Source organism: Bicyclus anynana, chromosome 16 (genome assembly GCF_947172395.1).
Source record: "Bicyclus anynana chromosome 16, ilBicAnyn1.1, whole genome shotgun sequence".
NCBI classification, from domain to species: Eukaryota; Metazoa; Arthropoda; class Insecta; order Lepidoptera; family Nymphalidae; genus Bicyclus; species Bicyclus anynana.
This window is the reverse complement of record NC_069098.1, coordinates 15815859-15887947: the sequence shown is the minus strand read 5'-3', so window position 1 is coordinate 15887947 and position 72089 is coordinate 15815859. Positions and strand designations below refer to the sequence as shown.

The following is a 72089-nucleotide window of genomic DNA, read 5'->3' as shown; positions in this document are numbered from 1 at the left end:
TATAATAATGCAGTTTTTACTGATAATTTTAGGATTTTAGCACTTATTTTGAACATACTGAGAATTACATCGGATCTGTCTATTGGACAGAGGCAGCTGACGCGTTTGAAGACCGAGCTGGGTATTTTGATTTCTTCAAAGCCCGAGATATTAAGTCGAGAAGTTCTACGGATAGTACTATATATACACGATTACACAACAGCCTGTTGACAATATGGTCAAAGATCCTAGAGCCAAGTTGACCCGACACTATACCGAAGATAAGATATCCCGGACGTCAGCCTATACGAGATTAGTACGGCTCTCAAACACCTTAAGAGCAATAAGGCGCCAGGTCAGACCTGAGCCATGTGTACAAATTGTTCCGAAAAGGCTTTAGTACCATAGACCACAACTATAAGCTGTACGAAAGCGCTACTATGTCAGTCCGTCAGTCAGTCATGGCAGAGATTGTTGATGATCTTAGTACCATGCTCAATGACCTCAGCAGAGTTTCTCAACAGGTGAGCCTGCAAATGAACATGGACATGGCCAACAGGTGAGCCTGAAAAATAAGGAGATGACAACAAGCAAGTCGCAGGGATTTGCTGGATGCAGGCGGCTCTGTATCGTGATGTTTGGAAGTCCCTACAAAAGGCTTATGTCCTGCAGTGGACGTCCATCGGCTCATATTATGTTGATGATGATTATGATGATGATGATGAAAATTACATTGACTTTATTAAGTCTCCAATAAGTGTTGTGTCGACGATAAATGCAGTTTTATATAAATACAAGATACACACAGAACTAAATTTGTGGTCCAAAATTGAGTTTAACTGAGGAACAATTCCCCACAACTCGGGGAGTTCCCCACGAGTTGGCAAGCCACCTGCTAGTGCTATCTGTTATCGGTCGTATCGCCGTAATTTGTCACGTTATCGAGACCTTGCGATATCGAGCTGAAAGTGATTGCATTGTGACCGTTCTGTATCATACCCTTTGTGTATTTTATGGCCACAATCAATATTGATATTATGCAGCAATCGATTTTTAATGTTCTAGGTAAAGAAATACAATGTTAATAGCTCGATAACGACCACATTCACTGATAAGTAACTTCACGTCGATGAGGTATTTAGAAAACACCTAGAATAATCTGACGCAATTTTAGGTTAAACTTATTAACTTAAAATTGCATTTGACGACATCGACATCTGTTGCACTAGCAGGTACTTCTGAAAGTTAACATTTCAGTGATCTGTAGAACAAAAAATATTGTCGAAATAATGTTATTTGTTGACGCCACAGAATGTCGCACAGAATAGATAACTAGCGTAATGCTTAAGGAATGCGATGCAAATCTATTTATAGAAGATACACTTGATTTCGTCTCCAAGTAGGTATCAACAGAAATACATGGGGTAGCTCACGACCAAAATTGTTATCTAATATTCCCAATTTTGACCTTATTCTTACTCACTTACGTACTTCGGCGTTACAAACCTTTGTAGATCTTGGCGTTCTCACTTTTCTCCGTTCAGTTCTGTCAAAATTTGGCTGAGGTATTTGTTCTCATGGTTCTCTTGATGGAGCAGTGATAGCCCAGTGGATATGGCCTCCGCCTCCGATTTCGGAGGGTTTGGGTTCGAATCCGGTCCGGGGTACCTCCAACTTTTCAGTTGTGTACATTTTATGAAATTAAATATCACAAACAATCTCAAACGATGAAGGAAAAACATCGTGAGTAAACCTGCATACCAGAGAATTTTCTTAATTCTCTGCGTACGTAAAGTCTGCCAATCCGCATTGGGCCAGCGTGGTGGACTATTCGGCTAACCCTTCTCATTCTGAAAGGAGACTCGAGCTCAGTAGTGAGCCGAATGTGGGTTGAATAGATGATGATGATTTGTTCTCAACATTCTTTCTAGGCTCCCTGTGTGGGATCAGCTAGCTATATCTAAATACCATAAAGCCAATTAAGTTTGAGAACGGTACAGTATGCTAATAAAATATGTATCTACACAAAAGAAAAGGTTAAGAAAATATGACAATGCAGAGTACCTGTACGCGCCAGCCCCGACCCGCGGCCACTGCAGACACTGCGGCCGGATACGGGTCAGGGGCGCAGCCCTCCGCCACTGCGCCGCCCTGCCGCCGCCGACACGCCAGTAGATACCTACCAGACTACGATGATATACCCACATAAAACGGCGATGGGTTTTTGTTGTCTTTGTATGAAATCAAATAAACGAGATGATCACAAACATTTACCTAAACTACTCACTTTACATAGGTGGGTTAGTGGTTAAACTAAGAATTATTTAAAAGTTGTAAATGTTTCATAAATTTTATTCTTAACAAACTTATAAACAAAGTCGGCCCCCGCGTCTGTTTGTCTGTTCGCGATAAACTCGAAAACTATTCATGCAGAAGATTTGTATGGTCGAAATATAATGTTATATATATGCTTTGTAAAATATTCTCGTCAAACTCTGAAACTTTCAGAATTTTTTTGAACTTTAGAAAGTACATTAAAATCGAAAGAGGTTTTCTAAGAGTGCGTGGGATATACCTACTTACTTGATTTACACTATAAGTGTTAAAATATTACAATAAACCTTACCTATTACAATAATAATAATTTACCTGTCTGTGAATGTAGATATATTATAATAATTTTAATAATATACGGAATAGTCACAAAACTTTTTTTTTTTTTTTTTGTTATATGTATCTGCAATCAGTCGACAGACTATAAGCAGATTTGGTGAAGGTATTTGGTGGTGGCTTTACCAGACAGGAAGACCATTGTCTTCAAGTCTGCACAGAGTCGAGCACATCAGCTCGCTTTAACCGCTTGACTCTTTCCACAGTTAATAGCCCGGAGGCTAGCGGATTAGGATGTTTCAGCAATCGTTCTTTGTGTTTCAGCTTGTATTTGTGTATCTCTTCTAAGACTGTTGGCATTTCTAAGTACTGGTGTATTTCATTATTTCGTGTAAACCAGGGCGCATTGGTAATTGTTCTTAGTATTCTATTCTGGACTCTTTGTAATGATAATATGTTGGATTTGCAAGCGGAACCCCATATCTGGACTCCATAAAGCCAGATAGGTTTAAGAACTGCACAATACACCAGTACTTTATTGCTAAGAGACAATTCTGACTGCCTGCCTAACATCCACAGTAAGTTTCTGAATCGATTGTTAAGATCGTTGCGCTTGTTTTTTATGTGATCTCTCCACGTTAGCCGTCGGTCCATATAAAACCCAAGGTACTTCACACACGTAGTATTTGGTAATGACTCATTACCTAGTTTTACGGCCGGACAATCACCTGTTTTTAGAGTAAAGGTTATGTGTTGAGATTTGGGTGCGCTAGGTTTAATTCAAAGTCACAAAACTTAACTATCTATTACTGTGTGCTCTAACTTCATGTTACTTTACTAAGTACTAGTCTACGTAAATAGTTAAGTAACCTTTGTTTGCGGTTAGTCCGAACATTTGAACCACGCCTTCAATGCCTTTCCTTCGACGCGGCTTTATTGTTGAAGGAATTCCAGGCTCGCGCGGTTTCAACGACCAACTGTTTCTGTGTGAAGCAGTAGTTACAAGAATATAGACCATAATACAAGCCAGTAGGACATAAAGGTGCTTGCAGGAGGCTTTATTATGATGTACTCTTATGGTTATGGTTTAACAATCACAGCGTTGGGCACAGGTTGCGATAGGGTTAAAAATTGAGATTTTTAAACTAATTATCTTTTAATACGTAATATAAAATTAATATCGGATTAGTTTTATATTACGTATTATAATATTCTTTGAACATTTTTTAAAACTCACATTTAGGATTCGAGCGACATTATTTTCTCCATACAAAATAATGCCTGTTATCTATCAAAATTCGTATCGCTTCAAAATCCATCAAGATCAATTTCGAGACTAGAGATTATTATTGTACGTTTAAACTGTCTAATGAATTGAAATTTTTTAAGATCCTCATAAACTCACATTACCAACAGCGGTAAGTGGTACTTCAGACAAAAAGCACAATCTATTAAAAACATTTAAATAAATCATATAATGACGGATTTGTGAAATTTGTATCGTTGGCCTTTTCAATGACTTTATCAATAACTTTGAGATCGACGACTTACCTGTACGATGCCTGCACTGGGACAGTGGGTTAGGCGTGTGGAGTGTTACAGCTAGGGCCGTATATGGAGTCTGATCTGATGCTATCGCTCGCGGGAAACGCGTGCGCTGACGGATCTACGCGTGCGGCTCGTTCCCACTCCACGGGCTTGGGTCCGGCTAAATGTCGGCTGCGAAGCTGTTCTATCAGTCACCAGAGTTCCGTCGAATCCGACAGGAATGTATGTATAATACATATCAACGAGCTTCTTTCCCTTAGAGGTAGGCAGAGAGTTCTTCCATTTCTTCTTTCTTACAAGTTCGTCGGTTTAGGGTACTCTTGACGTAGCCATATGAGAATCTTTTATTTCGCCCAGGGAATAGGGATCCTTGATTTTACTCATCTAACATTTTCATTCACTCTCGACTTATAACTAAATATTGAAGTAGTGTGAAAGTGAAGATGAAATATTGAACTGAAAAATGAAACTTTACTTTCTTCCATAAAATTGACACTGAAAATTATCAGCCTCGAGTGAAATAGTTCGCGGTCTTTACCGTGAACTATTTCTTTCTTTCTGAGTGACTTTGGTTCTTCTGCGAATCTTCTCATTTCTGATTCGACCACTTAGAGAAACTCCAAGCATAGCTTGTTTCATCGCCCAATGAGTGATTTTGAGACATATTTCAGTGTTGCATTACGTTATATTAAAATTAATGTTCGGATCCGTCACCCGACAAGTGGAAACGGAGTCGTACATTGAAGGCAAGTAGTACGTTGTTGTGGTACACACTACGTAAAAGTGAGTGTCGACGTGCGGACTGTGTTGTTTTGGGTTACCTCTATCATCGGGGGCGTTTTCTCGGGATTTTGTTTAGATGGTTCTGTAACCAGGAAAGTGTTTGTAGCTAGATACTTTTACATGTTTTATTTGAAACTGTTACAAGATGTATTTATTCAAGTAATGATTGACGAAACAAGCAGGTAGTCACTTAATTTATATCAAGGAATATGCCCAGTAGCGTGCACTTCATAGCTGCATACACACGGCACCATACACATACCCTGAGAACTCATTAAGAAGTGGAGAAAAGATTTTCCATTTTATACAGTTAGTCAGTGTATAGCCGAGTATGCCCTATATTATGTTAAATTAACAAAGTTGTAACACTGTTGAAACAATGTCATCATCATCATCATTAACAGCTGCTTGAGTCCACTGCTGGACTGCCTCTTGCATGGACTTCCAAAAAGAACGATTTCGAGCATCCGCCAGCATTCAGCGGCTCCCTACAATCTGCTTGATATCCTCGGTCCACCTTGGTCGACAAACACTGCGCTTTTCGGTATAGGAAAAACAATGTAACCGTAAAAAAATCATTTCGTCGTATTTTATATTGAAGATATTTTTCCAGAAACAAATATTAAGTAGTGAGGTATATTGAAGCATTTAAAACCTGTTGGCACAATGAGTTTTTGCGAGTACATACTAATTCCACTAATAAAGCCTTAGCGTGTCAATACCTACCTTCTCGTACATATTGCTAGAATATGTATTATATCAATGATGAGTCAATGTTGCGAGAATAAACACACACACAGCTCTAAGTGTTTGATATGTACCTAACTATCGATGTCGATAATACGTTATCTACATCGACGTTAGAAGCCCACCACTTCGTTTTTTTTTTATTCTTTACAAGTTAGCCCTTGACTACAATCTCACCTGATGGTAAGTGATGATGCAGTCTAAGATGGAAGCGGGCTAACTTGTTAGAAGGAGGATGAAAATCCACACCCCTTTCGGTTTCTACACGGCATCGTACCGGAACGCTAAATTGCTTGGCGGTACGTCTTAGCCGGTAGGGTGGTAACTAACCACGGCCGAAGCCTCCCACCAGCCAGACCTGGACAAATTAAGAAAATCTCAATCGGCCCAGCCGGGGATCGACCCAGGACCTCCGTCTTGTATATCCACCGCGCATACCACTGCGCCACGGAGGCCGTCGTCCGCGAGGAAGACCATGCCATCGTCATCTTGATAAACTTGGAAGAAGGAAAAGCTTAATATCTCATAAGTATACTTTTGAGTATACTCTGCCGCAATTGGTGGTGCTGTGATGCTCAATAGAGAGGTTTTGGGTTCGATTCCCAGTTCAGGTCACTTTAGAATTTTATAAATTGGCTCAAATCTGGTTTGGTGGCCGGCCGTGGCAAGTTACTACCTTAACGGCAAAGACCGTCAAGCGATTTAGCGTTTCGTTATTTTATGCTGCCGCGTATCAACCGTTGGAGGTATTGGTAGACCGCTTTCATCGATCGCAGGATTTATTCAATGACTAATTAGCTTGTCATTGAGAAAAAAGCCTGACCCAGGACTCGAATTCAGAGCCTCATGATCTAAAGCTACAAGGGCACTGGGCCTGCGAGGCAAAGGCAGTGCAGGAATGCAACTATCGGTAAGCTAATGAAGCGTAGCTCGTAGGCAGCGTACGGAGCGGACACCTACTTTCGCCTTCGAGGTGAATTGGTGACTGACCGATATCTCACGTTACCCGCACGTACCGGAGCGTGCTGTATCAGATCACGATTGGTGTCCACTCACATACTGTGCAGTACTGGCTGCCTCACCTAGTTTTAGGTTACGAACAATTGGGTCTAGACTTCGAATCCCAGAGCAGGCCACGGATCGAAACCAGGAAGTTGAAAGCCAGCGGTTTGGATACACGTTTCTCGAAGAGTGTTTAAAGCGTCAATTTGGCAGCCCCTTGAACCGATGAGTGTGTAATAAACAGTGCATCTGCGTTTGCTCATATACCTAGGTACTTGTACTTTGTAATCATAGATAGAAGACGCTAAGGCTGACACTTTATAACCTGCCTACAATCTCAACAAGAGAACATTGAAATGAAAAAAAACATACATACAGCCGAACGTAGAACCTTCTCCTTTTTGGAAGTCGGTTAAAAATTAAAAATCCCGGGTTCGATTCCCACGAAAGCTCATTAGATTAAAAAACACGAAATTTTTTCAGCTCACTGCAGTTACCAAACAACATAAACAAATTGCATCACTTTTGTAACTTTATAAAAAATGTTTTCATTGCGTTTTTAGTAGGCGTCGACTTCACAATACCGACCACAAAACAAGCCATTACCCATGTTTGTCATCTTTTATGTTCATTACAAATTGGATCACAGCAATGAGCAAAAAAGCTACTTCTTGCAGCAACAACTAACAGTCTTCAACGATTAATTTATGACTAGCAGAACCCCGCGGTTTCACCCGTGTAGCTCCCGTTCACGTAATAATACGGATAACATAGCTTCATAATGGTCACATTACATTGGAGAAGTGACTTGGCTGGTGGGAGGCATGACTATTGCCAACATACTCAACGTCATAGTTAAGCTAAATTACACAAAATTCAAATTATGTACCTAATTTTTTTTGTCAATTGGTGGAAAGTGTCATGAAAATCCGCTGAGCACTTTTTGATTTATCGCTTTCAGGCGACTTCATTTTAGGTAGGTACACAGTTAGGTACTATACAGAAGATACTTTTTAAAAAACACGATTGTTTTTTTACACCATTTAGCAGCGGGGCACTTTACTTTCGCAAATCAATCAAAATTAATTAATCATCGACAGCACAGCGTCAGCAAAAAGCAAACTGTGCGTTGCATAACCGAACCAAATTAAATTGTTTTCAACTGAATCTGTATCTGTACTGCACCGTATTTAAATATAAATAATGTATTAAATAATATACTTTAAGCCACTGAATTGAAAGTCTAAATCGCAATGGTGTATTTATTATAATCTTTTACTTGCATAATAAAAAGCAGTGCGACCGGTCAGAAAGAAAGTGTTTTACACGAGTTTCATGATAAGAGCGTACGATAATGTACACGGATGTAAGGAGCTGGTTCTATTTTGACAAAAATGTTAAGCGAAATTAAATTCACTTAGATTTACACAAAGCTGTAATAAATAAGAAGTTAAGGAGGGTTGGTTCAACACCGAGAGATGAGTTCTATCCAAGTTCGTTAGACTATTTTTTTACCGACTTCAGTGTTTATGGCTAATTGAAAGGAAGGGATTTATGTATTGGAAATTATGAAATAAAAGGATTTTTATTTTTGGTATAAAGTCGTATGTACTTATAAGTTTATTTTAAAATAATATTAAAACTATCTATTTAAATTGACTACTTAAACCTAATATAAATTACATATTATAAAATGTAAAAAAAATGAAATTAAATATAAAAATATTTTTAGAAATTATTTTTTTTAAGACGGAGAGTGATATTTTCGTTGACGCCGCTTTTGCTTGACTTTCGTTTTTGCAGATATTTACGATAACAATATAACAATATCAGATAATGCTCAGTGCTCATGAAAGTCTCTACGCACTTCATCTTATTAGCACAAATAAAATTTGAAAAGTTCAAAACGGATTTACTATGTGTGTGGTGTAAACTATGACGGCTCGTACTGAAAGTTATTCATACAATATAGGAAATATAGAATATAGGAAATATAGAACATTTAGTTCGGTCGCAAAGCGCATGACACGCACAGAGAACAAGTTGTGCAAGCGAGGGAACGCATTCATTCTAACAATGCACAATTATCGCCCGCTTGGACTTGCTCCTAATACACGATATATGTTTAATATTTTGGTATAAATAGGTAGAAAGGAATACTTATCTCCGAGCGAGTAAATGGGAGCCGTTATAGCCCAGTGAATATGACCTCCGCCTCCAATTTTGGAGGGTGTAGGTCCGGGGCATGCACATTCATTTCAGTTATGTGAATTTTAAGATATTAAATATCACGTGTGTCAATCGGTGAAAGAAACACATCATGAGGAAACCTGCATACCTGAGATTTTTTTTAATTCCTGCATGTGTGAAGTCTGCCAATCCAGACATTATTCCAGACAGAATGGGCCAGCGTGGACACTATTTGGCCTAACTCCTCTCAGTATGAGAGGGGTTAGGCCAAATAGAGCCAAGACTCGAGCTCAGCAGTGAGCCGAATATGGATTGATAATGATGATGATGATGAAGTAAAAGTAAGTACCGTAATGTCCCGGTCATTATCATTAACATCATTCTGATTGTGATCGTTATAAAATTAAACCCTGAGCTTGACAGCTCGCATTGGAGTAGCGTGCACTAAGAAAAAATCCGCCATACATACAAGCGCAATAGTGTCTGGTTGATATGTATAACCAGACACTATTGCGCTTGTAGCCCGGTACCATAATGCATGCAAGCTTCAAAAGTAACCTGGAGTTGCTTCATATCCATAAGTATACTTATATTTTACGTATGCAGCACCCGTAGTAATTTGCAAGCTCCTTACGTAAGTAAGATGCTTTTAAATAGCTTGTTTGTGTGTGGTGACTCTTTAAGATCCATAGTCCCCTCTCCTGTAAGGAGTGAGGCATTGAAAAAAATATAATGATAATTCGTATAATTGGCTAAGTAACACGTCTGGGTCCACATGATAGTTGTTGTGCCCGCGTACCGTAACGCACAACAATAATTAATTTATCTTAGTTACGTGTGAGACAGGCAATTTTCAAGTGCGATGTAATTATGATGTCAGTGAGCACGCACTTCCTCGTCGACAGATGAGCGGAGAACGCATACACTAAGAGTTTGCGTTAACCAAACAAACCTACTTAATTTTTGCAGGTTGAAAGTTTGCCATACTCCTTTAGTAGGTAAGTAAGTACGGTAGCCAATTATGGAGTTTGGACTGTGGGGACGTTCGAAGGAAGCGTGCAAAAACAAAGCATGTTTTCACAATATTTTACTCAGCATCATCAATAGATAGTTTAAAATTGAGTTACTTCCGCTGTATGTTGGCTGTATTCTTAGATCTTTTAAAGTACTTAACGGATTCTAATGCAGTTTTGCAGCAATGGATAGAGTGACTTATGGGGAAGGTTTATATGCATAAAAAGTACATACATATTATAATACAGACAATTTATCAGAGATTTAAAAAGCGGAGTTTCGTTATATCCCGTGTGGCATATGGTATGGCATACAAATATCCAGTAGTATAAACAAGTCATAATATGAGTACCTATATATCACCCGTGCACAGCCAGGGCGGCTCACTAGTACCTACTGAGTAAGAGAAATCATATCACCAGTCGACAGTCACTCAACTTCTCGGCAACTCTTCGAAAAACACCGGAAGCATAAAACTTTATTGTTTAATAGTGCCACGAAACTATTAGCCACGATGCTAATAGTTTCGTGACTGCAGACATGCAGGCTAATTCACTAACTTTGGCGTATGGTAGTTGACATATTCGAAATTGAGATTCTATGTAACATATGTCATCCGGGGCTTACTGACAACCCTTCGTAGATATCATACAGCAGGTAGATGACATTTCTCAGTTGATTTGATGTTTATTTTAATAGGTTGTCAGTAAAGACCAAATTAATAAATATGCCAGCAGATTCCTCTTGGTATCCGGTATCTACAGACGCTTAAGTTTGTAATTATTTACGTAAAATAATACATTTATAAAAAAGTGCTATGTACTGAAATAAAAAATCATTTTAGCATTGATAAACAGCACGTCATTAATTAGTATTCTAAGTAATGCTATTTTATCAATTGGTATCTGATTAACATATTTCAAGTGTATTATCATCTGTATTAGGTATATATAAGATAACGTTAACCTCGTACAATTTATATAATTTTAGACTTGCTTGAATAAAATGAACGTTCCAAAATTATCTGATTGATTGTTCCTTTCCTTAGTACCTATACTTGCATTATGAAAAAATTTGATAATGTTATAAAGACGTGTGTGCTTCACACGACTGAAGTAAAGCTTCTTTAGATCTCACTCTGAAATTACTTTCGCCTCAAATGATTTCAATTTTCGTAACGCGTTACCAACTTACTCCCCAATTTAAGCATGTGTCGGCGCGAGTGAGTCATTCGATTATAAGCGGGGAGAATGATGTGGGTGGAGAAGGGGAGTGGTAACTATTTTTAAAAAACGTCTTTAACCCTACATACAATGGTCACAAGCCCGGGACTTCACTCAAAGTTATTCTCTGCCATTCGAGAGTTTATTGCTAACATTCTTGGTGGGAATTATTAGACCTGACAGACTTTCATTCCATAATAGTGTTTTGCCCTTTAAATTTGCTTCTGATGTCAACTCGTTTACTCATACTACACTTGTGTAAAGAGGTTTTTTTAGATTATAAAAATTTTACTTCAAAATCATTAAGGTAAGGTATTTAAATTTTTTTATCACATTCTAATGGTAATCAAACCACGTTCTTTGTGGATGTCGTATATGTGGCTATACTTTATTCCCGTACTCTCACGGGCACAGGAACTCTGCGGGTGTAACCGCGGGGCGTCGGCTAGTATAATATAAGATCAGAGCCTTAATAACTCCAAGGTTATGGGGCTGGACTCCTAGATATGCTAGATCTAGAAAAAAGGTATAAGAAAAAATACGGCCAAGTTCGAGTCACGCTCGCAGACGCAGGATTCCGTAGGTACCATTATTTGTAAAAACGGCCAAATATCACGTTTGTTGTAAGGTGGGCCCCTTTAAATATTTATTTTATTTTGTTTTTTAATACGTATTTGATCTTAGCGCCAACAGAACATCATCTGTGAAAATATCAAGTCTGTCAAATTATCACGGTTCATGAGATAGGTATAACCTGCTGACAGACAGACGGACGTACAGCGGAGTAATAGGGTTTCTTTTTATCCTCTGGGTACGAAACCCTAAGAAGGAAATAAGTATCAATAATATTAAAAAAAAACTAATAATTATAGTTCCTCATACGAGTATAAAGTTATAGACGAAAGCACGAATCAAGTTCAGTATGCCGCAAGTGGAACGGAACTTGAGACAAAAAGCTCAGCTAGTTAAAACACAATCAAATGTTAATAGTCCGCGTGTCGGATTACGGCGCGTCTTTATTTTGGCCCCCCCTCCTCCCCCCGCAGTACGGTCGCGCACATTCACTCTCCGCTAAAAGCAACGGAGCTTTCACCGGTTCACGGACACGGCCTAGCAAGCGTACAGTTGGGTGTAGATTTTGTATGCGCCAGTACGTAGCAGTTAAAGGGGAAATCAACACAATCACGGTTACTATATTAAAATAACTATTTTTATTAGACTTACTATTCGTTTGTAAAAAATGGACTATATTTTGAAAAAGTTCTCGAAATTTTGCGACCATTGGCAATTTTATTATTATACTTTAAGTAACTGAGTGCTATTTATTGCAGAATAACAAATTAACTACTTACGTATAACTTGCGCATATTATGAAAAATAAATGTATTCTTGTTTGCACTCCTTCATGATATGTTAAATAAATAATTTATTATTACTAACATAGATCTATTAAGTGAACATGTAATAAAAATTTTAAAAAAATTCAACCGACTTCCAACTCAAAAATTAACCAAAACTAAAAAGCAAAAAATAACATCTTACCTATGTGCTACCTTCTGATCAGTTTGAAGGCGGTACCAAGCCAGTGATGTTTTAATTTAAGCCGTTTAAATTACAAAATTTCTGTGGTTCTTTCAGAAACGGCTTTAATTAAAACATGACACTGTATTGGCACCGCCTTCAAACTGATCAGAAGGTAGCACATAGGTAAGATGTTATTTTTTGCTTTTTAGTTTAGGTTAATTTTTGAGTTGGAAGTCGGTTGAATTTTTTTTATTAAAATTTTTATTTTTTAACCGACTTCCAAAAAGGAGGAGGTTCTACGTTCGGCTGTATGTATGTTTTTTTTTTTTTTTTATGTATGTCCAGCGATAATTCCGTCATTTGTAGACCGATTTTGAAAATTCTTTTTTTGTTGTGAAGGGTTTGATTCCAGGGTGGTCCCATTTTTTTCATGTCAGGATTTGATGATGGCATCCTGGAGAAATCGAGGGGAACTTTCGAAAATCGTAGGGACGGCTAGTGCGTTTATTAGTGTTTCCATAAGGTATTTTAAACCACTACAATTTTATGAAGGTCTGGAGTTGGTCTGATGATGGAGCCGATACACAGACAATGGAACTCGTCAACGATTTACAGCAGGTACCTTTTGTTTGGGCTTAATTTATTTGTATTGATGAGAACTTTCCACCTAGATAGGTTGGGACTGTATTAAGGGTCTGATGATGAAGACGAAGGACAGTGAAGAGAACTCCTCGACGGTTCACAGTAGCTACCTTGTGTTTGGACTTGATAAATTTGTATTTATGAGAACTTTCCACCTAGATGGGTTGTGACTGTATTAGGAGTCTGGTGATGAAGACGAAGGATAGTTAAGGGAACTCCTCGGCGGTTCACAGTAGCTACCTTGTGTTTTGACTTGATAATTTTGTATTGATGAGAACTTTCCACCAGGATAGGTTGTGACTGTATTAGAGGTCTGGTGATGAAGATGAAGGAGAGTTAAGGGAACTCCTCGATGGTTCATAGTAGCTACCTTGTGTTTGGACTTGATAAATTTTATATTGATGAGAACTTTCCACCCATATATATTGTGACTGCATAGGGGGTCTGGTGATGAAGACGGAGGACAGTCAGTTCGCACTCAATAAGTGTGCTAACACTAAAAATTAAAAAATAAAAATTTTAATAAAAAAAATTCAACCGACTTCCAACTCAAAAATTAACCTAAACTAAAAAGCAAAAAATAACATCTTACCTATGTGCTACCTTCTGATCAGTTTGAAGGCGGTGCCAATCCAGTGTCATGTTTTAATTAAAGCCGTTTCTGAAAGAACCACAGAAATTGTGTAATTTAAACGGCTTGAATTAAAACATCACTGGCTTGGCACCGCCTTCAAACTGATCAGAAGGTAGCACATAGGTAAGATGTTATTTTTTGCTTTTTAGTTTAGGTTAATTTTTGAGTTGGAAGTCGGTTGAATTTTTTTTATTAAGTTTTAGTGTTAGCACACCTACTAAGTGGGAACAAAAATTAATAAGCAATTAGAAATTAATAAGAAATTGAAACGTTTCTTATAATAAGTATCTAAGTTCTACAATCCCAATTTTAAAAATACTACCTAACTCATATACCTACAAAATTTTACTCCCCCTTTATCCACTCGTAATATGAATATTCAGAAAAACGTGAAAGGTGACTGTCCTCCGTCTTCATCACCAGTCCCCTTATGCAGTCACAATCCATATGGTTGGAAAGTTCTCATCAATATAAAATTTATCAAGTCCAAACACAAGGTAGCTACTGTGAACCATCGAGGAGTTCCCTTAACTCTCCTTCATCTTCGTCACCAGACCCCTAAATATAGTCACAACCTATCCAGATAGAAAGTTCTCATCAATACAAAATTATCAAGTCAAAACACAAGATAGCTACTGTGAACCGTCGAGGAGTTCCCTTAACTATCCTTCGTCTTCATCACCAGACCCCTAATATAGTCACAACTCATCTAGGTGGAAAGTTCTCATCAATACAAATAAATCTAGCCCAAACAAAAGGTACCTGCTGTAAATCGTTGACGAGTTCTATCGTCTGTGTTTCGGCTCCATCATCAAACCAAATCCAGACCTTCATAAAATTGTAGTGGTTCAAAATAACTAATGGAAACACTTACAAACGCACTAGCCGTACCTACGATTTTCGAAAGTTCCCCTCGATTTCTCCAGGATGCCATCATCAGATCCTGTCATGAAAAAAATGGGACCCTGGAATCAAACCCTTCAAAACAAAAAAAGAATTTTTATAATCGGTCCACAAATGACGGAATTATCGCTGGACATACATAAAAAAAAAAAACATACATACAGCCGAACGTAGAACCTCCTCCTTTTTGGAAGTCGGTTAAAAAATATAATTAAATTAAATATTTATTGAGAAAAATGCCATAGATTGGAATTTATAAATAAAACATACCCATTAAATATAATTGAAACAGATTATTTTACATGTATAAAAAAGAATAAAGGTGATATAAAATTTACAATAATTATCATTAAATTATTAACATTACCATTAATTTAAATATAGATTGTAAACAGTCAATAAGTTAACATATTATGCTACTGCAGTACAGTCTCTTAATATTAAACTTTAAGATTTCTCTTGTTTTATTTCTGTCCGCTATATAACAATTTTTCAAAATACTATTAATATCTTGAAAGATAAATATTTCCCTTTTCCTACAAATAAGCTAAACAATTAGAAGTAGTTATGACGATAGTCTAACGAATCCTAAACCTTTTAGATTTGAGTCCAGCACCTTAACCGAGAAGGCTTTAAATTATAGATATATTACACATTTCAATGTAATCTTTGTGCTCAATAAAGTTTTCCCATTTATCTTCTTAGATTTTTATTTCATATTGTAAACTAGTTTATTCCAAAGTTATAAGCCACGCGACCTTTCCTGCTTGTAACGCGTATATATCGTGTATTTTTTTGCGATAAATGAATATCATATCCTACTAATATTATAAAGGCGAAAGTTTGTGTGTAAGTGTAAAAATGTGTAAGTGTGTAAGTATGTTTGTTCCTCTTTTACGCTGCGGCTACTGAAGCGATTTGGCTGAAATTTGAAATGGAAATAGATTTTACTCTGGATTAAGACATAGACTACTTTTCATCCATGGTTCCCGCGGGATTCCACGCGGACAATGTCGCGGGCGTTCGTTAGTGAATTTTATTTATATTACTAAGTCGAGCATGTGAGTCGAGCATGTCTCTGCTGTACAGTTGTTAAAGTGGGACGCTATAGTGAGGCGCACGCGCGGCCAATATCTGAAACAATAGCAGCCATTGATAGCAGAGGGTGAGTGACCCGCTACCAATAGACAACCTACAAAAATCAAAATACTTGGACTTAGATACTCAAGCAAAAATGGCTGTAAAGCTGTACTATAAATGCCGTTCCAATAGTCACTTCAGCTAACGGTTTTTCACATATAATCTTCGACCCCACCTTAGGAAGTTTCGCTTGACTGTTGGATCAAGGGTTGGATACAAGACAGTATCCTTGAGACAGCGCGTATTGTGAGGCGGTTCTTCACTCTGAGTGCTGACCGCCGTTTGCCTGGGTCTTAAAATCCATGACGACTGGATTTTTATTATAAATTTTAGTACCGTTTGTTTATACCTATCCAAAGCCTCGTCACTCGTGGTTTTACCCACGTAGTTCTCGTTTCTGTGAAAATACGGGGAAGAAATAATAGCATATGATAATCACAAATAACGTAGTTTTCTAGTGGTAAAAGGTTAAAATTTTTGAATACAGAATTTACCCCATACTATATATATCACAAACATATCTTTATAATAATAGTATAGATATTTTATAAGTATCTATTTATTTCTATTTTATACATAAACTAAAAATTTTTCAAAATATACTTACAACCCGAGTCAAAAATAGGACTTTAATATCAAAAATTCAACCGGAATTCAGAAATAAAGCGACCAAAGTAGGAAAGGTCAAGGTTATATCCCCCGCTCCGCGCGGAACATCCAGAGTGTTACGAACGAAGTTGCCAAGCTATAGTACCTGCATAGACTAAACATTAACTGCATAAAGGTAAACCCCACTGCATTTTTCTTTCTTTAGTTGTATAATTTTAGTAAGACCCAATATCAATAGCCTTGTATGAGTCATTTTACAAAATAAAATTGTGGTTTTCCTTTAGTATCTATTTTTCCTCTTAATATTTTGTACCTATAGCTATAGAATCTGATATCTCTATGATGATGATCATGACACGGCTCTCTTCTACTGGCCAGGTAAATACCCCTATTTTTTACAGCTGGGAAAATACAAAATGTGGCTTATCGTAAAAAACCTTATGGAAAGTGAAAAACCGACCTAGTCGGACTTGGACTGTTATAGGGGCAACAGAAATACATAACCTGTGAAAATTGTGCGATGCATCCAGGGGTGTGATTCCGCTATTTCATAGGTGCACGTCGATGAAATATTCGCCTACAACAAGTTTTATTCGAACTTGAACATTAGGTATTTGTATGGGATGCCAAAATTAAAATGGCACTAAAAACATTTGCCATAGAAACCAACGATGTCACCGCTCTGTAACTTTACAGAATGCGGGGGCTGGTGACCAATGGCGTGCACTTCATTTTACGTTGTTAAAAACCTTATGCACGCCACTGCTGGTGACAGATATACGGACAGACGGACGGAGTTCGGTTTGTTTGTTACGCTTTTACGGTAAAACCACTACACCGATTTTTAGAATTCTTGCATCAATGAAAAGCTACATTATTAACCAGTAACATGGGCTATATATTTTTATACCCGTATTCCCACGTTCGGTATTCCAACGCTGGTAAAACCTCGTGGCTGCTAATCACTGATTGATAGGTATTTCTTTCTTAAGAATAAAACAAAACCTCAGTAATATTTGTACCGAGAAGTCGCCAAGGTCAGATCACAATGCAGGAAAAATTCATAAGAATAACAATAGAGAATTATATAGGTACATGTTAATTAGTAATACTTGTCTTCACGTTAACCATTATAATTTTTTTCAAGGACAAAATTAACTCCGATTGATATAAAAATAGGTATACATACCTACATTCATACCCTTCTCTTTGGAAATCGCTTATAAGTTACAGTTTATGCGGCTCAGGGATTTAGATCACTGTTACTTCGTCACTATCCCAAAAGTAGGGCATTTCAAAAAGTACAGCTTAATGTGGGTAATTTGATCCGCAGACAGACAGACCCACAAAATTATACGTATTCTGACTCGGGAAATTGATATAGCTACTACGGTATCACAGTATGCAGACATTCGCTAGAAAGTTACCGCTTGTCGATATCATAATATAGATTACTTAGTGCCTTCTGTTGAATATCTATACTAATATTATAAAACTGAAGAGTTTGTTTGTTTGTTTCTTTGTATGCGCTAATCTCAAAAACTACTGTTCCGATTTTAAAAAATCTTTCAGTGCTAAATAGCTTATCGAGGAAGGATCCTACGGGAACAGGAACCACGCGGGTGACACCGCGAGGCGTAAGACTATAAAATGTCATCCGGTAAGGCTAGGCTATAAAATGTAATCTAGGATTTGATATTTTTATTCAGAACTATAACTGAAAGAAATAAACTGAAACCTACAGCCATTTTCCTTTCCAAACGTCATAGTAACAAAATCAGAAAACAAATTATTTTGATTTTTAATACGTTGCTTACAGAGCGAAAGCCTCTCAAAGCTCTTGTTATCCTAAAGAAAATTAAAAAAAGAACTTAAGTGTAAGTAAGTGTTTGTTCTCCTTACCGCTGCGGCTACTGAAGCGATTTGACTGAAATTTCGAATGGAAATCATGGATTTTACTCTGGATCAACACATACTTTTTATCCCGGAAAAATTCATGGTTTCCGCGGGATTTGTGAAAAGCTGAATTCCATGCGGACGAAGTCGCGGGCGTCCGCAAGCATGATGTAGTAATACTCTATTCTGTGTATTTTTCTTTGAATCAACCAGTGTAGCTGGCTCGAGCAGAGATGCGCAGTGTGCACGTCGCCGGCCGGGACCGGTCGGGTCTCATCACTCCGACGTAATTGTCCTGTGCGTACTGCCGGTCGCACTCTATTTATATTGTTTACGGATTGTTAACTGAGTAGGTACGTGCCTACCTTCTATTCTTATGAAATCTTTTGCCTTTCCTTAAAAAGTAAAACGACAATCAAAATCCGTTTCTACAGGTAGCATTAAAGATATTGCATTACAAGTATCTCGATGATAATAATTTAGTTACATTGGGCGACTCACAAAATATTTCGAACTGACTTCTAAGACGTATTTCAGTTATTTTGATTTTAACACAAAATTACTGAACCGATTTTCATTAATTATTAAATACGACCAATCTGGAGGGCGAAGCCAGTGGCGTATTAATTAAAACCGTTTCTGAATAAACCACATAAAAAAATTGTCTGAAAATCCTAAATATGTACCTATGATTTAAACTTCTTGAAATAATACATTAAAATAAAATAAGCGTATATCTACTAGCCTGTGTTATGAGTACTAAACAGATTTCTTATCATATTATATTTATTTACTTATTTATATAACATTAAAATTGACTCTTAAATCCCTGTAGCTTCATTCAATTTTCAATTTTGAAAGCAATGATCGCAGATACCCTGTTTTTTCTACAAAATAGCTTTACTATTAGCATTCTCTTAATTAGTTACAATTTAAAAAACTGTCATCATCAGTGTTAATTCTTCTTAGAAAATCGCATCTCGCAGATAAAAATTTGGTATTACATCCTGGGTACACGCATATGTAAGTTTAAATGACAATATTTAATAGTGAGAACCTGCGGAATGATTTTTTTTTTAATACACCCAGACAATGGAAAACACCACACATATATTTTCCAGTTGTAGAATGCAACCCACAGCCGTGGATGCTAAAAGTAGGGCCACTACTCTCTGCGCCACAGTTCACAACAAACTCGACCGTCCAGTAGGTACAGAAAATCTAACCTTGCCCTTTTAAACATCACAGCGATTAATTCCTAAGGTACATGTAAATTTAGGTTTTAATAGGATTTATCAATAAGCTCACGACAGCCCTAATCAATAGTCCGGGCTGTCACATAACACGTCACGTGCAGGCTGTATGAATACCGATACAGAATATTAATCGATTGCATATAGTACATACCAGTACGAATCATATTGGAATGACGCACGTATTCGTCCGCACTGAATCTAACATAATGTGAATCAAAGATTTTATACTAGGTATAAGATTAGACACTAACCCGTCGAAACTGAGGCGAACAAATGTAGTTAATTGTCTTGATTTCATTTAGTCGCACTGTACAGCCCAGTGGAAATGACCTCTGCCTTCGATTCGTAGGGGCAACTATAGCGCTTTATATTTTTTCCATTAGCCACTTTAAAAAACTACAACTGAATGAAGGTCTGGACTCGATCTGATGATGGAGCCGAAAGACACACGAAGGAACTCTTTAACGGTTTACAACAGTTACCTTGTGTTTGGACTTGATTGATTTGTGTTGACGAGTACTTTCCACCTAGATGGGTTGTGACTGTCATTAGGTGTCTGATGATGAAGACGAAGGACAAGTATTGGAACTCCTCAACGGTTAATAGCAGATACCTTATGATTGGGCTTGATTAGTTTGTAATTATGAGAACTTTCCACCTAGATAGGTTATCACTGTCATTAGGGGTCTGACGATGGAGACAAATGACAGGTACTGGAACTCCTAAACGATTTACAGTAGCTACCTTGTGATTGGGCTTGATTGATTCTTATTGACGAGATCTTCCCACCTACATGGGTTTTAAAGTCTGATGTTGAAGACCATGGTCAGGTAATGGAACTCCTCTACTTTTTACAGTAGGTACATTGTGATTGGGTTTGATTTAATTGTATTGATCTGGACTTTCCACCTAGATGGATTGTGTGTCATTAGGGTCTGATGATGAAGACGAAGGTCAGTTACTGGATTCCTCATCTGTTTACAGTAACTACCCTGTGATTGGGTTTGATTTATTTGTATTGATGAGGACTTTACAACTAAATGGGTTGTGATTGACGTGTGGCCTACTCATTAATTTGAATCTAAGTCAGACGACGCTATTCCATACAATGTTTTATCACGACTCATAGCAACAAACCTTTGGCGCTAGTTTCAATATCTAGGATGATTTCACTAAAAATAGAAAAATAAAAAATTTAATAAAAAAAATTGAACCGACTTCAAAATTGTAAAACATACTGACTAAACTAAAAAGCGAAAAATAACATCATAGTAAGTTCTATCTATTATAGTATGTACTAACTGATGAACTAGTAGTATCGGTGTTAAAGACTAACAAATAAAAAAAATGTTAATTATTATCAGGCGTGAAATAACTAATGATTTATACCCTTATTTTAATTTGGTTGTTGGTAAACAGTAGGACGAGTAGGACTCTAGTATAGGCAGTAGGCACGCATCAGCATGCAGGCGGCGCGCGGTGGAAGGACGAGTAACGAGCGTTACATAATACGCTGACCTACTTCACTGTCGCCACTTCGCCACTTCGTCACCGCCAGCCCGTCCTTATGAACACTTACTGACTGTGTAACTAACTGGTGAACATCTGTAGAACAACCAGAGATGTAACTCAATCACTTGCGATGTTAAGGCGATGTGGGTGACGATGTAGTTAGCTTGGATCATGATGTTTAATTTAGAATCCTATTATACAATATGGAAGATGACAAGGTTATATTGACTTATGAGACATTTGGGTAAATAAGGTCAATATCAACTAATTGATACACAAAATACTAAGATTGTCTGAATGTTTATAAAATAAATAAATATCAATCAAAAATCTCTTAGAACATAATCAGATGTCACTCATACATTTCTAGCTCTTCTCACTAAAAGATTTCTCTCAACGACGTTATTTTATCGTGCCATAAAGTATGGAGCGTTTTTAACGATCCGTGGCAGCGAATTGACTCCTTAAATCCCTGTAACTCCGAAAGTAATGATACTCTGTTACTCCTACAAAATTGCTTTACTATTAGCATACTCTTATTTGTCACAATCTAAAAATCAGTTCTCATCCCTATTATTGAGTGTTTTTTCCTAGAAAATCGCATTTCGCAGTAGCAACCTGGGAAGTTGGTGTTAAGCCCTGTGAAAACACATACGTAAGTTTAAACGTCAACATCTGATAAAGAGTTAAATTGTTTTTTTTTTTAATCGGTAAAAATACTAGTACAACAACACGCAGTACTAGTTCCCTGTTTGATAAGATCGAGCCAACGTCGATAAGTAGTTCGCTAATTCGCTAACAGCGCAGCCGTGACCTCCGCCCGCCGTCGTCGTGACTTGCCTGCGCCGCAGAACCATAGACCCGGCGGACTAAAATATAAAGTAAGTAGGTACTTACAACCAAAGTTTAAGATAAAAATTTAATTAATCTATCATTTACACAATTTCAATGTAGATAAAATAAGGCATTGTTGAAACACATGAAAAGGATCCCTCTACAAGTGTCCCAGGTTGATCCTCGCAGGCAAGATAGTCGGAAAAAGGGCACCAGGACGATAGTGAAGTAAATGGGTAGACGATGTTATGGAGTGGACCTAGAGTAATTACAGCCAGCTGAAAAATATTTCATGAGATCGGAAAGTTTTCTCCGTCTGATCGCCAAACTTCAGTTTGAAGAGGGCACCTAGTGATGATATAAATAAACATATTATGATGAAAATAAAGATAGTATAATTCTCCCGTGATTCATAATCGTTATCAGCTATCCAGTCAGCCCAGGGCGGCGAAAGCCTTTGCTACGCCATTGCTAACTACTGTTAACAACATATATATTATGTAGGTACCTTAGAGCAAGTATATATCGATAAAGCTTAAGTTTTATTAAAATGATTGAATTCTGTAATAGGTATACACCGTATACAAACACATTGTTGGATTTTCCGAAGTAAATACAAGGTTGTTAGTCACATAAGGTAAGTGGGGTAACCCACATAGGTTAGCTACCTAGGTAGATCAGTGATATGATTCAAGGTTAGACTGTGGCCTTTCGTTGAATTTTTACTTTAAAAAGATTAAACTTGATAAAAAAAAACATTTAATATTATCAACAAAGAGTTCTCGTAAAGTGTGAACTTATAACTTGATAGCCGCCCCGCGGTTTCATCGGCATAGCTCCCGTTCCCGTGAGAATACCAGGATAAAATATAGTCTACAACACAAATACCGTGGCTTTCCAGTGGTAAAAGAATTTTCACAATCGGTTAAGTAGATCCAGAGATTATCCAGTATCTCTCAGTGCTTACTACGACCCCTTTATCGTTAAGTTATTAGTATCAAACCGCCGGCAACGAAGTTGTCAAAAAGTTCATCAAACTGAAGTTTCTTGACATCACATGAAACTCTGTAATGATTCAATGTCGTATAAGGTCGTAAATGACACTATAATTATAATGGATTATCGCAATATTACAGTAGTCACTAATTGGCTTAGCGTTAGTGGCTAGACGATTGAAATCTTGTTAGATACTGGGATGCTCTTGCCCGCTGACCTGCGCCGGCTGCGGCTCTGAACTTGGGCCTTGCGGTGGATTCAATCTGTCAACAGGCTGACGTGTTCTTGTTTGTTGGAGAAGAGACCCGCCCGCTGTGGAGGAGGGGATCTATCACGAAGATTGTTGTGGAGAAACTTGCTGAGTGCCAAACAATCGTTGTATGTAATCTTAAGGTTACACACCACTGAGGCGCTGTTTGTCACAGGAAAATCGTTAACACGTAGGTTTTAAACGGTGTTTGTCCACCAACCAGCATTGGTATCGTGTACCTAATTACTTTATGATAGTGGAAATATGGAATAAAACATATTTGAATAGAAATTATATCCACTCCGACAAAGACGTGGGCATCTACTAGTACAGAATATATGATACTTAAGTAATGTTATTATATTCACATAGCAGACGCCCGCAGCTCTGTTCGCGTGATATTTGGTCTTTAATAAATCTTATGGGAACCATGGATTTTAATAAAAATAAGGCCCTATTTATCACTATACCTACTTACCAACATTTAACTCTTATCTCTTATATCTTAAATCGGTTCAGCGGTTTAGCCGTGAAAAGGTAACAGACAGACGGACTTTCGCATTTATTATATTAGTTAGGATGGGAGCAGCGACGTGCATTTCAGCCTTCAATATGCAATAATGTACTGTATTATAGAATGATCTTTGTATAATCGTTTCTGTACTTACGTTTAGTGGATACCCTTGTTAAGAACTTGTGCACGCCACTGGAATCTTGGTACCAATGGATGTACTCGAAATGTAGCGAGCCGGCAGTGGCAGTAACGCGACACCGCTGGTTGCGACAGTGCGGGGAACACAATGACACACAGACATGCGTTTGACAATGCATTTATTGTGAAAACCTTAACGTAGTCTAACATTTCATCTATTAGGCCGCGTGCTCATATACATGTTGCTGTTAACTAATACACCAACCGTGTGTTATATATTTAACTGCCAAATCTTAATGTTATCATCATTAATAAAATTTTATGTAAAAAATTGTAAAATTTTGTCGCCTTTGCCAACCCTCAACATTTTTAAGGCTATATAAGACCCGCGAGAAAAGTCTCAGGTAATGAGTCTCACCATAGTACATAGAAAACGTTAAACCTAACGCTTTAGTTTACCCTATTACACCTTGACTATTGATAGTTTGCTATCGACTACGGCACGCACTCGCTAACTTCTGACGAATAAGATTTATAAAAGTTTTTTGTGTATAGCAATTCAATAATTTCCTTAATTGGTAGTAAAAACACAGTCGGGTAAAAGTACGTTACATTCCGCATATGAGCACCCGGCTTTATATGTACAATATAAATTATATTTTCACTTTGTTTACATAGCTCGCTATAAATAGGAATCTTCATTGAAATATATGTATACGAACATTTTTATTTATAAGGCAATTTCATATCACATGTGTGGTTAGGCCCACCGTACACTGTAGGGACGAGTGCAAATTTAGTTTAAGTAGTCATCTATTTTTTTTTTAATTTAAATCTTAATACACACTGCACAAACATGTATTTATTTAGCTAGTCAACCTTCAAGTTTTAAAATTTAATTGTTAGTAGTAGTAGGCAGCATCGCTGTCTGATCTGACAAGTGTGGGCTAAATAGTTACAAATCCGTGAGCTTAACTTGGAATTATGACATCAAATTATTATATACAATGTACATTGTACATGGTTTGGGGCATCACATAATACATTTTGCGCGTAGTTTTTATGAAACGTTTACGGACAATTAAGCAGGTATCTACTAAGTTTTGTAATACTCTTGTATAAATTAATTATTAATAACTATATTTTAACTATTAACAATTTGTAGAAGTCTTGTGTCTATGACAGAGTTGTGCGTAGGTGAAGGTTATCAGTCTGGTTTTATTTTTTTAGTCTGAATAGAATGCTGTTCTCCGTCTCCACAGTGTACGCTGGGGTTTAGGGCTACGCTCTTGTCGAGTTTAGTATCTTCAGGAGATGTTTAACAAGGAATAATAACCTCCTGGTTTTAAATACAACTAGATATTTAACAACTTTTATCCAAATACATTGTTAGAGAGTACTCGTAGGTAAAGACTCCGCCAATCTCAATATAAATAACCTAGACTATAAACAATAATTTGCACTTTCATATTGTTAGAAACTTCTAAAACAGCTTCATTGCTATTCATTTCGTTCATTCATAATTATAATACATATACAACTTGTACCTAAACATAGGTAAATTCAATGTTACAACTAAAGTGCTGTCTATGGGTTCATTTAACAGAGGTATCCCAGTAGATAGAGATTGTCTAGTTTAAAATTGAAATCTTTCAATGGCGAACACTAAGTAGGTATAACGCCCGAATGTGTATAGTGTACACGTATTTTACTTGATGGACTATCTCTATGTAATGTCATACCTCTTACCTCGCAAGAGTGCAACCCGATATGTATTTGAACAGTCACCAAACGCTTATCAGATATCATTTCGACATAAACAATATTCCACCGACCTGGCGCTGCGTACAAAACTAAATCTAGAACTGTCCCAACAATATTATACCTATCAATCTCAATAACTGTATACTATTAAATAGATTTATAATTAAATTAAATTGACTATTATAATATTATGCTTAAGTAATAAGGCAGGTTTTTAACGCCAACGAGGGGCGTTTGCTGTGACTTTAGGACCAACGCCCAACCAACGTAGACATTATTGTATTTCTCAAAAATCAAAATTCATTTATTTCTGGAAGGCTTCCTATACAAACACTTTTAAAAACGTCAAGTTTGAAGAATGGGGCCTAAGGAACTAGGTGATGAAAGGAGGTTGGAACGACTCCTTAAGAGCGTCTCTTGTCTTAAGAGAGTCGGAAATCGGACCACAAAGGCGACTTGACGCCGTGACCGTAGTTGAAACCTAGGATTGGGTGACGTAAGAAATCGGAGATTGTTTAGCCGCTTGTGCAGAGTTTTACACGTACGGCATAAATATATGTTTCATCACTTGACCCTGATCCAATGATCCATTTCAAGAGTATCGTTAGCGAGCGTTGGGCCGCTGGCGTTGCATCACAGCTACGACACTACGACGCATCAAGCGATTGTACTGTGTAGTGAGGTGACGAGTGAGGGGTCTTAAGTACATTAACGTAGTAAATTGTCATTGGCTTGTCATTATCGTAACATTACTGACATGGGACTACAAAATACTTTACATTATACAATACATAAGTATTGATACTCATTGATATTGTTTTGAAATATCTAAAATATAATAAATATTATTTACGTGTGAAACAAAGTTCTAAATTGTGCTGTAGGTGTATAACGTTATTTATTGTGTAATATTAAGCTAAATTTTAAATATGTAAATATAATAGTTAAATAAGGCACAAAGTCGTTTGACACGTATCTACACGTAGCTACAATCGTATTAGATTTTGAATAAGATGTTTTTTAAAATATTAAAATTTGAATACACTACAATAACGATATAAATTCATCGTATAAGTACATCGGTATGTAAACACTCGCACCTACAATGTAAAGTTTACTTTCATTTGTCGGAGACGATACGGTGCTCTAGAACACGTCTAGAGCTAATACATAAAAATAGAACTCCCTTTAAACATTAAAATATAAAATATACGCCCAATAGGGCCGCCTCTAAAATGCACATTTAAAATCCTCAGATATTATATAAATACAACGTTCTCGACTTCAAACTAAAATTCTTAAAATGAATTCCAGCTTCATTTTTTTTAAATACAAGCGGCTAGTGTCGCGAGGAGCGCGCCTGTACACGTGAAAGTATTTCTTAATTCCGTGTGAATTATACGAGCACGCCGTGCGTTTGTACCGCTCGACAGTGTGCGCGGGCCCTCGGCCACTTGGCCACTGCTACACTCCGCTGAGAATGACTCGAATATAATACAAACTTGCCAATAAATTAAATTACGCCGATAATTAATCAATAACCAAACAACAATGGCGGAAACGGGAACAAACGAGAGACTCGAACGAAAAGTGTGAGATGCTATATTTACATTACGGCTTCTCGCTGCGCGTTCCCACTGTGGAAACTTCGCGGGTCGGCCGGTGCGGCTCTGCGGGAAAGCGCGGCGAAACCTCCATCGGTTTTTCAGCAGCGCCGATATCGAACAATAGGAAGAAAACGTCTCACTCACGTGTCGCGCCGCGTCGCTCGCTTTCCACTCCGCGGTAATTGTCGCCGCGGATAACCATCGGCGGCATTGTTCGCGCTCTGCAGAAACTAATCGCCCGACGTCGGCGATCCGAACTATCCCTCGGAACCGTCGCGCGCCCGTCCCCCCGCCCGCCGCGCCTAGGCCGCGCCGGCCTCTTGCTTCTGCTGTATGATCGACTCCCACTGCGCGATGAGGCGCGTGGAGCTGGGCGCGAGGAACTCCTGGCCGGGCGCCAGCTCGCACAGCTCCGCCAGCGACTTGGCCGGCTTCAGGCTGCCCAGCGACTCTTGGCCGGAGCCGTCGCGCGGGGACGGCGTCCTCGACTCCTCGTTCCGAGCCTCGTACAGTTCCCCGATGGACTTGGCGGGTTTGAGTTTCCCGGGCAGTGGAATGTCCTCCTCGTCGGACTCCGACGTCGGCTCGGAGTCGCTGAGGTCGATGTCGAACGGCTTTTGCTTTTTCCTCATCTTCTTGAGCTCGTGTTCCCGATCCTTCATCTCTCGCAGCTCCTTCTGGATCTTCTCCTCGACGGGGACGAAGCCCTTGCGCACGGGCTTGCCCTCCGACGTGCGCGTGATGACGGCGGGCGCGGCGGGCGCGAGCGCGGCGGGCGGGAAGATCAGCTGCGGCGCGATGGCGGCGGGCGAGGCCGTCGGCGGCGTCGGCAGCTTGCCCTTGTTGGCGATGAACCGCTGCATGATGCCTTTGGTCCCGTTCTGCGGGGTGAACCTGCGCGTGTAGCCGTTGGCGACGAGCGCCGCGGGCGCCGCCGGCGTGGCGGGCCCGACGGGGCCGAGCAGCTGCGACGTGGACACCGCCCGGTTGAGCGCGCGCGGCTCGGCGACGCCGTTCACGTGCCCGTTCTGCTTGATGTCGAGCGTCGACTCCGAGTGCAGTCTGTTGATTCTGAAGTGACCCTCTTTGAATTCCCTCTCCCTCTCCGTCACCTCGTATATCTCCCTCTGAATCCTCGAGAGCGAGTCTTCTTTCAACATTGGCTGTAAAGATGGAAACCGAGCGTCAGTTACGGAGTTCATACTTCGAAAGGTACACTATGCTACACCAATATTATTATAAAGAGGAAAGATTTGTAATATGTAACGAGTAAACTCCAAAACTACTAGGTAAACCAATCTGTAAATTCTTTCACCTTTCAAAGCTTAAGTTTCTTTAACAGGGTAAAAGTAACATTGTAAAGTTCCTACGGGAATGCAAGTATTGTACAAGGAGGGAATGCGGTTAACGTATAAACTCTGTACAGATTCAAGTAAGTACCTACGCAAGTATGTAGGCAAGAACGTGATATTTTTACCGTGCAAGTAGGTATTCCCTGCGCTCTCTCGTGATATCTGCGATATCTGCGACGTATGGTTCGTATTGACCTTACGCTGTTACATAAAAACGTTAAACTGGTTTTCAATCACTGCAGTTGCGTGCTATTTGAAGCGCGGGATTTATTCGCAATATTTCTGCTTTTATCTATAAATTATATCATTTATGTATCTATATGTATCTACTTATCATAAACATTTAATAGTTTCTTGAAATTATAGTATTCATTTTAAATGAGTCATGCTAAATCAACACTTTCTAGAACAGATGTTCAATTAAATTGGTTACGACATATTTTTACGTCACATTTACAACAAGGTGATACCTTCCTTACCTAAGTACTTCTTACTTGAATCTTTACGTTGTGAGTGCGATTCTCAAAACTATGTGTTATGAGCATGGCTTCCAGGTTTTGGGTGTTTTTTTTTAAATACATATATTAAATAATTATTTATTAACATACCTCTCAGTCTCAAATACCTAGCTCATACTCGAAAATAAGTGCTAACCTACCCACCTACAAGTTGCCTACTTGTTACAGAAAGAACGAATTGTTGAGTAGGTATTATCTAAGTTTTTTATCAAATTAAAAAAAAAAATGTTCCAGGAAGGCAGATACTTATTTAGTCTGTGTACCTCTATCATGCTTTTTCGTTTGTTTATTTTCTCGCAATCGTAGTGAAAAGTATATTGTAACGCGGGGCTGAACCCTTGAAACTTGGTTTCTATTTAACGATCCTCGCCTTACGGCTCGTGCCCTAAAAATACCTCCTATATAATGGATCTTTTTAGCCCCTTGTAAAACAATCTACCTACTATTGTATGAGAATTGAGATTTGAGATGCACTAATTGACGGCGATCGGTTACATTCGCTACGAGCAATTGTTATTTTAATTTCGCTTTTCACGCTCTGTCCTGTCTGTTGTATGTAATGTACCTCTGGACGTAGCGTGAAAACAGCTTAAATTACTTAGGTATGTCAATTCTAAAGTGAAAATTGTGCAGTTTGTTTATTTTTCCTGAGAAGCATGAGATTAAATGAGATTACATTTAACAATTTTTTTTACACGTAATGGGCCTCTGTAGTCCGGGGGGGCCATGTCATTGATACGGCTGATGCGGCGGTGGCTACGCCCTGGTGCAGACCCTTAACAGCCCAAACCGTTACCACAAACTTATTAAGAGTTTATACCATGGACTGCCACGAAGATAAGGGCCGTGTAGGAGTTAAGTAACGAGAGGCGTGATTTCTCAGAATATTCCGTAAAAAAAATACTTTTTTGGGTCTGGGCTTACGTATGGCAGAAGCATGGCTCCGTTTTCTTTAAATTACTTTCTACAGTAAACTGTCCACTAACTTCTATTGGGAACCCTCTATCAAAATATAAGGAAGGTATCCCATCTACGAGGAGCTACCCACACCAGTGGTACTACCAACAGTCTGCACAAGATATTTAACCAAGGTATGCACTATAAGTACGTCACAATTGTACAAAATGGAAAACTCTTCTAATACAAGTTCTCCTAAATACTACTGCATTGTTAATGATCAACAGACACCTTCCTACTATCTATTGGAACTTTTAGAAAACGGTTAAGACATTTTGAGAGTGATTAAAAATTATGAACGTAGATTGTGTATGTGGGAATTGGGAAATTATGTTAGATTACATCTTTAAACCTCTGCCTCATCACAAACCGTTATCTGCATACATTAACTGTTGTAAGGTGGATGTATACAGTACAGACGTACGTGAGCACTCCACATACGTGTAAATCATTAAGTGGATCTGATAAATGAAATGGAAACAGTCGATAATCACGTTATTAGCTTCGCGCCGTGATAAGATGCCCACTCGCTATGTTGCAGACTGACTGCCAACAACACGGAACGGAACAACATCGCAGATACTGTATCGCCTTATCAGATGTATAACAGTACACTAATCTCGCCGGACGCGACTGAGGCGAGAGCTTTCTCTGGAGCCAGCAGCCGACACACATTCCCAAACTCACGCAATTATTCACCGTACGAAAGTGCAATTAATTCCGATACGCGAACGCTGGCTCTAGGCCGGCGTGGAGTCCGCTTCAGTCCGACGACCTACGAACTCGCGATTAGAATCGCAGGACCAAGAATGGGAGCGCGCACTCTCCGACGCATTCCTTGCTAGTGTTTAGTAGTTCATCGTGTTCAGATACTCACTTCAGTCATGTTGAACGCTCGAACAATCCAATATGAACAGCAAGTCTCACTTAACTTCACGATACACACATCACGGCAGCGACACCTGCCACGGTTGCGAGACAATGAGCGAGGCGACGACGCGCGTCGGCGGGCTAACGTCCTCTGTGACTGCTGCTCGTTCACTCTTGCTCGTATCGCACTCGGCACTCACCTCGCGGCGGCCACTTAGCGCGAGCGAGAGGGCTTACCTCACCTGTAGAAAACAGAAAGAAAGGGGCATACTCACACGATTTACACCTGGTGCTGCATTACCGACGATCGTAAACTGCTTTACCGATGTAATAGTTTGAAATTCGAGCGCGGATTTACGCGCCGGTGAGTTTGGAAGGGCTCGTCTTGGACCTCGACTGGCACAGGAAGGAGGGCTGTTTAGGGAACCAGAATGTCAGTAGCCAAGCGTGACCAACTGTTTCATTACATATGAAAGTTAATATTTATACAAATGTTGGCATACTAAATCTTTAGCCACATGCGGAATGTTTATCAACAAACAAATTAAAAATGAGGGTATAAATCGCAAGTCATAATAAAAATTTTAAGTAATGAACTTGTTTCTAAATTAATATAAAATTAAAAAGCTTAATAAATTAACAATAGTAAGCTTAGAATAATAATTTTAAATTAAATAAAACAATACATAATTTTTAAATAAGGTATGAAATGACTTGCGTTTTCTACCTTTATTTTGTTTGTTTGTTGATAAACATTGTCCATCGAGCTTGGTTTTAGTATAGGTAGTAGGTAGGTACTACAACTACTATGCAGAATCACTTATACCTCTTAATACATATACTAAAGTTTTAAAGTACCAAGTTATATATCTTTACATTTTGACACTGTCACATGCATGAAAAATGATACTTGCTAGACAGTTTAAATAAATAACAAAAAATTGTATCACAGAAATAATACATCAATAGAAATTGAAACAATTATATTTCCAAAAAAAAAGTCTCATTACTCAGTAAGGTAGGAAAATATTTGTTCTAACATACTTTTACTTTAATTAATAATATGATGAACAAAGTCTATCTACTTGTTTTTATACAGAAAATCAAATTGGATCACCAGAAAGACCAGGTTTTGGGCAAGAAAGTACTATTGCTAGTTTAAATAAACAAAATAAATAAATATATTAAGACAGTACACACATCACTGTCTAGCCAAAAGTAAGCTTAGCCTGTTACGTTATGGGTACTGAGATAGTTGATTTCATCATTCATTTTACATTTAATTTAAATACTACATATAAATAAAAATACCTCCTCAAATAATCAAAACTTCTCCCTTAGGAGGTTGGGCATCACTGAAAAACAGTCACAAAAAATGGCGTGAAAGATGCTAGTATTTTGAGTTTTAGAATTTCTTACGCACGTAAGAAATTTTAATACGCTACACTAACAATTGCAAGAGGATTTAATATTTTCTTTTATTATCTTTTAGTTAAAAGTCTTAAAAGGCAGTTCTTGGCCTTTTGTGTAAGTGTATTTAGAACCTCTAATATTTCAATATTTCATGAATTGTATTTTAAATGGTAGAATCATAATACATGATTTCACAGACTATTGTCATACCCACTTCTAACACTATTCTAGTCTAGTCATTTCTGGCTAATTGGGAGAACAAAAATATAGGTTGTATTTAAAAGGCAAACTGGAAATAATACTAGCAATTATTAAAAAAATACATATAAATGTTTTGATAATTGCTTTACACAATATTGCTGTTAAATTATTCTAAATAATACATATTTTACATCTACACTATTTAAAATTTTTACATTATTTATCCTAAATGTCAAATAATAATTTTATCTCTTAGCACTAGTGACTAGATTTACACATTGTTACTCAGTCTTAATATGTTTAGGGATTAGATATTATTAGGGTTTTCAGGGAAGACTTAAAATTTAGTTCCATATGTGTGCCCTTTAGGTGGCGTGATAGGTCGCTGGCACGGAAGAATCGTCGGGGGCAGTGCTGGCACACGTAGGGGGTGTGGTTTGTGTGCTGCTTCAGGTAGTGAAACTCCAGCATGGTGGTCGTGGGGAAGGACTTCGTACAATCTCCTATTGAACATTTGAACTTTCCAGCATTCTCATGTTTGAACAGAATGTGATGTGCCAGACTTCTCTTGACAGTGAATGCTGCGTTGCACGTTCCACACACATAAGGTTTCTCTCCTGTATGTTTACGCATATGTACCTTCAGATCTGAAAATGTTTTTAAACATACTGAACATTGACCAGATTTCTCAGAGTGCATGCGACGGATGTGAGTCTGCAGATTGCCTTTCATAGCGAAGGCCATGCCACAAAAGCTGCACACGTTCTGTTTCTTATTTGTATGAAGGCCTATATGAACATTTAGAGCTGTCCTAGACTTCATGGATTTGCTGCAGAGGTGACAAATATATTTCCTCTCCTCACTATGAACACTCTGATGTTTCTTGACTAAGCCCTTGTGACCAAACTTTTTACCACAGACAGGGCACGGATATGGTTTCTCTCCTGTGTGAACTCTTTGATGGCGGTTTCTGGAGGCTATTTGACGGAACCGTTTGGAACAATAAGGGCAAACATACGGCCTCTCATCTGTGTGGACTCTCAAATGTGTTATTATATCATTTTTTCTATAGAAGCTACTGCCACACGTCTCGCAAGTGAATCTCCTTTCTCTGGTAGAATGGAATGTTTCGTTGTGCCGTTTTAAAGAGCCTTTAGTGGGATACTTGGTGTTGCAAGTTGAACATAGGAAGGGCTTCTCTCCCGTGTGTGTGCGCATGTGAATTTCCATTGCCGAAGGGCTAGATGCCATGTGTCCACAGATTACACACTGAATCGGGCCTAATTTGCCTCTCCTAAGTCTTTTACCATTACATTTACCTCTTGCACCTGCGTTACTCTTCCCATTAGACTCGACATCAATATTTAAATCTTTACTGGGAGAATTAGTTAGTTGCTTCTCTTCATCGAAGTCAGTCTTTGACGTGTTGTCGAAGAGGAAGCTGTTGTCGAATACGTCGTGACGATCGCCTTCGTCGATTTCGTTTTTGATTTCTTCCGATTTTATATCTGCACGGAGGTGTCTGTCGGCTTGTAGATCGGAGTATAATTCTATGGGAGTGCTCAGACATCGCAGCGCGCGGTCGGACGCCTCGCACTTCTGCGCGAACTGGTAGGAGAGCGACAGCTCCCCGGTGCAGCCCTCGCACATCATGCTCGGCAGCCCGTCGTCCTCCGTCACTGTTATGTTCACTAATTTCTTCAACTTTGCACTATATTGTACATTATCAGGCTCACTTTCAAATACCGATATCGTGCCCGTTCTGTCTAGACATATTCTACATATCAATGCCTCCATAATGGACTTAAATATAATAAATGAAAGTGTATCAGTAAATATTTAATGACTATTAATGAAATAAAGGAATAAACTAGTAAATAACTTCATTTAGTTTTTATTATTGTTTTGCAGAATTGACAGTCACAGACCACAAATGAAGTTGACAGTTGACAGTGACACTTGACAGCCACAGATTAAAAGATACTCACAGATTAGATAGTAAGATATTTAACAGCCAAACTTCCAACCAAAGAGTAAATTAAAAAGTATCACAGATTAATAGATACTATGAATAGATGGATAATATCTATTAGATCTAATAAATTAATCTGTGATTATTACTACTGCCAAAGTCATGCCAAAGCCATGACTAAAGAATGTAGACAGACTCCAAGGCCATGACCAAAGATTTACATTAGAAAACTCCGCGCCACAAAGGAAGTCCCGTGGCTAAAACCTGAATTAAAATTGACAGCGCCATAAAAAAAATACAATAAGACCGCCATTACCAAATAATAATAGGCGCCATTAAGACACTAGCACCGCGTCTACGGGACTTGTTTCGTGACGCGGATATACTTGACCCTCGTTGACCACTTTTTACATATGTGTAATCTACATCACCATCATCATATCAGCCGATGGACGTCCAATGCGTCCCTATGCATCCGTTCGAACTATGTGCCTCGCTAATTGCCACTTCAACTTCTCGACGCGTTAAGCTATGTCGGGTAATTTTCTGGATCTTCTGTACAACACTGTACACTACTCAACTAGAAAACCTGCCTAAAGACTCTATAAATGAGACGAAAACAGAAAACTATTAAAACCATAGATCTTGGTATATAATATATTACAACAGTGAAACATCGATTCTGTAGAAACATTTTTCGGCTGAAATTCAGAAATTGAAGGCTGGATCAGGTTTGAAGGGATCGCTAGCCCGCCTGAATCCGTTTGTGGACCCTGATGCGATCTTGAGAGTTGGTGGATGTTTGAAGAACGCCAACGTATCCTATGGCGCGCGACATCCCTTGTTGCTCCCAAATGGGGGGACTTTCGTGGTGCTGTTTGTGAGGCATTATCATTTAAGTAAATAATGCTGACGCCGGTTGCAATGCCCTTTCGGCTATTTTGCAGCGTGAATTTTGGATCTTGTCGGCCAGATGCGTTATTCGAAGCGTAATTTTTCGGTGTATCCCTTGTTACCGTTTGAAGGCAGCGCCGCCACAGTCGCCATCATGGGCGACCTGCCTGCGGATCGGGTCACGGAGTCTCGGCCGTTTTACGGAACTGCTTCGACTACGGAGGTCCGTTTATGGTTAGGATCTCAAACCTCTCGAATGCAAGACCTTTCAAGGCCTATTTATGCGTATTTGTTTGCGTCGCCACCAAAGCCGTCCATCTCATCTCGAGCTAGTCAGTTCCCTCAGTACGGAAGCTTTTATAGCCGCGCTTTCCCGGTTTTGTTCACGACACGGATTTCCGGGACTGATCCGGACGAATTCTGGGTCCAACTAACGTGGTGCTGATCTGTATTTGAAGGAAATTGTCGAATTTTTGGATAGTAATAAGACATTTATTGGCACAGCTGCCTCTCGGATGGGGTAACCTGGAAGTTGATCCTCCCGTTTGCCCTCACTGGGGTGGAATATTTGAAGCTGTGATTAAGTCCGAAAAAACGCATCTCTACCGTGTAATTGGGAAAACTATTTTGACCTGAAGAGTTGGCCACCGTATTTTGCAGGATTGAAACCGTCCTCAAGTCTCGGCCCCTTTGCCCTCTCTCATCCGATCCAAACGATTTGGAATTTTGGATTGATTTGGATTTTAACGCCGGGACATTTCTTAACGGACGTATTGTAAAGTTGATGTTTGGGTCGGATGAAGTGCCCCGTGTGGCGGTGGTCATGGTGGGAGATTTGTTGTTGCATCTGCTGTATCGTCATTAGCACGATTGCCCATTGAATAGTGAATCCAACGCCTTGGATTCCTGAGCAGGGGTATGTTCGCGCAAGCCGCCACTAGGCGTGAATCACGCCGACCGGACCGGCTCAAAAAAACTAGAACCAAGAGCCATAACGTGAGTTTATAAAAATTAAAAACAGAAACCCACAGAAACAAAACACTACTGACTACTGTCAATTGTCAAGTCAAAGTCAATGTCATATTTATAATTTGTTTACTTTGGTTTTAATGTAAACGTAAATTGTATTTCTAATTATTATCTTAATATCTTTTAATTTTTAATAAATAATGCCATGGAATGAAAAATGTAATTGAATCGATTTAAATGATATAATGCTTTTATGATACCATACCAGACTGCTTTCATTAATTACCTGCCGCGGTATGGAATATTAAGTCAAAATGGATCAGAATATTTGCCGTCTATGTTCTGAAAACCTTGGTGTGTGTTCCCTGTTCGACATTACCGATTGTGATGATATTCGTCTATGTGAGAAAGTCAGGTATTGTGGTAAAGTGACGGTGGTCCAAGGCGACGGGTTGCCCTCGCAAATCTGCATGAATTGCGAGGAGCAGCTCGCGGCTACGTACAACTTCCTGCTCAGATGCGAGTACGCCGACAAGCGGCTGCGGTCACTACAGGTCAAAGACGAGTGCGACGACAAATATGATGTAAAAACAGAAGAGTTCGACAATCACGATGTAAAAACAGAAGACTTCGACAACCACGATGTAATCTCAGAAGAGTTTGACAATCAAGATGTTAACGCAGAAGACTTCGACAACCACGAAGGAATCACAGAGGAGTTTGACAACCACGATGTAAACACAGAAGAATTTGACAATCATAAAGTAAACTCTGAACACTTCAACAACCATGCCTTCGAAAACCCCTGCGACTCCCCACCAGTTGACATAAAGAAAGAGGATAATTTACTTTCACCCATCAGAACAAAACGGAAATATGTAAAAAAAAAGTCACATAAAGAAAAACCAGGCAAGTGCCAGGTGTGTGGTCGTATCTGCAAAAGTAAGTCGGTGTTGACCTCTCACATGAAGTCGCATAGTGACTATAAACCTTACGCGTGCACATCCTGCGACAAGAGATATAAAGACTGTGGGACATTGAAACGACACTTTGATAGAAATCACAACATTGCTCGCACAAAGAGTGTCATATGTGAGCACTGCGGAAAATGCTTCTACTCTAAGGGTGATTGTAAGATACACATGAGAATTCACACTGGGGAAACACCCTATGCATGCACAAAGTGTCCGGCACGCTTCACTCAAGTTGGCAGCCTGCAAAGACATAAACTGACACACACGGGAGAGAGGTCACATGCATGCACTATATGTTCTAAAAAATTTGCTACTACTGTACAGCTGAAGACACATTACCTCGTCCACTCTGATGAAAAAAATCATAAATGTCCTTATTGTGAAGTAGCTTTCAAATACAAGAACAGTATTAGGAAGCATATGACACTTCACACATGTAAAACTAACGAAAACTTTATCTGCGACTACTGTGGTCAAGACTTTTTATTCAAAGGAAATCTTCAAATTCACATTACCAAAATGCATTCAACCAAGTCTGGATACTGTGATGAATGTTCTAAGTATTTCCCAAATATAGAACTGCATATGTGCAAACACACCGGGTTGAGAACCATCAAGTGCGAGCTCTGTCCTAGCACATTCTTTGATACAAAAGGCTTATCCACCCATGTGTCCTTCCGGCACAAGTCCACTGACAAATATCACTGCAATATAGAAGACTGCACTCTCAAATTCCCGTCCCAGGCTATGGTCCAATACCACATCTTGAGGTACCATAAATCCATGAAACCATTTTCTTGTGACAAGTGCCCTAGAAGTTTTTATAGAAAGAGTGATTTGGTGAGACATAAACGAGGCACCCATAAGGAATTCTGTGTGGACTGATAATATGTACCAAATAACTTGTGTTGTTGAAATGACAACTTGTGTTTGTGTTGTGACAATGTTGTGGTTGACAACAAACACAAAAAAGCTTTATACAAATTTATGAAAGAGTTTGTTATATGATTCCTCCATCATATTAGGATAAATTCATGCTCACAAGAAAAATATGTCACATACACCTGGATTTAGTAGCTGTGTAACTTTAATCTAGAAGTAGCTCAAACCCTTGGCCTTTGGGTAAAATAAATTTTACTTTATTTTGAACTAGCGGACGCCCGCGACTTCGTCCGCGTGAAACCCTACTACTACCCCTACCCCTACCTTACCCCTATCTTACTCCTAACCTACCGCTACCCTACCCCTTCCCTACCCTACTCTACCCCTATCTTATCCCTAACCTACCGCTACCCTACCCCTACCCTAACCCTACCCTATCCTTACCCTACCACTGCCCTACCCCTACTCTAATCCTACACTACCCCTACCACGCGACGGCGACGGAAGCATAAAAAATGAAGTAACTTCTCCCGTTTTCTCAACATTTCCCCTCACTGCTCTGCTCCTATTGATTGTAGCGTGATGAAAAGTATACTATAACCTGCTCAGGAGTGTGAAGAATAATTGTACCAAGTTTCGTTAAAATCCGTCGAGTAGTTTTTGTTTCTATAAAGAACATACAGACAGACAGACAGACAAAAATTTAACTGATTGTGTTTTTGGAATCAGTATCAACCACTAATCACCCTCTGATAGTTATTTTGGAAATATATTGCATGTACAGCATTGACCTCTCTACAGATTTATTATAAGTATAGATAATACCATACCAAATACATAAATACCACTTTTTACTTGGAATGCATAGTGTAGGCTGTAGCTTAAATTAGAATTCATATTGTATTGAGACAATATGACGATTTTAATGGACTGAACCATCACAATAATATTTTTTGTTGTTTATCCAGTAATCCCCACACACACATTGACACATCACCTCTAACTTTTTTCAACAGAAAATAAAAAAAGAACATGTTATATGGGTAAAGAATATGAGGCTAATTGCAATGTTTAATTTAAATATTATGTCTATATGAACATAGGATATTGATAAAGTATAGTATGTTTATAACTTTTACTACATAAAGTAAATGAGGTTGGAAGTATTATGTATTGCATTAAAATGTATAAAATGTAATTGAGTATTTACTATTTACATTATGTTAATTTTTTATGAAAATTGGTTTACAAGTTCAAAATAAATCATGGTAGAATCTGTAAATTGCAGGTCACATAGCTACATACTTACAGTTTCATCTCAATTACTGAACGTTTGTTGTGTATACAGGTTAGTTTTGTTCTGTTTCTCTAACTTTTAGTTGAATTTTCCATTAACTTTTAATGAATGATTAAGCTACACTACAGAACCGGCGCAGAAAGAATACAATTCTAAATTTTCGAATGGTTACCTGCAAAGAAAAGGACGACACGTAACTGTACGTCTCTGTAGGTGTACTCTGGTACTGCACCATCCAAAAAAAAAAGACTACTCGTAAAAAAAATATTGGTGGCCCAGTGCCGTACTCGTACAACACAGCTTCTAGAGTCAGTACGTGGGCTAACTTGTTAGGAGGATGATGAAATCCCCATTCGATTTCTACACATCGTACCGGGACGCTAAATCGCTTGGCGGAATGTCTTTGCCGGTAGGGTGGTAACTAGCCACGGCCTAAGCTTCCCACCAGCCAGACATGGACCAAATTAAGAAAACCTCATTCCCCAGCCCAGTCGGGAATCGAACCCAGGACCTTAGTCTTGTAAATCCAACGTGCATACCACTGCGCCACGGAGGCCGTCGAATAGTAGTAATACTCAAATAGGAGGAGGCCTACCTAAAATGGCACAATAGCGACGGCAGATGTCTTTTGTACAGAATTGCAAACAGTGATGAAGCTCGCAATTGAACAACTAACGACGACTTTCCTGTGTAATGTGGTATTTCATTTCACAAAATGCACATAACTGTCAAGTTGGGAGGTGCAAGCGAGTTTTCACTGTAAATACATTTTACAAAGTCTAATTTTTTATACCACCCCTAGAGTAACCAGAATGAGTCTTTACAAGCAACATACTGAAGCCAGTGAAACCTAAAAAAAACGACACACGTCTGTTTGACATCCGCATGTACAAACTTTTTTCATAATTTGTATTTCAAAATTTAACAATTACGTAAATTAATATACCTATTACCTAATAATCAATAATTACCAATAAAAAAATACTCTCATCTTACTTCATTAGCCTTTGTGAACAGTTCTGTGTCTCCACATTACAAATTAGAGAACAGAAGAATAAAAGTCATGAATGCCATCTATATATTTATTTCAAATACCAATATATCGACTTTAACTACAGCATCATATCACAGTTGAAACAGAAAACAGATGAAGATAAGGTAAACGTGACAGCTACAGTGAAAAATAAATACAAGAAATACAAACTGTAAGAAATAAAACTTTTTATTGAGTGCAAGTGGCCATTATTTGCACAACTAATGCAACGTTCACAATGTTCAATTTATAAAACAAATAACAATATGCCTTAGATTATACACCTGTAGCCAATGATAATTTTATACTATAGATCGGTTACGTCCCTACAAAATCACCGCAAAAGGTGATGTGAATAATAGGCTACAGAACTGCGCGCACACATGCACAATTTTGTCTATAATTCCATTATTTATTCATGCATATATAGTTTTTACACTTCCTGAACACACAACTCGACATTGTAGCCATTATTTGTTTAAATAACGTTCGTTGTTGACGACAACTAACATTGAGATGTGGAAATTTCCTCTTTTGAACGCCTCATTTTTCATGACCTAGTGACACATCTAACAGTATTTAACATCATTGCCTACAGCAGGTTATAATTTAAACAAGTCTTTTGTAATTTTTTGAAGTTTTTTCACATATCTGTCTAGTTGGGGTGTATAATCCGAGCAATATAAAAATGCATCTACATTGGTATTTACATTGAACCCTCCGGTGATGTGTATATATAAAAATAAAATAGAATTGCACAAAATACAATCAAAAGATTTTTGATCCAGTCAAAATAACGTTCATAATTAATTAAAATAATAAGAAAAACTACAATAATGTTGTCAAAACAAAATTTAAATTGATTAAACCAACATTCGCTAACTTCATAAATTATGCAGTCACTCAACAGTATCTATACCTAGGTCGCGGTGCCGCTGCTAGGGTTGCCAACCGTACTATAATATATAGTATTGTACTATATTTCGGGTCTGCGTACTATATGTATACTGTTGAAGAAATATATAGTACACAAAAATACTACATTTTCAACACTGATATCTAACAAACAAAATTTTCATTTTAAATGTATAAGAACATTAGTTTTCGACAGATGCAATAGTGTTGGCCTATTTGAACTTGTCTATCTTACTGAGGTCCAATTATTAAACAAACAAATTTAAAAAAATAGTGAATTTCAGAAATTCAAAAATCAGATGTGAAAAAGCATATGACACTTTTATCTCAAACAAATAAATCTTGAAAATGCAACAAAAGTAAATAAATATTGTTTTTAAAAATAAATGTTGATTTATTACTTATTCCAAAAAATAATATATTTTATTTAAGCGTACTACTATTATTTTTATACTTAAATCTGAAAAATACTATATTTTTCTGAAAAAATGTTGACAACCCTAGCCGCTGCACTCCGTAACAGATTATAAAATGTCAACATTCACGCCACAGACAACAACACATAACCTACATCCGAACACCCGCCTTAGGCCGAATCGTGCCTGTTACCCTATTATAAGCTCTGCTATGTTACCCATGTCACTAACATTAAATTAAAAATAGTTTTTATTAGCCCTAGTTACATTATCACTAATGACTAACTGAAAAATTAAACAATGCAGATTAGCACCAAACTAATTAGGACACTATACAATAGGCGACGGACACACGAGCGACTGTCGACGCCGCGACAATTCTGTCTGACTCGAGAATATTCTTACAACAATATTAGTACTGGAATGATGATGAAAAATAATGTTAAAAATAACATTATTTCAAAATTGACACTTCCAACTACAATTATCAAACATTATTACAATTGCGACTAATACATACTAGATACGGTTAATTAGTGTTGGTGTTGAGCAATAGGCAAAATGTGCTTTGCATTGCGTGTCCACACTACGTGTACTACAGACGGTCGCGGCGACTAACGCTGCTCGTGTGTAAACACCCTTACAATATGGTTGTAATTTAAAGTGTTTCTATATATTTACAATATTTGTTCACATACAAACATTCATTTGTATAATTCTCCACAGTCGTACACTGAAGTGGTAGTTTCAATGTACCGTATTACTAGGTATATTGACAGGCGGATACAGTCGATGTCATTGTTCTTCATTATCATATCTTAGTCTACCGGATGTGTCTTAATTAATTAATATTAACAACTATTAAGGCCAAAAGCCCACTAGCCGAATTATTTGGCGACAATTTTGTCGCTTGTCAAAACCATGCAGCATGTAAAGTCCAGTTGCACAGAAATACATTTAAACAATCGGATCGACGCAATTTTTATCAAAACTAGTTAGAACGTTAAAAAAATAAATAATATTGCAAACATACTCTATACTAAGTAAAAAAAAAACATAAACACTCACATTTGAGTGTGTATTGCCTTCATATTGAAGTCTTAAATTTAATTACGCACGAAATATTCAGTGACACCAAAATTGACACAGGAATTGTGACGTCATAAATTATATTTGCATCTTACAATGACACATTGTATTTCAAAACATGTGTTTTTTTGACAGTCGCATCTAACTGTATCCAATGCAAGGTTACAAATTGTCATCCAAAATTAACACAAAATAATTATTTACCTATACTCGTATTAAAAGCTAACAATGGACCACAGAAGCATGAAACTAAAGATATTAATAATATTATTTAATAAAATAAAAACAATTATCTAAATTCTTTTAACATGCAAACGCATACATTAAAAAAAATATCTCATCAATGGATACACATTAGATTTATTGTACAATTTCATATAATACACATATGACAAACATATGTGTCAAACATCACAAACTTTCTGTCAGTTTTGCAGATATCTTAGGCTCCCAAGTAGCGGGCTGTAAAACAGTACCACAGACGAAATATAGCCTTATTCACATCTAATAAAGTCCTATTTTCATTGTAATTGCACAAAGGATCTGTTGGGATTACTTAGACAGTAAAGAGTCCAATATATGTTCAGACTGATTTGAGCTTTAAAGTCAAGTCAATTAGGTCCTAGTTTACTTCGGGACGCCCACGAAACAAGTAAAAATCATGTTCAGACTGATTTGAGCTTTAAAGTCAAGTCACTTAGGTTCAGTTTACTTCGGGACGCCCACGAAATGAAACCAAAACATGTTCAGACAAACTGGAGCTTTAAAGTCAAGTCAAGTAGGTCTAGTTTGCTTCGTAAGCAAGATCGTGTGCAGGAACAGCGTGGGCTAGTTGATAGCCTGCTCCGTCATCTGAAGGCACAGCGCGTCCAAGCCGGAGTAGTCGTCGGCGGAGGGCGGCGGCGGCGGGCGGGGCAGCGCGTGCGCGGGGGGGAAGGGCGGGTACGAGTGCGACTTGCCCCGCGGGGGGGGCGCCCACGTGCGCCGTGCCGCGCGCACGCCGCACACGGGCGCGCGCCACCTGCACCACGCGACGGGGAAACGGGTTCATATCAGAAGCAGATTTAAATCAATCAAGTCTAACAATTCCCACTGAGTGGCTGAGAGTAACCTCGACTGAAGTCCCGGACTTGTGACCGTTGTATGTAGGGTTAAAAACCCATTTTAAAACTAGTTAACACCCCTGTTTTCGATTCGAGTAATTTTCCATAATTCTCATATTCCAAAAATGCCATAAAGGATTATCCAACAAAAAGGGTGGACGGATCGAACGTCACGACAAGAATGTGCTAGTTGCCAGCACTCGGCCTCGACCACTACTCCCCACCTAACTCACGGAACACTTCGTACTATCTCGACTCGTGACAACACAAGCTGACCGATCTAATAGCTCACTCGCGCTGACACATTCATATGCAAAAACAGTATAAACTCTTTTGAACGAAACATGGGACGAGCTTTTTAGTAGTCAAATTTCTTTACACACACTTGACTTAGGGAAAAAGCTGGTGAATACGTGACGCGAGCGTTACAAAAAATGTGATCAGACGAGGCGAACGGACGTTGAGAGGGAGATATAGGTACGTGACGATAACAAGAAAGACTGTTACATTTCAAATGTTATCCGTGCTTGTGTGTAAAAATACCTGTGTTTTAGAATCATAAAGTACCTGTGCTTGAGCCGTCTGTGCGGCGCGTCGCCCACCAGGTGGAAGAACTGTCTCGGCGGCAGCCGGTGCCGCAGCCGCCGCAGCGACGCCTGCACGTCGGGGGCTCCGAACGCCTCGTGGTGCAGCGCCTGCAACGGGGTACATCGGTCCTTAGATAGACAATCAATGGTGGTCTCATCGCACCCAAATTCACGGATAAAATTGCCTGTCAATTTTCAAAGAAAACGAGCTTAGGTTAACAGTCCACAGTCCGTATGTGATCTGTTCAGCTATACGACTTTGAGGCTTACTGAGCCTTTGGACAAGCAGGAAGGTCTTGTGTTTAATGCAGAGTTGGCACGACATATAGTGAATAACATAAGACATAGGAAATACGCCATTTTTGAGGACAAAGTGGGGCAGAAAAAAATGCATCAAAATTTCAATCAGGTAAAATATGAAACAATTTTATTTATTTAAAGATAAGAAAAATAATAATGGATATATTATATTATAAAAAAAATATTTATTAGTGAAAAAAAAAAACTTGTGAACTTTTTGAAAACGGGGCAGGCGCCACAAATAATATTTGTGACAGCTTGTGCAGATTGTCTGTCAACCTATTGATTATAGCAACACCTTCTTCTAGTCAGTTTTCCATCTTCTTCTAGTCAGTTTACTGCCTAGAGATCACTACCAGTCCACAGGCCGTATGTGGTCTGTGTGAAAAAGAAAGCATTTCAGGAAAGTAAATATATTTTACAACACACATGTATTCATTTAAACCCTTAACACAGCTATTTTTAGCAAAAATCACCTGAACTTGTGGGACATTCCCACTCTAGTACGAGGATTATTAACCTGTTAATACATAAATGCGAAAGGTCAATCATCACAAAATCTCGATAACGGCTTAATAAGCTAAAATTAGGCAGGGAGACAGTTTACTGTGCCCATAGAACACAACAGGCTACGGGTAAGTAACAGGCTATGGGTAAGTAGTAGTAGCACGCAATAGGAGGTGCTCACCTTCTCGATGAGCCAGCAGTGCAGCGACATGGGGTCCACGGGCTCCGGCTCGCCGTCCGCCGCGCACGCCGCGCCCGGCGCGCCGCTCAGGCTCTTAGACGCTGCGGGGAAACGCTGCTTTACTCACACTTGTTCACAAAACCTAATTTATATGCTTATATATTCTTAACGATAAATAATCATAATAACAATTTTGTTTTGTGAACAAGACAGAATTCATCACAAGCGTTCACTTGTAACAAACAATCCATCATCATCAAAAGGCTTAGTTTACAAATACATTTCAAACAATAAGTTCGACTATTAGTGAAGAAAAAGAACGTTTTTCGAGAAAGAGGTGAACCGCCGAATCCAGCTCGGCTGGACTGCATTCGGGAAACTTCGCGACATCTTTTCGTCCGAAATTTCTCAGTGCCTGTTGCCAGTGATGACCTATGGATCCGAGACTTGGTCGCTAACTATGGGCCTCATAAGAAGACGCAGAGTCACACAGCGGGCGATGGAACGAGCTATGCTAGGAGTATCTCTGCTCGAAATCAAAAATGAGTAGATACGCAGAAGAACCAAAGTCACAGAAGAAAGAAACATCAATGTGCAAGGGCATATTTTTATGATAATACTTATACAATTGTATTAATAAATATAGTAAGGAAGTCCCAGCTTTCCAAGATACAGTCTCTAACTAATTCGGATAGCTGGCACTCAAAAAATTTGATAGTGATATTAATATTTCTCTATTGTATTTATGTTTCATGATTTCCTTTTTTTGTGTTTTGCCAAATAAAAATCTTTCTTCCTTTCACTGACATAGCTCAACGAGTTACGAAGCTGAAGTGGCAATGGGCGGGGCACATAGTTAGAAGAGCCGATGGACGTTGGGGTCCCAAAGTGCTGGAATGGCGACCCCGAACTAGTAAGCGCAGTGTTGGCCGACCCCCCACCAGGTGGACTGACAACATCAAGCGAGTCGCAGGGATTCGCTGGATGCAGGCGGCTCAGTATCGTGATGTTTGGAAGTCTCTACAAAAGGCCTGTGTCCTGCAGTGGACGTCCATCGTCTGATATGATGATGATTGCTGACAAGAGACAAAGCTCACCGAGGTCCAGCGCCGCCACGACGGCCGCGGGCAGGTCGGAGGCGGGCAGCATGGGCGACAGCAGCACGCCGCGCAGGCGCTCCAGCGCGCGCAGCACGGGCCCGCCGCCCGCCAGCTCGGCCCGCACGCCGTCCAGCACGGCGCCGCGCTCGCCCAGCTTCTTGATGGACAGCAGGATCTTGTGGCGCGCGCCCTTCGTCACTCCTGCGTCACAGATATGCCTACTATAGTAAAAATGTACTCCTAGATTTTATTGTTATAAGTACATTTAACAGCCAGGGTTAGGCCTTCCTATTTAAAGGATAGAAGAAGAAGATATGGAGTCCCTAACCTCACTGAAGTTTTATAATGACTGTTGAATCAAGGGTAGAGAAGGAAGTAATCCTTAAGTAAGACGCATATTGTGAGGTTTCTTACACTAGAGTCCTGACCACCGGTTGTTTGGGCATTCAAAATCCTCGCAACGGAAAGGCTGGATTTTTTTAATGAATTTTTAATAGTATTATATTTTGTATTTGTTAGACTAACTCACCTAATTTTTCCAAATACTTCTCGTCGATCGCCATCATCTGGTCGTAGGAGATGTTGGTGAACAGCCACACGTACTTGTGCAGGCGCAGACTCTTCAGCCACTGCGCCACCGTGGACATGCCGGGGTGCTCCGCGTAGTTGTGCGAGCGCAGCTCGTCCAGCCGCGTCTCGCTGCCCGTGGTGCCGTACATGATGCCGATGGGCCGCAGCTGGCTCAGGCTGTGCTCGCTGGACAGCGAGAAGCTTCTGGGCTTCTGCACGAACGGCTCGTCGCTCAGGTTCTCCGCAGAGGAGGACATCTGCAGGAAGTTGCTGGACGGGGGAGTCAAGCTGTTGGATCGTTGGGATTTGGGTTGAGCTATCGCCGCGTCGAAGTTCAACATGTCACCGTCCAAACTCAAGTCTACGTCCCTTCCGTTTTTGGAAAAGGACTCCTGTAGAATGTCCGTATAAGACGAATGGTTGTCGCTCGCGTCTAGTATGCCTCTGAACTCCACGTTCTTGCCGATTGTCCGTCTGAAGATGTTGTTGTTTGCCCATATGTTGGTCTCGGGCAGAAGGCACGGGTCTATCCTCTGTTGCCACACGGATTCTGAGTTCCTGTTCCCAGAGAGGTGGTTTTCTAAATAGCGTAGCCATTGTGTCAGGGTTCTGAAAGAACAAGATAATTTTATTTATAAAATATAGTTAAAGATCTAAACAGCCAACCTCTGGCAACTGTATACGCCAATTTTTGACGGCCTCCGTGGCGCAGTGGTATGCGCGGTGGATTTACAAGACGGAGGTCCTGGGTTCGATCCCCGGCTGGGCAGCTTGAGATTTTCTTAATTTGTCCAGGTCTGGCTGGTGGGAGGCTTCGGCCGCGGCTAGTTACCACCCTACCGGCAAAGACGTACCGCCAAGCGATTTAGCGTTCCGGTACGATGCCGTGTAGAAACCGAAAGGGGTGTGGATTTTCATCCTCCTCCTAACAAGTTAGCCCGCTTCCATCTTAGACTGCATCATCACTTACCATCAGGTGAGATTGTAGTCAAGGGCTAACTTGTAAAGAATATAAAAAAAAAAAAAAAAATGGCTGTATCGGCGAAGTTGTTCCCTGTCAACACTTTGGAGCTTATTTAGTAATATTAGACGTGACCACGATGTCTGAAGCTGAAAAGCTGAAGCTGAGATGCTGGCAATAAACTGAGGCTTCTGGCTGAACACATCTGCGGCGGTTGCGGAGCTCCCTTTAGGCGCGAGTCATGTGTGTAACTGTAAGTGTATCAGCTGAATGTAACATGTGACTTCCCAGTGACTTCTTCAATAAGCTTCAAGCAAAAGATTAATGAGCATATCACGTTAACCACACGATTCCGTAACCGCGCAAGGTTCATTCAGGAAATCACTGACAACCCAGTGCATCAGTCAGACAGAAACAGCGATAGTGCGTGTACAGAATACGTTCAGTACTGCAGGGTTACCTCTGGTCGTGCGCAGTGAAGGCGGGGTGCACCAGCAGGTAGGACAGCAGCTGGCGGCACAGCTCGGGCGCGGCGCGGCGCGGCGCGTCCACGCAGCGCTGCACGAGCGCCGGCAGCGCCGACACGTACACGTTCTTGCCGCGCTCGTTGTCCGTGCGCAGCAGCGGCAGCAGCGTCAGCAGCTGGCCGAGCCTCTCGCTGTCTGCAGTGACAGTGTAAACAGGGTACAGTAACATTTGCAGCTATATGTTCTGTGAATATGAATTGGCTGGCAGTGGGATTACAGGATCTCCTGTAATGTGGGTTGCAAGGCTACAGTTAGGTACATAGGATAAATTATATTAAATTGAAGGCAAAAAAATACCATATTAAATGAACACTTCTAGTGTGTAAGTCTGTGCTGCCTTATGCAAGTTGGTTCCTGATAAGGACCATTGCAATATGCACTGTGGCTGTTACTAACTGTTCATAGTAATTAGTATTACAATAAAATAATAATAAAAATTTTAAATTTTCATGTAAATGAAAATTCTTCAATTGAAACGTCCTAAAAGAAAATACTATACAGCTCATATTGGAATTCATTTTAAATTAATGTGACCATAAAGACAAACACTACACAAAACTGGTATGCAAAATCTTTGGGTTGACATGACTAACTAATAGTCCTCCCTAGCCCAATAATTAAACCCTGGCATGCAATGAAATCTCACCTTGTTGCCATTTGGCTGCATCTACTCAAAATTTGAGAAATTATGTCACACTTAATATGTGTCATTATTTGTGACCTCGTGGTCACTCTAACCGAACTGCAATATTTATCAATAACCACAGATTAATGATAAAAGTATGTTTTGTCGTGTTTTATCAAACCATGAACTACATAACTGACAATATTTTCCATCAGACATCCTGTAAAACATTGCAATAAATTACTTGGGTAGTTGTTTTTTTAACTATTTCAATGAATGCCTAGGTTTACTGAACAATCTAGGTATTCTATTAGATGACCAATTCAATGCAACGGCTGCAACATATAGTGAATTCATAATCATTAAAACACTAAATGTAAGTTTTATAACTGTTTTATTATAAATTGTAATTCACTTTCATTAATACATTGAGATTCAAGAGCTAAATAATTTGATGTTTCCTCAGGAAATTTCATTAATTGCTGGGTTTCCTTTACAATGAATTGAAGTGAAGAACTCCAATTCATAAAAGCTAGGAGGAAAATTAAGTAAGTTTATATCTAAGACATGTAATTGACATACAAATATTTTTGTATGTAGGTATACATACAAAAATATTTGTATGTATACCTACATACAAAAATAACAATTACAAATGAAAACCAAATGAGTCAAATTACTATGGAACTGAACTTGAAATTTTTTGTTTTTTCCTTGTAGTTAGTAAAGTCTAGGTTTATCTTAATAATTATGGATACAATAAGATACACCTGAAGATTCAACATTTGGCATGGTCATTTTAACTGGATATAGGGGATGAGGGAGGAGCAAATGTGGCAGCAGATGTTTGATACCTCCCCCTGACCACAATAAGACTGGCCAGTAACTATGAGTCAACAGATTTAAACTTTCAAATGCCTGTATTAGAAATGCCTATCATTCAATAAGTAATTAGTAAATTTGAATTTTACAGTTATTTTATTACACTATTAGTTGTTTACAAGTCCTACAGGAATCATAGATTTTTTTTTAAAATAAATCCAAATCATTTTAATGGTTTAGCTGAAAAATAACTGACAGACAGACTTACTTTCACATTTCTAATATTAGTGTGAAATTTAGTGTTTTGTCCATACTATATCTTAGTTCAATTATAACCATACAAGTTAAAAGGGGATCTGCAAGGGTCTAACACCATACAAATAATAATTGTAACTTGCTCATGCACCACCACCACCTTGTAGAGTATTAAGTCAACAGTTATAGTTGCAATAGTTCTTTCTTTAAAAATCTTCGACAAACTTATCCCTTGGCTGTAGAATCAAGGGAACAATTACAGAATTAGATATTCTTTAGACTACATGCACTGTGAGGATGTTCCTTGGGTTATGATTGCTTGAGCTCTCAAGATTGATGCTTGTAAGTCAGAACTTTTTTTATATTTATATGAAAATTATATAATTTTTTTTAAAAGAAATGTGAATAGAGTGGAAGTTGATGATTATTTTTAAAGTGTAACTGCTGAGTTTTGGGCTAGCGCTTTACAGCAGAATCTTTCTTTTAAAGTAGTAAGTAGTCACTACACACAGTCAATCTTGTTGTGTAAGCTAAGCCTACATAAAATGAACTAAGTTGTTTCATTAACAATTATAACCGCCAACTTCAGGGCCAGAGGTCTCTCCTTATAAGAGAACAGCTGATATGTTAATGATAATCACTGGGACTGACAGCTCCATTTCCTCTCAGAGGCATAGGGTTGTATGACCACTCACTGTAAGTTGGGCTGGGATTTTTGCTGCAAATTTAGAAGAAAAAATCAGTAGGAAATTCCTTGATTCCACCCAGGATTGAAACCAAGGACTTCATGTTCGAAGCCACATTGGCTAACTCCAGAACCAATGAGGCAGTTATCTAGTAAGCATCCACTTCAAATAGTCAACCTAAGCAAGTAAGCCGAGTGTACTTGAAGTAAACGAATTCTATTTGATTCCACGAATATGCTGAATAAGTAAACATGTACCCACCTTCTTCGTCATCATCGTCCGCGCGCGGCGCCAGCAGGCCCGCCAACACCACCTCGTCGTTGGCGTCCCTCGCCAGCCGCTCGTCTTCGACGTGATGCTGCAGCGCCGCCTCCACCGCGGACTGCACCAGGCGCAGCCCCGGCCACGGGACCCGTCGCGCCAGCGCGCACGCCACCACGGTCCTCTCGCACGTGCCCCACTGCTCGAACATCCCGGCCACACCCCCCAGCTGCTCGTAAAACGTACCGTTCATCTTCCCACCAGCATAGCACTTGCAATATTCTCGATTTGTTTGGGTTCTACACGTCAGACTGTCACAGCTGATCCTTGTCTCCGCTTTGCGAACGAGTCCGGGCGAGCGGGCGATTCCGGGGGCGGCGGCGGAACGGCCACGCGTACGATTTGGCGAATGGTGCAATTTTTATATTAATTTTGCAGGTAGTAACAAAACATAACATCCACTTAGTCGACGGAAAGTCAAATTATCAAATTCCAATATGGCTGACCACAGATTATAGATGTCAACATTTACTGAGTGTAAAATACTATGCAATATTTTTTAAACCATATTTGTAAAATATTCCTAATTTTAAGTAATTAATCTTAATGTTTTTAAAATACATACTTATTGTTAACTTCAATTATTAAATTGTTTTCTAGAAATGGCAATTGTAACGCAGTAAGTTCTGCTATTAGATACTAGATGGCGGTCTTTGTTCTCTTGATATACTCGTAATATTTTGACTATCTAATAACGATGCCTTGATGCAAATCGCAAAGGCAAGCCATAAAAAAATACTTGTACGACCTTACGAGTTACTCAAGGTAAATACGAAAAATATTCCATGTCAACCCGTGTTTTATCCCCATTATTAATTTTAAATTTGAAGCCTCCAAAGCGCCTTGCGCCACGGTAAAGGAGTTGGATTCAACATTTATAGGTCAAATCTGTTGGTTTTGGTTGTAGTTGGGTGCGCGGACGTGCGCTCAACTTCTTAAAGGACCTTCTCTTACCCGGCCGCCACACTATATCGTAAAAAATAATATCTAAAATATTTCACTAATATTCGCGGCAGGACGAGTTACGTGGCCACACTGCCCTGCTCACTTTTGCCGTTAGTTCTTTTACCACACATGCAGTGTGTGGCCTTGACCTTGTAATTTTATGAAGAATAGAACGATATTCTCCTCATCTGAAATTTAAATTTTTTGTATTGACTGACTCACCTCAAGCTCATCCTGCATTGCACCAATAGTTTTTCCGCATAAATAAGTTTGTGGACATTATACACTACGACAAAAGGAAGCATTCGGTTGCACAAATCATTATCAGCGGAATAATCCTAGCGAGTGGGTCCGCCGCTTTACCGGTGGTCGTCCTCAGTGTAGTGTGGCGGCGGCTTTATGTTTGAGGTGGTCGCCTATTATACAAGAGACGTCCGTGTTTTTATTAGCATTATAAACCCCATTGTGTCATTAAAAAAATATTTAAAATTAAAATTCATGAAATTTCATCATCATTCAAAAATGGTTATTTAATTATATTTTTTCATTTTTATGTACCTAGTTGTAGTCGATATTTAGCCGCTACAACTAGGTAAGTACATTAAACAAAATATGATGATTTGCATGGGTAGCTGTTCCGAATTTTAGGACATACAAGGAGATGCGTGTTCTATGATGATTATTATTATACAGTAATCACAGAATACATAATGAACAAGCAGTAGGCATGTTCTATAAAAAGTCTTTCATACCTGTTAGCCTGTCAGATATTGTATATCGCAATTACGTACCAATTATGAATAAAAAATACGTTTTAAACCTGATGTTAAGTTAAGATGGCGGAACTCGGAAGGCACACTTGACAGAGGCACAAGTACAATCTATACCCGTAGATACCTCCGACGGTTTCTTCGCGACATCGTACCGGACATTTAAACTGTTGGGCGGTAGGTACCTACGTCTTTGCCGTAGGGTGGTAACTAGCCACTGCCTAATGCTTTCCTCCAGATAAATGGTGGTACATATCTAGAGTTTACATACAAGCTGCCAGATATGCGTAGACGTATATGGTCGCAGCATTATACTCACTACGAATACCTATAAGTTTGAACATTAGTGGCGTAGCTAGGTCCCCAAGGGCCCTGGCAAAAGAAAATAAATGGGCCTACTACTAGCATGTAAACTGGATAGGTTTTATCAAGTAAAAATATTCATCACTTCTTTTTCGTTTTCGAAATTTTGTAAGTTCAGTTCGATCGCGATTTTCTGGTAAGGATCAGAGGGGCCTTTGAGCTTGATGCCCCAGGGCATTGCACCGCCTAGACCCTGGGTAGCTAGGCCATTAAAAACAATGCAAATCAGTCATTTAATGGTGTCATTTTCGCCACCCGCCACGTCGAAACAATACGCTCATTGTATCCAGGGAAAGTAGAGCTTGTAGAGTCAATTGTCTGCGACTGCGTCGGCGGTTCAACCCTTTGTGACATTGCGAATTTGTTGCAGCTATGCAAATTGTATAATATTCAGCCTATACACAATTAGAATGTCCAATTGTGCTAAAGTTTCTTGTTGTGCCATTTTTGGTTTAAAATTGTCAAAGGAAAAATTATTTAAGTTGTAAATTATTGCAAAATTGAAAGGCAACGGGACTCTACTCTAACAATGTTGGAGTTTAGATCGAACAGAAAGTTAAGTTAAAATGCTTTTATAGAGTAGGTTGAACTTACTTCAATCATATTAAAAGAAACATGCTTAAGCTTAGGTAATAGGTACCTAGGCTATTAGCCATCAACCAGGTTTAGAGACAAAGTCACGTTTATTCAGTCAGGAATTTCCTTGAAATTTCAGAATATTTCTGACCTTTTTCTTGTAACATCACTGTATTTGTTACTTAATTCAGATATAATAAAATTGTGGTGATATGTAGGTAGGTAGGTAGGTCTAGCTAACTACTTCTAATTAAAACCGCAAACTGAAACAACTGAAACCCTACGAGGATTCCAAACACGAAGAACAGCTAAGAGATGGGTCAACAACTAACTCAGCCAATTCTTCTGGTTCTGTCTACTGTAATTAATTAGAATTAGGTAATACTTGCACTTTAAGAGTTTAAACGAAGTTAATTTTAAAGGTAAACTGCCTATTTAAGTGTCATGTATCATACTTTATACAGTTATTTTTCTAACTTGGCGTTCACACTGTCGAGTGCCGTATTCATGTGTGGGTCTTTCGTCTATATTTTTCAGTTCGCCACGTCGCGTGTCAATATTTTTGTTACGTCGAAGTTCGCGTGAGAATTTAGCAGTTTGTGAAAGTTGGCCGGTAGTACGACTAGGTGGGTATATGTAGGTATATGAAACTCATTGTTATGGACCTTTTCGTTTTTTATCCAGGACAGGATTGTCCTGGATAAAAAACGAAGAAGTACCTATTTGAAGTTTCCATTGTTTTTGAGAAAATCACGTCCATGACAAACATAAAAATACGCAGACATAAACCTCATCATCGTGATTTTTATCTGTACTATCTTATATTACTAATATTATAAGCGAAAGTATGTCTGACCATATCTATTGACGGCTAAACAGCTGACCTTATTTTGATGAGTATTGCTTTAGAGATAGACTGGGCTTTAGAACAGAACATTGGCTCTATTTTATCTCGGAATAATCCGGGGTACCTACCCGCGGTATTTGTGAAAAACTGAATTTCACTCGGACGGAGTTACAGGCGACAACTATAGTTTCGCTCAGAAAAAATAAAATAACTTTATACTAACTGCCGAATCAATATACTTAATCATCATATTTTATACTAGGTACTAGGTACCTAACCACCAGCGGCGAAGTGTCCATACAGACCGATTCCCTCCGAATAACCTTTCAAAAACCCATCCATAGGTACATATTAATTCTTGTAATTAATAAATATGTATGGATGTAAGAGAAATCGGAGTTTGTATCAAGCGGTATGAATTTCCTTTTCTTTGGGATGGCTTACATTCATCAAAATTCCATCCTTCGCCACTGTTACCTACTGGTATCTAATAAAATCAATAATATTGTTGACAAAGTCGCTATAGTGAATCAGTTACAGAGAACTTACTAGACTCTTAATACTTATTAAGCAACTTAAAATTATTAATAACTCAAAAGTTGCCGCAACCATTATAGAAAGCAATAATCCTGTAAGATGTATAAGATTAAAAATGACTTAACTTTACCTGCGTAGTACAGAACTTAAATTGTTTTACTGTTACTATGCAGAGTAATAAATTTAGGTCCTTCCTATTAGTAGACAAAATTGGCTTCATTTATTATGCCTATATTTTAACTACTTTACATTAAGTTTAAAAATTATTCGCGTCATTAAAGTGTAGATATTTAGGTACTATCTAATCTAGTTACCTTCCTATCTAATACTAAGTAGGAAAATTGAAAAAAAAAATGTTTGAGAGATGCTATGATTGAGATGGTTCTAAAATAAATATTAGGTATACTTGGAATTCACTTTTGAAAGAAAGAAAGAAAGAAAAAAGCTTTATTAGTGAATTATGCCACACAACACAATTTGTTCTATAACAATATCCTGCGATGTGTGGCACAACCCAGTAAACGGATCCAACTCAGCATAATGCTGCATACTCTTTAAATAAAAAGAGCATGCAGCGCTGGTTTTCAGTTGGAACCGTTGACCAGATGCCGCCACAAACACAGCACACAACAACCTTATTGACTAAAATAAACAATAATAATAACTTAAACTTAAAATAATAGTACATTACAATTAACTAAAATAAAAAGGGAAAGACAATAAAATACCATACTAAAGAATAACAACGTGAGAAGAAAAAATATTAAAAATAAAATTATATCACATATACAAAGGTATTTACAAATTTATGCAATTCTTATACAGAATTTACAGTTATTTACCTATAAGAAAGAAAACTCCGCCACATGATGTTGGAATTCAATCTGCTTTTCAAGTAGAAATCTCTTTAGCAGTTTTTTAAATGCGAATTTAGACTTAAGATTTTTCAATGGAGGGGGAATGTTATTCCAACATTTAGTGGCGGAGTAGGTAAATGAACCTCTAAAGGCGGCAGTACGGTGAGGTGGTATCCGTAATTGATTACGGCAGCTTCGGCGCTCCGTTCCGCCACCATCACCCGCCCAAGTGAATTTATTTAGAAGGTATAGCGGTTTACCCTGATTAAAAACACCGAAAAGTAGGCCTGCCAAATGATACTTTCGTCTGGATCTCATTTTTAGTAAGCCAAAATTATTTAAAAATGGAGTGACGTGTGCTTTTGAGGGAACATCAAAACAAAAACGAGTACAAGCACTTTGAGATTTATTTTTGTATTTCTATGTAAAACCTAGGTACCTAACATACGTTTATAACAAAACTGTTAATTGTTATGTAGAGGCAGTGTGTTCGTCCTATATATGAAAACAGGCAGCGAAAGATTTCCTTACAAGTCACATTAAGTACGCAGATACAGTTATATACCTATATAACATATTACCTAATGCAAATCTATAACAATCGGTGACACATTGTACGATTGATACAGTTGCAACACGGAAATAAATGCATCTGCCAATCTTGAATACATGATCACTAAAGTATACCTTATTTCCTAATTTGTTAGGTTCATTTTTAAACTGAATTAAAACAACACGCGCCGGTATTATGATAACCCTTTGACAAAGCCTTAGCGGTCGCATGGACCCAACCATTTCGTATTGTTGACACTTCCCAAGATGGATGACATAACTGTCGATAATAATACGATTTTGATATCTATTTTATATTCCGTTATTGAATATTGTGTGAAATAAAATTTGCGGGTGCGCTATTTGAGTGTCGACAATTTATGTGGATTTTAAATATTATGTTTTTTGTGCGTATTTTATTTGTATTTTATTTTATAAGTGGCATTAATAGTTAGGACAACTTTTGGTACCTACAGGTTCAATCGCAGTGAAGACGATTCGCTAGATCTAAAGTTAGTCTGAAGACAAGAACACTGCGCAAGATACGGAGGCGATTGTCATGAATTCCTAAATTTTACGAATTAAATCTAGAATTTCTCATTTTTAAAAATTAACTTATGCACAAACAATTGTCTGACCAAAATACAAACAATATTACATTTGAAACATAGTAGATAAGTAATTTGAAAATAATTAAGTATTTGCTTTTTCATCCTTATTAGAGTTATTAATTCTTGCTTACTCACTATAATATGAGTTATGTTTTGAGAGCAGTAGTAAGCACAAAATTATTTAGTTTATGTCATCTACGTCTTATTACACAAAAATTATTCAGTTCTCTGAACATCAAAGTAAAAATGTGCAGAAAAACTTACGTTTAACAGATAATTGCTTAATTTTTTGTGGTATGCGATTTCAGTTTGTCATAATGATATCTTCTGAGCTTGTAATGGTTACTTCCCATGACAGATAATGATGTCCAGCGCGTGCTTTCATAAAAATCATCGGAGCGTCATCAGGGAAGCAACTGTCGTTTTGCGCATTGTGCACAGCTTCCGGTGGCCATTTTGTTATTGCTATAATGTCCGGCGGTGGTCCCGCATTCAATGTGACAGGGAAGGGTTATAATGCCTTAAGCGTTTCAAGTGAGACGTCGTTACAATTAATGAATAGATTATCCAAAACCATGACGTTATTGAAGACGTTTCTATTGATATTTGTAACTGTCATATGAAGATATTGTATTGCTGTGTACCTATATGATAAGAATGCTGCTTTTTTTATTTTTTGATGTACATAATACGTTTGGCTGGGTTAATGCTTGATATTACAGCAATGTTAGGTATAATATTATAACGAACAGTTACGTTTTAGGTAGTTATATTATCTCCTTACACATTTTAGATGAATAGCTACAATTCACTTTCGTTTACCTACACTTATCCGCATCACATACGCAAGGCTTAGCTTAGTATGTTCCAAAACTTGTCTTGATGTAAAAAAAAATATTTCAAAGCACGACCAAACAGGACTCGAACCTAAAACTTCATAACCGAACCGAAACCGAAGTCATAGGCTACAAATAGTTCTAAGCAAATCCACTAAACATTCATTTATTTAAATTAAAAATAATATACAGTTATTATATACAAATGGATTATTATAAACTATCTCTTTTATTTCTTATTGCCAAAAGTGGTAAGACAAACAAGACCAGTCATAAAAGTGTTAATTAAGAAATTTAATCTCCTAAAACTGTCCCCGGCAGTCCCGTTATGGGCCCTGCAGGTAGCGGATTAACCCTTCCAGGCTCACACTGTCGCTCCGCCCACAACCGGGATAATTTACTGGGACATTCGACAATCACAGTTTATACATAACGGCTGCAGCCATGGCGCTTTGGACCCCGTACGCGGACGAAGCATTGGACTTAACCAAAAACAAACGACAATCACCTGAACGCGATCGATCCTTCAGACCGATAGTGCCTGACTTGAGATACGCAAGAGTATCTCCTGAATTGGAAGAAAATAGATACTACAGCTACTCTCACGAATACACAGTTCCATCGTCGCAAATATCTCCAAATGAAAGTTTGTTCTGCAGAAAAGTGCCGTCGCCGCCGCATTCGCTGGATTCCCTCGACGTTGACTCACTATCTGACGACATGGAGTACCAAGCCTTCGAGCGGGATGCTCTGCGAGCCATGGCGGAGAAAAATGGAGGCGCTTTGCTAGGAAATAACCCGAGAATGAGACGCGCGGTGCAGACGAGTCAAGCAGCGGACGACTCTTACAGAAAGCAGCGGGAGAGAAATAACTACGCGGCCAAACAGAGCAGAGATAGAAGAAAATTGAGAGAAGTTAGGCTAGCGTTTCAAGTGACATTTCTGAAAAAGAAAATCGCGGACTTAAGGACCCAGGTCGACGAAAATGTTTGCGTGAGGTGCATGCAGCAGTGTCGGTGTTAACTATATCGTGATAGAGGTGTGAAATACGCGGCTAAAATACTAGCTTTTGCCCACGACTTCGCCGGCGGACTTGTGGAATCCATATTTTGTACAAATAGTAATTGTTACGTATTTATTTTTTGAAACGGGATCAAAGAGGACGGGATACAGATTTTATCCCCTTTTTTACGAGCTTCAGTTTTATTTTTGTGTCAAAAGTAAACCAAATACTTTCCGAAGATTTTATTTAGTTTTGTAGCAAAATTCATCAAAATCCGTTTTAATTTTTCAGGTATCAAAAAATGTGTGTTTATCAAAATCTAGACTTAATCTACTAAAGAATATGCATTCTATGACTTAATATCAAATAAATTACATTTTAAATTAAGTAATCGGTGATTGTTCCGTACAACATCGAAGTAGGTACTTACTGATTAGCTGTAAACAAAAATACAATAACATTGATTATGAAATACCTATTGTACAGATTGAATTAATTTAGCTATAAATATACATTTACATAGGTATCTTGTGATATGAATGTAAAGCGAATTAGTACCTACCTAATTAACAAATTATATGCATTATAAAAAATAATAAATTAAAATTTTCTTATTCATAACTCTATTTGTTTTTTAATTTTACACTTTATCCTCTTATTTAATACAATTTTAAGGAAAAATAACTAATTTTCACGTCGTAGTTATGATCATTAGCCTATTTTAACAGCCCCCCACAGGTCAGGCCTCCCTCCTTTTAGGATGTGGAGTTAGCACCCGCTAAGCTGCTCCAATGCGGTTGGTGGGCTACTAGTTGCCAAATGTAGAACTAATGCGATTTTTGTCCTGCAAGATTTGAAACTCTTCAACTAAATAAATTTTCTATGCAATAAAAATTGCATAAAAAAATCTTTTAATAATTTCTTTTATTTCATACTAGAAGCCCAGCGGTTTCACCCGCCTAATTCCCGTTTTCGTGACAATACGGGAAATAAATATAGGTATAATATGTTTATGGCGAATAATGTGGAATATTGTAATGCTAAAAGAATTTTGATAATCGGTTTCGTAGGCCTATATAATAGCAGCGAAAAATTATAGAAAATTGATCAAATTCTTTATAGAGATATCGAAGCTAATTCTTTCATCAGATAAAGCACCCAAACATACATATTCTTTGAGCAAGATGTTAGATCCTCGTTAACAACCCCTATTCGGCTCACTGCTGAGCTCGAGTCTCCTCTCAGAATGAGAGGGGTTAGGTCAATAGTCCACCACGCTGTCCCAGTGCGGATTGGCAGACTTCACACACGCAGAGAATTAAGGAAATTCTCTGGTATGGAAGGTTTCTTTACGATGTTTTCATTCACCGTTAGTGTGATCGATCACACGTGATATTTAATTTCTTAAAATGCACACAATTGAAAAGTTGGAGGTGCATGCCCCTGACCGGATTCGAACCGACACCTTTCGGTATCGGAGGCAGAGGTCATATCCACTGGGCTATCACGGCTCTCTTAATTAGATCTTTCTAATTATTACTCGTACCTACTCATGAAACAATGACGACAGTAAGTAAATCATAACACGTAATGGTGTATGTTAATTTGTTGTTCAATTTAATCTGGTAATGATTCTGTTTTCGATTATATTTCATATGTGTAGACTTTGAACTCTCATTATACAGGTTGCCCCGTGTCCCGTAAACATTACGACATACTCTACAGGATGATAGCTCACACTAAGGCCTACTAAAATAATAATTTAGGTTAGTCGAAATTTTACGGTTTTTAAGTTATATTGATTTTTGTACAAAATACAAAAACCGACCTTCAGTGCAATTTAGTTTATACCATGTGCTGAAAAATTACTTAAGCGTTGAATTTATACTTGGTAATTATTTTTGAATAGTTATTTCAAGTAATGAAAGTTTAAACTTTTCTACTGCGAAGTAAGTTTTTTCCAAAAAAATCAACTAATTACCTTTCTTAAAAACCGTAAAATTTGGCTAACATTACATAGCGGTATTTTAGTAGGCCTTGATGTCAGCTATGTCAGCTATCGCCTTGTAAAGTATGTCGTGATATTTACAGGACACGGTATATATATATATAGGTAAATCAAACAATTATATTTCGGGTCCGGTACAATAAATAGTCGGTACAATAGGTAGTCTTCGTAGATGTTTGCGGAGGCTCGGCTGGATGATTATTGTGCCATCATAAGAATGCGTGGCTTCAATGATCTCCAGACTTGTGAACAGCTCCAACGTCCTCCTCAGTACGTGGACATACAGATTAGACAGCCCTCTCTGGAGAGCTTGGTATGATGTGCACACCTGCGGTAGAGGGGGCACTAAATATTTTAGATTTTAGGTTTTCTAATTAACATTCTCAGGTGCGTTCGCTATCAATCTATATTCTGCTCACTGCTGAGCTTGAGTGAGCTCAGAATGAGAGGGGTAAGGCCAATAGACCACCACGCTAGCCCAATGCGGATTGGCAGTCTTCACACACGTAGATAATTAAGAAAATTCTCTGATATGCAGGTTTTTCTCACGATGTTTTCCTTCACCGTTTGAGACACGTGATAATATTTAATTTCTTATAATGAACACTGACTGTAGGTGCATTTCCCGGACCGGATTCGAACCCTCACCCTCTGGAATCGGAGGCAGAGGTCATCCACTGGGCTATCACGACATTCACATCACATTTTCAGGTACCTACCACTAATCCATATTAATTAGATTATTTTTTTTTCAATTGTATATAACGATTAAGGTACATAATAAAGGTTCTTTTTATCCCGGAAAAATTTATGCATTTGCATAAAAGTTAATACCTATCACGCGTACAAAGTAGCAGGCGTCCGCTAGTATTTTTAAAAAACAATTTTTCGACAAACATGGCACTCAATTAAGATTAAATTTTCGTTTTTCTTTAATTGTTAATTTAATATAGGTAGTTAAATAAAGGCTCCGCTAGCAGTTTTCTTACATATTCGTAAGCTCAAAATGAAGTCGTCTCTAAAAAAGAACTTCCGAAAGCAATAAATTAAATATTGGAATTGAATTTATAGTGCTAGTCAACCTACTCCGGAAAATCCATTTAGATTTTGATATATGTAGTGGTGGTACGAGTCACCAAATGTGTTTGTGTATAAACTGAAGGTTAATTTATTTTGTTTTACACAGCAACGCGCTCTGTCAATGGGGATGATGACTAGGTTTGAATATATTGATTTTTATGATACATTCGGGTAAATAGGGTCAATGTTAACTAATTTATACATAAAAAGCAAAGATTGTCTGGATATTTGCAAAATAAATGAGATTATAAAATTTCAAAAACTACTAAATTTTTTTTATCGTAATTAGATGAAAATTCATACAGTTTTAGCTTCCTTACATTAAATGTGACATTTTTTAATATATGAACTATAAAGATAAACGCACAAATAACAAAGATATTAGTAATTTTGTTTGAACGCGCATACAAATCTAACGATCATTACATTGCCTATGACGTCATTTTTTCGAGCCATTTTGTATGGGGCGTTTTTCAGGGATCCGCGGCAGCGCCGCAAATCTGACCCTTTAAATCCCTGTAGCTCCGAAAGTAATGATCGCAGATACCCTGTTCCTTTTACAAAATTGCTTTACTATTAGTATACTCTTAATTTATATACAATTTAAAAAACTGTCATCATCCGTATTGTCTACTTGGTTGTAAGTACACCTTACTATAACATCCAAAACTAAATATATTTCTGAAAGCAGACAAACTACTTAGGTATAATATTCTTAAAATATAATGAGGTATGTCGGGAAAATCAGATGTTCTTTTTTGTTTTCACGTTTAGTTTAACAGCTTATGGGGACTGGCTTGCAACCGTAATATATGTGATGTTATTTGTTATTTCCAACAGTCAGATATCGATCACAGCCACGTGGCTAAAGCAAACACGGTGGTTAAGATGACATCCCATCAGATAGAACGCGACACGAGCGGCAAAGGATTGTGTAGCGCAGCTTGCGCGTGCGCGTGTTTATTATGAAAATAAAAATAATTTTGGGTATGTATTGTACGAAGGGCTTGATGAAATCACTTATTAACTGCTTCGACTTCAATCGAGGGAAACGCCAGTTATCATTGAGTTTAAGCAACATAAATCAATGAATTTCCCACAGTGAATATCTATTTTTTTTCGCCAATATGCGCGAAATACCGACGAATCTACGCGAAAATGTCACCTAGATCTGACCGAAAATCCACATACGTACGTTTCGCTCCAAATCCAGAGCTTATTCAGGTGACGTTGAGTCGCGTAAATTAATAATTGACATTGGCTATTAGTTTGAGTAAACTTCTTTCACTTCATTTGTGTGATTCACATAAATGAAGTTTACTCAAACTAATAGCCGATGTTTACTATGTTGTTTACGAAGTTTATTATAAAGTGGGGTTAGTTTCAATAGCCAGACTATTTCTAAAACTTACTTTTTTCTCATTCTTTTATTGAAGTAGGATTAGCTTATCTACTCCTAACGTCCATTTGTCTGGGAGAAAACGGTATTTTAAATTAATTTTACTATTTCTTTTTGTCAAAACCAAATGGTTCCGTAATGCTTCATGTTTTGGACGCGGGTTCCTAAAGAGGTTATATGTATGACGTATCCAACGTAAATGAACAATACCGTTCACCCTTCAGCTATTGTATTATAAGTTGCGCAGGCGAGGGATGCACTGGGCGGCGCGCGATAAATAAGGGTGCGACCCTTCCCCTGCCTCTCCTAACGCAGTTATGTAATATCGATCCGGTGTTTAATTTGTGCCCGTAGGTATATATTTCACCGTATATGAGAAGGTTTTTTTTTTATAGTTTATTTGACGGATTAGCATATTATGGCTCACCTGTTGGTAAATGGAAAACCAGGTAATTAAACAGAGTAACATTTCGCAGGACACGTGGAACAAAATGCTGTTCTGTCCATCAATATGATGCGAGACTTTTAACCTTCATGCGCCTGTTATAAGTCACCATAACTCACTAGTCACTCATGATGGAAACACAGCAATACTTCATGGCAGCAAAAATAAGCGAATAATTAGTGCTTCTCAGCTGAACTTGTCTTCCAAATCGGTGGTTGAGTCTTTACAAACATTAAAACTTGATGACTTTTAATTAGATTTGAAAAGCTCTATTCTACACAAAATATTTTTTTTATATCTAAAGCCTTTCAGCTAAAAGTTCTTAGAGTAAATTTAAATAGGTAGGTACCTATGTATTCTGGTCATGACACAAATCTTTCTAAGTAGATAAGTTGATGGCATGATCTGGACGACAAACAGAGAAAAATATAAAATCAATTCAAACAATAAGTTTTACTACTACTACTACTAGTATCTATATTTCTCATTAGCTGACACCGCACGGGTTACCCGCGTGGTTTCCGTTCTCGTAGGAATATGGCGATAAAATATAGCCCATAGCCTTCCTCGATAAATGGGCTATCTAACACTAAAAGAATTTTTCAAATCGGACTAGTAGTTTCTGAGATTAGTGCGTTCAAGCAAACAAACAAACAAACAAATTCTTCAGCTTTATACTCGTAATATAGATTTATAGTAAAAATAATTATGGTATCACACCACACCAGTACACCAGTATTAGTTAGATAAGCGTCACAATATAGCAAAATAATTTCCATTGTGTACGAAATAGGACGCTGGAGAGTACACTGCCTACCTAAACAAACCATGTTTGATTGTTTATAAATCCCAAAGAACAGTTAAGTAGGTACCCGAAGCAAAAACATAACATTGCACACCCGCCTATTCATGCTAGTATTAAAATTGTCACCATTTTTGCAATACGATACAGATCTTTTGACTTATCTTAATCCCTCGAGATTTGGTTTTAAATGTTAAGAGTACGCTGGTCTTGTTCTTTTACGCGTTGTATTTATGACCAAATGTTTCATGGTTGATGTTTTGCAATGAAATTGCATGAAATACAAAATTATGTTTTGTATTTTACAAGCATTTAAAAAAATATGAATGTAGCAAAGACAAAGTAATATATATCTAGCCTCATGTTCCTATGATTTCACGGCCATGTTTCTAAAAAAAAAACAAAATTCATTTACGTATATGTAGAAGGCTTAGTTTACAAACACTTTTGAAACGTCAAGTTGGACTATTTGTAAAGACTCTACTACGGGTTCAGCAGGCAGGCTACTGAGAAACACCGACAGTAAACTTAACAGGTGCGTTTTTTTCTGAAATCATCATTCATTAAAATGTTTCTTTTTTTTCTGTTCTTTATTAGTCCTTTTTTAACAATTTCAACAATGTTAATAAAATAAAAAATGTTATACAAAACACTATAAAAAATATGTTTATTATCATTACATACAGTAATTAATTGTCTGGAAATGAAACCCGATTAAATTGCCTACAAGCATTTTCTATACGGCAGAAATAAGCTGGTAGTGTTTCTCTGGACGAGTTCTGCTACAAAGAGGTCTGCTATCCTACTACCTACCTTTTAAAGAATGACTTCAAACTTTTAGTTCAGGACGACGTTTAGTTAGTCCTACAGTACCTGTACTGTGTACTGTATCTACATACATGTACCTACTGTATCTGTATGTCTTGTATGAAGAAGGATAGCGCTACCTTAAGTGAGCCAACAACACCGTTATACTTACGCCGTTTCTGAGAAAATATTTGCATTGCGGAGTGACGGGCCTCGCACCATTCGCCCAGCTCCGCGGGAGATACATTGTGACGCTGGGCTGGTTGTGTCATTATTTGCATGTTGTGGTACGGGGTTTTAGTTTTACAGTTTTAAGTAAAGCATATGACAAAGGACCTTTAAACTAGCGTAAAGCGAAGGCTAGACTTCGCAGTTCCAGATTCTTCCATATCAGTCAAAATTGGACTTGATAGACCAGATTTCTGTTTAATATCCTACTTTGTACTTAATATTATAAACGCGAAAGTTTGTATGGATGTTTGGATGTTTGTTATTCTTTAACGCCGCTACTACTGAAGCGTTTTGGCTGAAATTTGGAATGGAAATAGATTTACCTCTGGATTAACACATAGACTACTTTTTTATCCCGAAAAAATTTGCGAAAACTGATGATTTTGATGATATGAATGTTTGTTATTCTTTCACGCCTCGCATACTGAAACACACATACCGAATTAGCTGAAATTTGGTATAAAATGAAATTAAACATAGGCTACTTTTTATCCCGTAAAAATTCCTGGTTCCCGAGGGATTGTGAAAAACTAAATTCCACGCGGACGAAGTCGCGGGCGTCCGCTAGTAGTTCTTATAAATGGTCGCCACAGTGCTCATTTCTGAATTAACACCTCCAGTGCGAAGGGTAGGGGTATGACGTTAAAATTACAGGCATAGGTAGGTACCTATAAAACAAATTTCAAGTTCAACATAGTATCATGCTACTTCAGATTATGAGATCCTATAGGTTCCCTGGTTGGGCTATGTAGTTAGTTAGCGATACCCGTAAATAATACCGTAATCTTTTATTTTATTTACCTTATCTTATTTTCTACATTACCTACCTATTGAATGTGCGGAAGACCTAAGATTATTTATCTAAGTCTTAAAGAGTTCTTCACTAATCCAGATTCGAAATTTTCCATCGGTAATTTTTGTAAGAGTATTAGTAATATAAAAATATAGCCGACTTCTATTTTCTTTGTGTCTTAAAAATTTTAAGACGATTTCCTCAAAATAGGCGCAATAAAACTGGCTCGTCATTGTCTTGCGCATTTCATTAAAACGGGTCCATTCATTCGGGAATATAGGGATTACGATCTGGATGTTTCTTTCGAAGAACGGCGCGTTTTAGGGTTTAGGGTGGACTTATCGAACAGATACAATTAGTGCGTTATATTTATGTTTTCAAGATTTTTCATAATTATATACATTACATTATATACATTATATATATTACAGATTATTATAATATTTATGGGATATTAGCGCTTTGATGGTATAAGTTTTTGACTCCAATATAAACGTATACCTAGGTGGTGAAGAAATTAGAAAGCTGTTATAGTAAAAAATTTAGAAAACTGTAATGTTTTTGTGTTTAGACCAATATCAGGCTAATGATTTCGAAATGGACAGTAAAAAATTACTAGACTGATTCATACAACAAGGGTAGGTAGACACAGTAGCTACATATAATTTACGTTTTTGGCTGGTGGGGTGACTAGTCACCACCCTATCGATAAAGTACGATTACGAAAGGACGTTCCGGTACGATGTCGTGTAGAAACCGAAAAAGGGTGTGGATTTTCATCCTCCTTATAACAAGATAGCAGGCTTCCATCTTAGACTGCATCATCGCTTACCATCAGATGAGATTGTCAAGGGCTAACTTGTAGAGAATAAAAAAGAAAAACACTTAAAAGTAATCGTCCTGACGTCATGATTTCTGCTACCATAAAAATCTTAGCGTCAGCCAAGTTGTCCATTGTCTTACAGATTATTATAATTTGACACGCGCCGCCTCCTGTACCTGTCCTTCGCCATAAAGCTTGCGCAGCAGCGGCGCTATACTGTCGCCTCGCTATACATCGCCCGCATCAGGCCAGGGCTTAAGATAGTAGGATTACGTAGGCTTTCATTTACGGGAGAAGGATTACAACGGTACCTACAGGGGATTTCCAGGATGCTTGTGTTTCGTATGAAACTAAATAATTTTTTACCTGCCAATAAACAAAAACAACGTATTGGATAAGTTATTTTAATCTAGTTGTTGTAAATTTAAATATTTAAGTATTAAACATTTATTACTATGTACCTAGTAAAGAGCCGTGATAGCCCAGTGGATATGACCTCTGCCTTCGATTCGGAGGGCGTATAGTTTCAGATCCGGTGCAGGGCAAACACTTCCAACGTTTCAGTTAGATATGTGCATTTTAAGAAATTAAATATCACGTGTTTATCTGCATACTTACCTGAGAATTTTGTCAATTCTCTTCGTGGATAGGTATGTGAAGTCTGCCAATCCGCCAATCCTCTCATCTTCAGAGGAGATTCGTGCTCAACAGTGTGCTATATATGGGTTGATACTGAATTAAGCAAACACGCAAAAGCTCAAAGATTACTTATTCAAATAACGTTCCGTCGTAAAGATCCAACTATGTAAAGAAGATTTCCTTTTGTCAGTAAAAACGACATTTGGTGTCTCTAACGCTTGAATAGCTTCTATCGACGCACGGACATAATCATTTCACTTCGTTAAGTAGTAGGGTATGATTTGACCACATGTTATCATTTTCTGAGGAATATGAAGTTATGTACCTACCTACTTACCTATCGTCTTACTGTAAAAATCAAGCGAAGACACGGAAGTGCGATACATAGATAAGTACGAGTAGGTAACGAACGTTAGATTCGTTTGTTATCAACGCATATTCGGCTCACTGCTGAGCTCGAGTCTCCTCTCAGAATGAGAGGGGTTAGGCCGAAAATCCACCACGCTGGCCCAGTGCGGATTGGCAGACTTCACACACGCAGAGAATTAAGAAATGCAGGTTTCCTCACGATGTTTTTCCGTTACCGTTTGAGACACGTGATATTTAATTTCTAAAAATCCATCAACTGTTGTTGGAGTTGGAGGTGCACGCCTCGGATTGGATTCGAACCTACGCCCTCCGGAGTCGGAAGCAGAGATCATTTCACTGGGCTATCACGTCTAAGTATTGTTTACTTACAGCGCAAAGTATTGATCGCCTAACGAGAGTACCGATAATAAATTGAGTATTGTCTTCATCGCAAAGTCGCAAACAAAACCATTAGAGCCTCTAATTACTTCTTAATCTAGTAACAGTAAGATCTAGTAAACAACTCGTGATGAATTAACACCTAATCGGATATCCAATCGTAGCAATTTCTTAACGATCGGGAGTCAAATAAACATGTTTGTGTAAGTATTGGTCATGTACCGTACAAGTACCTAGCTACCTATATTATATGTAGGCATCTATTCATGTTTAAGACCAGCTGAAATTATTTCAATTATGTACCTACCTATCCATCTAATTTATCATCTTGCAGACTCATAAAAATAAAATGCCATATTAAGATAGGGCAATTTAATTTTATAAGAGCCTTCCTGCGAATCGTATTCGTTAGTACACTATCAGTAATTTTTTCAAAGTTTTTCCAAAAGTGCTTATAAAACTTGAATGTGAACCAATTGACCAATGTCATATAATAATAATTGCTACCTAGCACAAAAACATCATGTTATTTTATAACACTACCTATTTTACGGCGTTAAAATAAAACAAAACTGAAAAAAAATACAAAAGAATGATCAAAATGCAAATGTATGCAACGTCCAAAACAATAGAGATCTATTGTCACCACCGCATCCCGTTAATAGGCAGGTAAACAACCCCCGCGTGCCAACCCTTCGCTTATCGCAGGGGTTGGCTAGAGTGGGGGTGCATCCCTAAGCCACTCCTACGTGCATAAATAGAATGGGGGCATATTCGAATTCATTAGTTACTCCTCAACTTCCGTGACGACAACTTAATACAACTTATAAATTTAACTTAAATTATTAAGCTAACTTAAAGTACTTAGCGATGGCTCTGTGGACGCCTTACGCTGAAAATACGGCGTTAGATCTAACAGTGAAGTGCAAATCGGAGCGGATATCTCCCGAACCGTACCAAACTATACCGGAGTATCAACATTATGAAGAGACAGTGTACCAGCACAGTGCTTATCCTTATATGGGTTACCCAGTCTACGTGCCCATTGGAGAAACGCCTGTATCGCCGGTGTCTTCGTGTACAAGCTATCCTAAATCCATCAGCCCTCCGAGAAGTGGATTGATCTCGCCTCCAGAATCTCCTGTATCGGTCAACGAGAGAAAACGCCCGAGCTACATGATGGATGTGGATATTTTATCCGATGATCCAGATTTCCAGGCGTTCGAAAGGGACGCTCTGAGAGCTATGGCGGAGAAAAATGGTGGAACTCTACTGGGAAACAATCCACGCATGCGTCGCGCTGTCCAGACGAGCCAAGCGGCTGACGATTCGTACAGAAAACAGAGGGAGAGGAACAATTATGCGGCGAAACAGAGTAGAGATAGAAGAAAGCTGAGAGAAATCCATTTGGCGTTGAAAGTGACATATTTGAAGAATGAAGTCGCCAAGTTAAAGAGTTTATTAGGAAATAGAGCATGCGCGAGATGTCGCCAACCTTGTGTTTGTTAGAATAATTACTTTAAGTTATAATAAGTTGTATTTATAAGTTTTTATTTATGTTAGTATTTATTTTAATGTAACGAGTCAAGTTAGAGTGCAATTTTGTAAATATTATTATTGTATAATAATTTATTAAAATATATCTTTAATAAAAGATTTATGATTTTAAATAAAAAAAATCATAATATTATACCTAATTACGCATGTGATTAAGATTTGTAAATAATAATAAGTGAGAATAAAATATTTTAAATTTTAATATAACACTTCAAAGTAAAATTTTCTTTTATTCATCATTCTTTCATTTAAATTATTTAATAACAATATGAATACCTGGACAATATGCACAGGCTAGGTATGGTCAACTTTTTTTATTTGAATCATAAAATAATAATTACTACTTGGGCATACCTGAATTTAAAATAAAGATATTATAATAGGTAGGTACGTTGTACTGTCTACCCTAAATTTATTTGAATTTTATCACTTTCTCGCGTACCTACCTACGTATAGGTAATCCGTTCCGAAATAAACTCGTAAGTTTTTAAATTGGTATCCCACCTTAGCTGAAAATCATGCAGTAATGTAACTATAGTACGCGCGTTAACAACTGAGTCTTAGGGCCATAAATCATTTCTCTATATCTATCTCGCTTGCACTTATGGGTCTTATGGAGCCGTCTAGTGAAGGGTGTAACAATGAAAGACATATTATCGATAAGTAAAGTTTATTATCGTATCTTGTTCACAAAATTAAAAAAATTAACAATATTTGATTTAATATAATACATATTTCATATTATATAATTATTAACTAAATAAAATTAATCTTCATCTGAGTCTTCATCATCAGAATCTTCGTCTTCTGCCAAATTTATTATAAGCGGCGCGTGATCTCTATACTAATAGCATTAACAACTGAGTCTTAGGGCCATAAATCATTTCTCTATATCTATCTCGCTTGCACTTATGGGTCTTATGGAGCCGTCTAGTGAAGGGTGTAACAATGAAAGACATATTATCGATAAGTAAAGTTTATTATCGTATCTTGTTCACAAAATTAAAAAAATTAACAATATTTGATTTAATATAATACATATTTCATATTATATAATTATTAACTAAATAAAATTAATCTTCATCTGAGTCTTCATCATCAGAATCTTCGTCTTCTGCCAAATTTATTATATATTAGTATCCATAGTGCGCAACGAGTAACACATGAATGTATTTATTTAATTGCAGTAAACACATTTATAGCAAAAAAAATACGCAATGCAATTACATTAGAAACCGACCAATCAGAA

The 72089-nt window shown here is 38.1% G+C and overlaps 6 protein-coding genes across 6 annotated transcripts; 3 read left to right on the top strand and 3 right to left on the bottom strand.

Moving 5' to 3' along the window:
• Positions 1–24106: 24106 nt before the first annotated feature.
• On the bottom strand, positions 24107–31207 carry LOC112054462 (uncharacterized). Its single transcript, XM_024094254.2, has 2 exons — positions 31020–31207; positions 24107–28478 (listed from the first exon to the last, which is right to left on the bottom strand). The coding sequence occupies exons 1-2, from the start codon at positions 31026–31028 to the stop codon at positions 27618–27620; spliced, it is 870 nt and encodes a 289-aa protein (XP_023950022.2). The 5' UTR covers positions 31029–31207; the 3' UTR covers positions 24107–27617.
• A 773-nt stretch (positions 31208–31980) lies between these two features.
• LOC112054464 (zinc finger protein OZF-like) lies at positions 31981–34573 on the bottom strand. Its single transcript, XM_024094256.2, has one exon. It carries the CDS (start codon positions 34421–34423, stop codon positions 32927–32929), a length of 1497 nt encoding a protein of 498 aa, XP_023950024.1. The 5' UTR covers positions 34424–34573; the 3' UTR covers positions 31981–32926.
• A 1977-nt stretch (positions 34574–36550) lies between these two features.
• On the top strand, positions 36551–39515 carry LOC112054468 (gastrula zinc finger protein XlCGF46.1-like). The gene has a single exon (XM_052886094.1). The coding sequence runs from the start codon at positions 36776–36778 to the stop codon at positions 38318–38320; it is 1545 nt and encodes a 514-aa protein (XP_052742054.1). The 5' UTR covers positions 36551–36775; the 3' UTR covers positions 38321–39515.
• A 1167-nt stretch (positions 39516–40682) lies between these two features.
• Positions 40683–52063, bottom strand: LOC112054463 (protein Smaug). The gene is given in 8 exon segments (XM_024094255.2): positions 40683–44000; positions 44002–44088; positions 44738–44865; positions 45746–45846; positions 46843–47046; positions 47375–48024; positions 48837–49038; positions 51553–52063. Coding segments are annotated over 8 exon segments (1710 nt in total). The 5' UTR covers positions 51806–52063; the 3' UTR covers positions 40683–43915.
• A 6843-nt stretch (positions 52064–58906) lies between these two features.
• Positions 58907–60130, top strand: LOC112054466 (thyrotroph embryonic factor-like). Its single transcript, XM_024094257.2, has one exon. It carries the CDS (start codon positions 58951–58953, stop codon positions 59527–59529), a length of 579 nt encoding a protein of 192 aa, XP_023950025.2. The 5' UTR covers positions 58907–58950; the 3' UTR covers positions 59530–60130.
• Positions 60131–70062: 9932 nt separating this feature from the next.
• LOC112054461 (transcription factor VBP-like) lies at positions 70063–70939 on the top strand. The gene has a single exon (XM_024094253.2). It carries the CDS (start codon positions 70154–70156, stop codon positions 70790–70792), a length of 639 nt encoding a protein of 212 aa, XP_023950021.1. The 5' UTR covers positions 70063–70153; the 3' UTR covers positions 70793–70939.
• Positions 70940–72089: the final 1150 nt, after the last annotated feature.

Coding starts and splice junctions, on each gene's coding strand:
- LOC112054464 (XM_024094256.2), bottom strand. CDS start 34,423: ATGGAGGCATTGATATGTAGAATATGTCTAGACAGAACGGGCACGATA.
- LOC112054468 (XM_052886094.1), top strand. CDS start 36,776: ATGGATCAGAATATTTGCCGTCTATGTTCTGAAAACCTTGGTGTGTGT.
- LOC112054466 (XM_024094257.2), top strand. CDS start 58,951: ATGGCGCTTTGGACCCCGTACGCGGACGAAGCATTGGACTTAACCAAA.
- LOC112054461 (XM_024094253.2), top strand. CDS start 70,154: ATGGCTCTGTGGACGCCTTACGCTGAAAATACGGCGTTAGATCTAACA.